Source organism: Astatotilapia calliptera, chromosome 7, assembly GCF_900246225.1.
Source record: "Astatotilapia calliptera chromosome 7, fAstCal1.2, whole genome shotgun sequence".
In the NCBI taxonomy this organism is placed as follows: Eukaryota; Metazoa; Chordata; class Actinopteri; order Cichliformes; family Cichlidae; genus Astatotilapia; species Astatotilapia calliptera.
In genome coordinates, this window is record NC_039308.1 from 36,908,202 (window position 1) to 36,964,369 (window position 56,168).

At 41.7% G+C, this 56,168-nt stretch overlaps 3 protein-coding genes across 4 annotated transcripts; 2 read left to right on the top strand and 1 right to left on the bottom strand.

Moving 5' to 3' along the window:
* Positions 1-20,805: 20,805 nt before the first annotated feature.
* cdk9 (cyclin-dependent kinase 9 (CDC2-related kinase)) lies at positions 20,806-25,852 on the bottom strand. Its single transcript, XM_026174576.1, has 8 exons — positions 25,749-25,852; positions 25,497-25,610; positions 22,742-22,823; positions 22,563-22,653; positions 22,319-22,485; positions 22,058-22,229; positions 21,780-21,928; positions 20,806-21,693 (listed from the first exon to the last, which is right to left on the bottom strand). The coding sequence occupies exons 1-8, from the start codon at positions 25,787-25,789 to the stop codon at positions 21,328-21,330; spliced, it is 1,182 nt and encodes a 393-aa protein (XP_026030361.1). The 5' UTR covers positions 25,790-25,852; the 3' UTR covers positions 20,806-21,327.
* Positions 25,853-32,084: 6,232 nt separating this feature from the next.
* On the top strand, positions 32,085-45,081 carry LOC113026123 (folylpolyglutamate synthase, mitochondrial). 2 transcript variants are annotated; one of them, XM_026174578.1, is made up of 15 exons: positions 32,085-32,282; positions 36,936-37,064; positions 37,166-37,219; positions 38,432-38,496; positions 38,943-39,057; positions 39,689-39,766; positions 39,939-40,000; positions 41,356-41,458; positions 41,535-41,612; positions 41,693-41,840; positions 42,514-42,597; positions 42,677-42,827; positions 42,961-43,036; positions 43,133-43,199; positions 43,903-45,081. In XM_026174578.1, the coding sequence occupies exons 1-15, from the start codon at positions 32,133-32,135 to the stop codon at positions 44,277-44,279; spliced, it is 1,737 nt and encodes a 578-aa protein (XP_026030363.1). In that variant the 5' UTR covers positions 32,085-32,132; the 3' UTR covers positions 44,280-45,081. The 2 variants fall into 2 exon arrangements, with proteins under 2 accessions (XP_026030363.1, XP_026030362.1); XM_026174577.1 differs by having other exon boundaries at positions 32,086-32,282; positions 42,511-42,597.
* Positions 45,082-47,372: 2,291 nt separating this feature from the next.
* On the top strand, positions 47,373-55,329 carry LOC113026124 (folylpolyglutamate synthase, mitochondrial-like). Its single transcript, XM_026174580.1, has 15 exons — positions 47,373-47,423; positions 48,431-48,550; positions 48,658-48,711; positions 49,249-49,313; positions 49,716-49,830; positions 52,315-52,392; positions 52,672-52,733; positions 53,139-53,241; positions 53,323-53,400; positions 53,481-53,628; positions 53,752-53,835; positions 53,917-54,067; positions 54,239-54,314; positions 54,426-54,486; positions 54,735-55,329. The coding sequence occupies exons 1-15, from the start codon at positions 47,409-47,411 to the stop codon at positions 55,112-55,114; spliced, it is 1,590 nt and encodes a 529-aa protein (XP_026030365.1). The 5' UTR covers positions 47,373-47,408; the 3' UTR covers positions 55,115-55,329.
* The last annotated feature ends 839 nt before the right edge of the window (positions 55,330-56,168 follow it).

Here is a 56,168-nt window from a genome sequence, read left to right on the forward strand (position 1 = left end):
GAAGGTTCATCCTCTGAGAAGCCTGAATGTTTAAAGATTCACTCCACTCACTGTTTCAGTGTTAACTTTTAATTAAGTTCGGTAAATGGACGGATGCGTCCTCACACCGACGCATCCGTTTCATTTCCATATACAGTTTCATGTGTAAATGTTAGCATGTTATATTTAGCCAAGGGCAGCGCCTCATTATAGACTCACAGAGCTATCACAGGCAAGCAACATGGCTGTTCTACTGAGCAGATGTAAAGAGCAAAAACACAAAATCCAAGAGGCCAAAACTTAACTTCTCTTCTTGACATGAAACACAAAATAACAAAAAATAACTGCTGAAAGATCAAAAAGCAATCCAAAATAACTACACATGGGTTCAAAACAATCACAACTTAAAATGATTGTGAGTTTATGCAACATGACAACAAAAAGATTTAAAAATTAATACAAACAGATGTAAATAAAGCACAGAGAAAGGCAAGAGTACTATGAAGGGATGCAAAACAACTGCAAAGTGGTAGAAATACCAAAATGTAATTCAGAACATCTTCAAGAAAGCCAAAAAAGGAAGCAAAATGAGTAGTAGCAGGCACGAAACAACTACAAAAGGACGGAAAACAATAACAAAGGCATACAATAAAACAGCCAAAATAACTACAAAAAGAACTAAAAATTGCCACAGAGACATGCAAAATAAACACAGAGATTCAAAACAACATCAAGTGATCTACAAAAGACTACAAAGGGAAGCAAAATGAGCACAAGTGAACAAAACATAACAACAGGATGGACAACACAAACTAAGGTAAATAAAACAGCAGTAAAATAATTACATATAGATGTAAAACAACTCATGATTACAACAAAATTATGCAAAATAAATTTACCGCCAATGAAAGTATACAAAATGAATGTCAGTAGATGCAAAACTATCGAAATGATCACAAACATGGCCACAAAGCTCTCCAAGAAGTCTACAATAGACTAATAAAGGGACACAAAATGAGCACATACAAATGAAAACTGACAATAACAGGACGGGAAGCAGAAACAAAGAGGCACGTTAGAACCATAAAAGGATGAGGAACTACATATGTAGTATGTGCTATATAGCATGTATATAGCTATTGTTTTTAATTATTTTTAAATTTTCTAATATAGCTCTAATTCATTTTTCTCGCTGGCTCTTGTGCTGCTGTAACAATGTGGGATTAATGAAGTCTATGTGTTACAGTGGCAGAAAATTACTACAAAGAGATGTAAAATATTTTTAAAGGACTACAAAGGGAGGCAAAATAGAAACAAAATAATTACGAAAGGATGGAAAGTAAAAGGACTGGGTTACACAATGTTTTTCATCCATTAAACATTATATTTGTTACCAATAAATTAGTTTTGGGTGTTGAAATTCCCTCCAAATTCTTTAGGCAAAACAAAGTGGCCATCAAAGGAAATTCTAGTTTTTAGCACCAGAGGTTGCCTTAGTTTGATCAGAACAATTTCAGTGCCGAATTTTTGTGCCATAATAAGGTGTATCTTTTAAGTGAGGCCTAGCAGACAACTAGTAGCCACACCTCTAACTATAACCCCTAACAAAAGTCAAAACGATGCTTTGAACAAAGTGAAGTTGTTCCGAAAGGGGAAATTAGCTGCGGAGACCAAAATTATTCTTTGCAGGAGGCTTTAAACATGTTTATTTCTGCTGGAAAATGGGACGTTTTAAAAAACGGGGTCTGTGGGGATGAACTCACTTTTGGAAGCAACCTTAACTGGACACTAGAGGAATTGCAATTATGAACTTGCAGGATTAATTTTTCAGCTCTGGAAGTTGAAACTTGGTGAAAACTGATTTAAAAATGTCACATTAATTTCCCAGAGACTTACCCCAGCCCTTACTCTAAAGCTAAACTCCATTAAACTAGGTCTTCATGATTAAATGTAATGATTTACATCATAGGGACTCACTTCCTGACCTCAGAAGCAAGGACAGGTCTCCTTAATGAGACTGTTTAAACAGCAAATTTAAAATTTCCCTGTAACTTCGGCTAATGTCAGAAGGTAAAATGTAGTTTTAATGAAAACCTCTCATGTCACTGTAGCTCTTCCTGCCCTGCACAGCTGCTCCATACATCTCTGCTGTGCCTAACGAAGGAGCCAGCGGGCTAAAGAGCAGATAATAAGGCGATAATAAGGAGGTCATTATTTCCATTTCCCTCCTTGGCACCAGCCACCTCTGTCCTTATCTGCTCCGGCAGTGTCGGCAGCCTCTCAGACAGAGTCCAGGTCTCGGCTCGGGATACCTCAGAGACGCGTTCAGTGCGACTGCAGCCGAGCAGAGGGAACAAAGAGCCCATTCACAGGAGGAAAACAGGAAACAGCCATGCATCATGCTTCCTCGCAGACTGTGTTTTTCTGCAACACATTCCCACTCACTGAATCTCAGTTTTCCCACACAGATCAGCTCACATACCAGGTGGAGTTTACTCACAGTTTATTTAAAACCCATCTTAAATGTTTATGAATTATTAGATTAAGCTCTCATGCTGTTTCCAGAAAGTAAACACTGCAATAAATTTTCTTCTTGTTTAAACCAAAACCAAATTAGTGAAGATCAACATCCTGCTTTGATTTCTATGTGTCAACCTGTAGCCATGTGAGCTGGCCTGACTCTTAATTCATAAATAAAGCCATTAAAAATGAGCAAACCTGCAGGATCCAAAGAGGCACGTTTCATATTTCCCCAGGATGAGGCCGCCATCTGTTGAGTAAATAAACCTCTGCGCTGGGTGTGAGGTAATGCAATTTAATTTGATGTAATGTGATAGTCATCTGTAGGAAATTGCTTGTGAGCATCAAAAGCCACCGAGGCATTATGAGAGAAAGCAGCTGGGTGACCAGATGAGTCTGCAGCTCAGGAGCAGGGTTCAGTTTCTGTAACATTTCCTGTCCAAGTTCTTCACCCATCAGCATGGTGTGAAATAATCACGGCTTGAAAATACTGAGATGGAATTCAGGCGTCCTTCTGTTGACTTTATCCAACAATTCAGGAGTCAGTCTGTTTGAAATGCAATGCCTTTACTGACAAGAGGGACACTGGATAGCCTACTCACAAATCAGATCTTTCTGTAGAAATTTACCATCAAAGAAGAGCTAACTAGAAATTCATGCAATCGCTCTCGGCCACAATCTAGAAATGTTATTCTATATATGTTTTGTTAATACAAGCAATTCATTTGTGTAGTACTTCAAAGAGATACAGAGTGCTTAAAAATTTAGACAAAATTCGCTAAATTAAGTCAAGTTAATAAATGTGTAAACCACAGACTGTATATAAAGGATGGACATAGCTACCCATCGCCATATAGAGATTGACAGACCACGTGACTTTCGCGCATTGCATGCCGGTAACTCGTGGCAAAACAATCCAAGTACCGCATCAAATGCAAGCATTTGCAGCACCGCAAAACGTTCATTCTTCGGTTCCAATAAATTCTTGCTTTTTCTTTGCCCCCTAAAAAGGTATGTACAAAACGAAGGAGAACAATGCCGGTCCGTACAAAGACAGACTTGATGAAAAGTCAAAGAAAAGATACGAGGAAAAAAATCAAACCAGTGAAAGGGTCAGATCCTTATGAGCACACAGAGGGACAAAGTACGTTAGCGTGCTGCCCAACTTTCACCACGCTCATATTTATAATCATACGGTTCTTGGAGTGAGTGCATACACTCGTGAAGTTTAGTAACTTCCGGTCACTGCAACAAGCCCAGGTACAGTTTACCGACGGATGGGTGCAGGACCTTGAAACGCACCGTGTAGAACGAAATGTTTCTTTTTATCGCTGTGTGACTGATTTCAATTGAAAGCCTGCGTGCGCTAGTACCTCTTGCCACGAGTTCCCAGAATTTTTTGCGGTTTTACCCCTGAATGACGTCACATTTTCAATCTCTATTGGTGTCTTGAAATGTGTTTTGGATGTGATAAGAGAGAGATGGATCTGACTATGAAATTTTATCAAACCACATGCTTATTGGCTTATAACTTGTCAATCAAAGGTTACTAGCCAATGAATGTACCATGGATAATTCTCTATTCTGAATCTTAGAATGACCAAACTTGACTAGCTTTTCCACAGGACTAAATTAAACACAGTAAAAGAATAGAGTCAAGTTATCAAAATTACACCAGAAGCATTGCACAAGCACAAATACCTGACCTGCTTCTGACCACAATAAACAGTTCGCTCCTGACCATGGTGGTCACAAGCATTTATTAGCAGGCCTAGTTATTGGGCAGGTATTACTAAATATATGGTTTGTGGGGTCACTCCTCAGACTGGGCAGGATTTGCTAAAAACAAATGAACAAACACAGACTAAACACAAAAAGATAAAAATAACTTAACTGGCTCAGTTTGTTAACAAGGCTGACTGATGTTGGCTAATGAGTGTTTGCAGACATTCCTTGGAGAGAACTGGAGAGGAAGTCGGGAAGTTTTGGTTTTGCTCTTGTGGGTTTTATGAATATAAAATGCAGCTTCCTCTTTTAAACTTATGAATTATGTACAGGATCATTCATCATTATTACAGCAGAAGACAGCTGAATAACTCATTGAGTGCTGCAGTTGCTGTTTTTGTTTTCAGTTCCTCTTTAGTCACAGCCTGGAGTAAGTGCTGTGGCTCTAAATAGAGCCAATAAAGTTTTGCTCACGTACCAAAGCAACATAAATGAGAAAAGCATACCTAAATGTTGCTGTGTCCACACTGGTTGCATTTTTTCTCAGCCCACTGCTGAGACAGGCTTAATTGACTCTCAATACCAAGACCTTCCAAAGCCTCCCCCTCCTTTCAGCGCTGACATTAAATTTAACGTGTTTATTATTAGGATTAAATGGGCCCCGTGTTGGCTCGGCCTGTGGGTTTGTGCAGCTTTCATCCTGAAGGCCACTGAGAACATTTAAGCCCACATATGTGAGCAGCTGGGAGTTTGGTTTGGCTGCGCTTGTAACACTTGTGTTAGCAGTAAGCAGCAGTAAGCTGTTTGCAGAGACGGCTGCAGGAAGACTCGTCTCATAGAGGGACAAGGAAGAGAACCTATTGGTCTATCAGGAGCTAAATCAGTCACTGACTTTGACATGGACGTGATCTCCTCCACCTCTCAGTAATCTTATTTTTGTCACCCAGATGCCTGCACCTCTGAAATGTGCCAAGGAAGAAGTGCAGTTGCTGGTTAGCAAAAACTAAACTGAGAAGATTCTTAAATATTTAAATGAATTAAATGGTAATTTTTGCCTTCCAGTTATATTTTCTTTGTGAAAATTATAGATACTATAATTTATCCTAGAGGTCAAGTCTTGTAAGAGTTCTTCCCTTATAAACTTTTAAGCCAAGCAGGCGAAAAGCCCATAAAGGAGGTGGTTGTTAACCTAACAGTAACCCTAAAGGGGTCAAAAATATGGCCAAACTTCTTTTGTTCTGCTCTAAGGACAAAAGAAAAGGTCAAAACATAGACTGTATTTCAAAGATGGGTGTAACTACCACCAAGCTATTTATTTGTTTTCTGCATTTCGGTTGTCCTGATTTTTGGAGCCGCAGTAACCACATTTAGATGAGAGGATGGAGCGCTCACATAAACTCCACAGGTGCATCACACAGGCACAGATACCTGCCAGTTAATGTATCCAAATAAAACCCTAGAACTTCACCCAGCCTGGAGGTTTGAAGTTCTTGGATGGTCTGTTGGTAAAATTAATTTCAGACTTTCTAAAAAAAAATTTTTTTGAGCCACCATCTGATGACCTTCGGTGTGACTGCAGGGGTTTTTATGTTGGGGTTTCATACAGTGTCATTTTGTCAGGCCCTGCATGTGCATGTAATTAATATCAGCCACTGATCACAAATACAGCGGCTTTTCTGAAGAAAGCAGTCAGGTTGTAATGATTGCATTCACACATGGATAAGACTTGTCTCAGAAGTGCTCATTTACACCCTGGCTGGTTGTGTATCCAGAGAGAACATCCAGATATAGATTTTAAAAAAATGTTTTCCAGCTTTAACAGGTGGATGTGCCCCTTAATCACTAAAGAGGAAAACATTTAGACCACTGAAGACTGATACGGACCTCCTGTTGTATCTGCCCTCACCCTGCACTGATCGGCTGAAAGTGAAGAAAAGAAGTTTACTTTTCCACTTTGGCAACAAGTAAATGTTGATGTACAAACAAGACTTTTTGTTTTGTGGCCTCTGGTCTTTTCTCTGAGGGGCAAACATGTGCACACTGAATGCTAAAAAGCTTTTCCAAATCCTGGCAAAAGGGTCTAAAAACACCAGCAATAAAGGGCAGTTGTCCTGTTGGCAGGCACAGCTGGCCACCGAGAGGGCACTCTTTACTGACTTGGCTGATAGAAATCTGCACTGACATTTCCCTCTCCTTTCTATCTGAAAGAGGCCAGGACTGACATTACAGCTAAATGTTTCAAAGGCCCCAGTCAAATTGCTCTTTTTTGATATGCAGTCAAGGCCAGCGCCCTCGAGACCCGCAGCGTGGGGAATCATATAAAAAGAAGAGATGACAAGGAGTATCTAAGATGGAGACACTTTTCAACAAAAGCAGGGGAGGAGTGACCAGACCTCTGTGAACTTTATGAACCCAAATAAACACTAATATAAACCTGTGATGGCTTTGAAAGACAAACACTTTTGTTTCTGCTTTCTACTTACATTTTCGTATTGTCCCATACATTCTGAAGAACTCTGACACACAACCATATCAGGTGTTTTTGATTTATCTGTTTAAATATAGACATCAGCACCACAAAGATGGATAACATATCCAGTTCAGTGGCTGTAGTGACCTCTGTAAAGTCCAAACTTTAAGCTGTAATAAAACCTAAACAAGCGTGTACAGCAGGTTGTAAACATCTTTATTTCTGCTGTAAAGTTTGACACGTTAATATGTGATTATGAAGGACTCACTCACTTTTGGAATCTCTAGTGGCCAATAGAGGAACTGCAGTTTTGTTGTTTCCAATGTAGTTAGTACTAAAGCATTTTGAAGCTGCCATTCAGTTGTTCTTACTTGTGTTTCGGGTGTAACGATACAGAATTCAGTTTGCATTGACCAGAGACGACCATGAAATCACTGCTGATGGATCCTAAACTAAACTTCTCTCAACTTTCAGGTGAGTAACTGAAGCAACTAGTGAAGAGTGAAGAATAACCTTTATTGACATATGTCACTTCCTGTGTGAATGTTTCTTTATTCCCTATGAGTGACGCTTAGCCATGACGGGAAGGAAGAACTTTTTGAAACAAAATGGATCTGGGACGGGCAGCCATTGGAAAGAGAATAGAATGCTTTTGGTCATGGTCCAAACCCTACCCTGCCAGGACCCTGCCAGAGCATCTTGTTCAGGTGTATCTCGTGTTCTTGTTATTTTACTTTTGACATGAAGTGGTTTGGCTGGTCAGTAGGAGCAGGAACATCATCCTTTAACCCAGGGGTGGGGGAACTCCAGGCTTCAAGGGCCGGTGTCCTGCAGGTTTTAGATATCAACCTGGGTCACCATGCGTAAATCAAATGATTGGTTCATTATCTAGCCTCTGGAGAACTTTAAGACGTCTTAAGGAAATAATTTAGCCATTTAAATCAGCTGCATCGGATCAAGGACACATCTAAAACCTGGAGGACACCGGCCTTTGAGGCCTGGAGTTCCCCATCCCTGCTTTAGCTCATCCATGTGCGTGCGTCTGTGCTACGATGCTGGTTCAACTTGACATGAAGTACCTCTACCTGGATGTCCAGTGTCGACATCATAATCCTGTAGGAGTTCGAGTTTGATGACTATCTAAGGCTCTGAGGATTTTATTTAACAGCTGTGGACCTCTGATAAATGCACTCTCCTAAAAACTGTGTGTTCCCGTATAAGAAAAGATGGTGGTTTGGGTTGAAATGAGACTGTTCAGAGCAGAGAAGTGAAGAGTTTGTAATGACAGGCTTGTCTGACAAATACCAGAACCTGATATGCTGCTAAAGGACACCTTGGCAGCTTTGGCAAAACAATATTATTGGATGGGGATGATAACAGGCTGGTTATGTAGATCCTGTCTCAGCAGATACTCGACATTATGAGTGTGGGATTTGGATCTGAAGCAAAAGACATCAGGCTGTGCCTTTTGTCTGGGCTCTTTGACTTTCAGACAAGAAGTGCCACCTCCTGCAGACTCTCTGGCTTTGAGGCTGCCTGATCTCTTGAGCCCAGAGGCTGTGCCAGCTGTTTGCTAATCCACCTGGATGTTTGATCACATCTAAAGCATGGCAGGGATATTTAAGCTGCTGTTTCTAACCTATCCCATGACATCCACACTGACGTGCTGTCTGCGGTCAGCTGCTCCACACTGCTCTCTGCTGGTCGGTGATTACTAAGGAGATCCAGTCTGTTCACACTGAGAGGACCCTTAAAAATCACGTTGCATCCTCCTGACTATTAGCATATTATCATATTATGAAAGTGTTACATCATCATACCATCCAGTGAGAGATGATGCACAGTTTTTACACCACAGAAAGACCTTAAGTCCAAGTCTGTGAGCACTCTGTGAATTAACACACATTTTCCACTTCCCTTTCATCCTTTTCAGATCTCCCACTTTAAAACCCATAAATCATCATCTTTCTCCACCTTGCTGACAGATTGCGTCATGCACTACTGCTCCATCTTTTCATTTGCTCTGCTTCTCCCAAATGTTCTTCTTTTTGACCCAAACACCTCTGGATCTCTCTGTCCATAGCACTCTTTTTCTCCCCTCCATGCTTCCTCTGTCCGTGTTCTCTCACCGGTCCTATTATTTTCCTTTTATTGGTCAGCTCTGTGTTCTTCTTCGCAGCTCTGCCTAAAAGGCTGACATCCCAGAGTCGCCTCTTCACTGTTCATGTCAGGACTGGTGTTTTGCAGGTACCATTTAATGAAGCTGGCAGTTGAGGACCTGTGAAGCGTCTCTCTCTCAAACTAGAGACTCAAACTCGGATGTACTTGTCCTCTTATTCCTTCTTCTTTCTCTATTCTGGTCAGAGCCGGCATGCACTGCTCTGTGAAGGGAGTACACACCATTTGTATGAAATCTTCAGGTGTTTTGGCAGCTGGATAGCCATCATCTGCCAGAACAAGATGGCGGGATTGGTGAAGATGCAGCAGCGTCTTTGAGGATTGTGTAGAAGAGCCACCTTACTCTTTGCATGACTTTTACGAGTGAAAAGATGTTTGTTCTGCAAAACAGGAGTATACTTAAGTGTTTCCTCCACGTTTCAATCCATAAACATGATAAGGTGGATATGTGGAGTGGGCTGGTTGGCTGTGCTGTCATATCTTATTTACAATATAGAAAACATATCAGATGTTTAACCGACACATTTTACAATTTCATTTTGAACTTGATCATAGCAATGAGTCTCAACAAGGATAACAGTAGACTGGAAAAAGAAAGCAAAGAAGTCAAGAAACATTTTGCAACTAACAGAGTGACCGGGCATAAAAAGTAGCATCTTAGACAGTTTCTCATAAGTAAAGATGGGTAACTGGTAAAGTGTGCAAAAAAACCTCCACCTACTTGTTATGAAACAACTTCAAAATAATGATCCTGATCTAAGTAGATAATATCCATCCATCCATCCTCCCTCTACCACTTATCCAGGCAGTAGCCTAAGCAGAGAAGCCTAGACCTCAGTCTCCCCCGCCACTTCCACCAACTCATCTGGGGTCTGTCCCAGGGCCTCCTCCCAGCAGGCCATGCCCAAAACACCTCACACAGAAGGTGTCCTAATCAGATGCCTGAACCACCTCAGCTGGCTCATTTAATGTGAAGGGGTAGCAGCTCTACTCTAAACCCCATCAAATGACTGAACTTCTCACCCTCTCTCTCAGGCTGAGCCAAACCACCTTTCAGAGGAAGCACATTTCCACTGCTTGTGTCCAAGACCTCATTCTCATTCTTATTTCTCTTTATCCAGAGCTCATGAGCACAGGTGAGCATGGGAATATAGACCAGGACAGCATCCACACCACTCTGTACAATGCACCAACCCCTGTATCAATCTCACCCTCCCCTCACTCATAAACAAGACGCCAAAGTTCTTTAGCTCCCTCACTTGGGGCAGCAATTCGTCTCTGATGCGGTACACAATATCACAAGATTTTGAGAATCTGGAGAAATCTCAGTGCACAAGGCATAAAGCCAAAAATCAACATTGGATCCCAGTGATCTTCATGCCCTCAGGCAGCACTCTTTTAAAAACAGAAATGATCCTGAAATTGAAATCACTGAATAGGTTCAGAAACACTTCAAGGCATCATTGTGAACACAGCTCACTGTACTGTCCGCAGTGAAGGTCAAAGCTCTGTTGTCCAAAGAAGACGCCGTTTGTGAAAGTGATCTAGAAACAGTTTTTCGTCTAACTCTTGCTAAACCTTTTATTTCCTGTTTTTCATTAATGCCTGAAAACTAAACTTCATTGTAACACTTAGACGAGCAAACACACTGATCATTTTATTGGAAATGAAAGAATGTGGACAAGTTTTCACTGTTTAAAAGAAAAAACAAAACAGAAAAACAGAGGAAAATCTGGAGGGTTTGATTGGGACCTGCAGGAGCATTTGGATCTGTAAGTGGTTAATGACGCAAGACTTAACAAGCAAATCGCTTATCCAGATTTTATGCAGGAAACAAAGCACCCTAAAAATCCATGCACACAAATATGTTGACACCGTGGATGTGTGGTCACCGGTGTAGAAACAGGTTTGTGGTTGTCCAGGTGCTCCTCTGTCCTCAGGGGGGGAAATGCATCATTAAAGTTATTGAATAAAAAGAGAAAAACAGAGTTTCTCCTTTTATAACACCAATTGCTTTGAGCAGTGTAACACACACAGCGCACGCCGGGATTTTGACAGCTCCTGTGTGTGTGCCCTTTGATTGATGAGCCCGATTCCAAATGTTTTTTCATCCAAATCAGTGGGAGTTTAAGTGCCTCGTGCATGTTAATATCAAACAAAACATTAGCCCGAGCGGCAGTCCCGGTGTGAACTCCCTCTCTGCTGATTTCATCACTCATCTCTGTGAGGCGCCACATGACTTCAGGACACGCTGGGACGAAGGGAAGAAAGAAAGGCAGTCAGCAGTAGAGGTCGGTAATTTTGCACACATGCTGTTTGGAGATTTCTGCAACTGTCTGTGGAAGCTGTCAGCCTGCACACGTGACCTAGGTCAAAGGGTAACCAATCGAGTCCATCCAAGAAGAACCGAGGAGCAGAAAGGTTTACAAATTTGGCAAATGGGAGGTCAGTTATAACCTTACAAATTAAAGACAAAAGTCATAAAGATGCCCAGCAGCCACAGATGTGAAGGTCACAGAGCTCTCAGATGACTGACAAGCTGGCAATTAAACAGGAGACAAAGGACCTTTGCATTACAACAATAACGATGTCCGCTGCTAACCCTATAGCACCAAGTGCATCACATACATACATAATGTCATTTATTGCGAATAAGGTGCAAAAAAAGTCAAACTCTCCTACATCAAAGAAAACAATGACTTTCACTTCTCTCACTGCTTCTCTTCTGTTTTGCCCTCTGTGAAACGGAGGATCTGTCTGCTATAGCTGTGGGAAACTGAAGCACTCCACTGGACTCTGTGCAGTCCAGTCACAAACTAACTAAACCCTGATGAACAATGATTCAGTAGCTTGTAGAACCACCTTCAGCAGCAATAACTGCATTTTTCTCATCAATCTCTTATATGACTGGTGCCTCTTCTTTACACTGATGCTTCAGCTCCTTGAGGTTTATGGATATTTGTTTCTGCATAGCTCTCTTAAGATCCCACTCCCACTACAGCATTTCAAGCAACTCAAGATCTGGACTCTGACTGGACCATTGCAGCAGCTCCATTCTTTTCTTTTTCTTGCTTGGGTTCCCAGTCCTTTGGCTACAAGAAGAAAGCCCAAGTCATCAGGCCTCCACCGTGCTGACTGTTGGTATGAAGTGTTATGTTTGGACAAATATCTCCACTTTGATTTTGTCTGTTTTTTCTATCCAAAGGCCATGGTTCCAGAGGTCTTCTGATTCATTCAGATTCAAATTTGCAAACCTGAGCTGTGCTGCCTTCTAAACAAGCCATATTTCAGTCTTTTTCTAACTGTATTCTCATGAACTTCAACATTTAACATGCTGGCTGAGGCCTGCAGAGTCTGAGCTGTAGCTCTTGGGTTTTTTTGTGCTGTCTCAGAGCATTGTACATTCTGAGCTTGAAGTGAATTTGCTGAGAAGATTGTGGTATTGTATGAGGTAACATAAAGGCTGGATCTTTGTGATCTAAGAAATTCCAAACTATTAAAGCATCAAGATGCACAGAGCAGATGACAAAGGCAGGAAGTCAGACATGATAATGTAAAAAAATCTGGCCAATTTTCAAAATAAAAAATCCCGTAAAGACCTAGTGACACATATCCGGTGTTTTCCCAGATAACGAGGGAACAGTTACTCCTTTCCCTGCTTCACATGAATTAATGACAACTTCAAACCCCAGTAAGATTTAAATGGTGAGTTTATTTAAAGTTCACACTTTGTATAGTTGTACACATGTTTGTTTCTGCTGATTTGTCCTCAGACTCCCATGACGGGAGGCTGGATTCACTTTTAGATCCATCCATGAGTGGCCAATAGAGGAACTGCATTTTTATTTTATTTTTTTCTTTCTTTCAAAAGTCTTTTTATTAGACAAAGGTTTCAGTGCAATGTATAATACAAAGTACTACCAGATTGTCTGGGGGGAATTGTGCTGACATAGTCTGCACATAGTGTCTGATCTGTAATGTAAAAATGTAGCAGCAATGCAAAATTTGTTCGATAACTAAGAAAAAATTGCAAATTGTCCTACTACATATAAGTCTGCAAAAGATTTTAGACCCTTTCTGTGCCAGATGTGAAAAACACTGTCATTGAAGGAACAAATGGGTGGTTTTCTGCAATTGGGCTTTGAAGTTAGAAAGCCTGGAGACCAAGACTCTTCCTAAACTGAGACCAGATTCTAAGAGACTGCTGGACTACTCTATTATCACTACTGGCAAGGCCAGAGGGAATGATGAGCCTAAAGTTGCGGGTAGAGAAATTTTCCTGCTCGAATAAGATTCCATGGTGGCCCAAACTGGTGATGCCGGTCAAGGTGGTAGTGTCTCGAATACAACATACACATGATATTGGCGGCCCAATAGTAATATTGGAAATTAGGGTGGACTGAACCTCCCACCGACTTGGGTCTTTGAAGAATAGCTTTTTTCAGTTTTGGATGTTTACATTTCAAATAAATGAAGTGATTAAGGAATCCAGAGATTAAAAAAAAAGATTTGGGAATCAGGCTGGGAAGGCATTGAAATACATATAGGGATTTTGGAAGTAGCATCATTGCTACTTTCACTTACATCACTGTAAATGGAAGTAAAACTCCAATTTAATCCCAGACAGCACTCAGAGACTTGCTGCACCAGTATTTTTTGCACAGTTTGTATTTAACACCATGTGTTTGATAGAATTTAGATACCACAAATATCATTCTTTGCAGTCGATGTTTTGTGTTAAAAACTCCTCTGAGGTCAGCTTTGAAGAGGCAGCCTCTTGTCTTTTACCAGAAAAACATCCAGCCACTCAGTGTGGATAAGCAACTGGGAGCTGCCATTAACTCCCCACAGCTCCACGAAAGAAAAGCCGCATCTGAAATCCGTCTCTGAGTAGAAGCAGAGGGCTGGAGAGCTACTAATGGCTTGATGTGGCCCCCTTGCTGTGTTCATTTCAGAGCAACCCAAGCTCATCCTATCCCTACTGGGCAGATAATGCAATTACACCCTCGCATCTGCAGGGGGCTCCCTCTGCCTCCATCTCCACCTCTCCTCTGTCACTGAGTGTGTGCGGTGTGTGTGAGCAGAGAGGTAGGAGCTGCGACTGGTAGGTCTCATGCTCGAGATTTAAGTTAATCAATCATCGCGCCGCCTTAATGACACCCTGCTGCTTCCCTAATGTCTTCTGGCAGAGGCAGCCCGCCGCTGGCATGGAGCTCATGCCGGCACACATATGGTCGCCTCGAGTGAGTGACAGGACCCCTTTCATGTGTGCTGCCCTGCACGCCGGATGCCATCAGCCACATACAGCCGCAGGACTGAAATGGTGTTAGAGGAAGGGGGGTAAAGGAAAGAGAAGGAAGGAAGCAATGAAAACAGTGGAAGAGTACACGGAGGCCTCCCTGAATTTGAAATGTGAAAGTGAAACTCACAGCTTCTATGCTGTGAAACCAACACTTGAAGCAGGCTGGAATGAAATTAGAGAACCGGAATATTTCCAAGCTTTTACAGACAGGAAACAATCAAATCAAGAAAGAGAAAGTTCAATTAGAGTTAAACACATGAGCCAGAAAGCTGAAAAAGAAAAATCAGGAGGAGCTTTCTGATGACTGTCTTAAAGCAGCTCCAGAAACCATGACATCAACATGTTTCCCAAAACAATGATGAAACGTACGAGTTTATTGGACCACCTTTAGCTTTGATTCATTTAAATGACCTCATCCAATATCAACAGTGATTTCCATCTAGAGTCGCATTAAGTTGTCACTAAGATCCTGCATCGATGATGGGAGAGTCACACCGTTGTGTAAAATTTTCTCCAGCACAGACTCTCAGTGGGGTTCGCGTCTGGACTCCGTGGTGGCAAGTGTGAAAATGATATCTCGTGCTCCCTCAACCACTCTTTCACAATCCAAGCCTAATGAATCCTGGAATTGTCTTCATGTCCCTGCCATCAGGGAAGAAAAACAATCCACTGATGGGAAAATCTGGTCACTCACTGATCTGATCAACTGAAGCAAACCCAGATCCCAACACTGCCCCCCCCCCCCCCCCCCCCCCCAAGGGATCTCAGAACTTTGTTGCAGGTGGCTGATGGCTCATGCTGTAAGCCACCACTTCAGTTCACAGATGGTCATTCACTCCTTAATCCATCTGCCTTCTCAGTCCAGAATGTGAACACTGGCATCTTTTACCCTTTAGCCCCAGAAAGCTGATTCTGTTCTTCAGGACAATGATTGACTTCTTCACTAAAGAAGTTTCTTGGATGAGTTGGGAAACGTTTCTTCCACTGAAAACGTCCAGATCAACAGAATTAACTTTCTGGGATTTCCTTAGCTGGATGATTGAGCCCTTTACCTGTTAGGTTCAGGTGTAAGGCCGGTCTTGTCCTGTTGAGGTGGCTGTTCTGTGTTGTGCCATTTGTGTAGCGGCTTGTGTAGTGGTTTCGCCAATGCACTCCTCACCGCACTGCACTATGTTGTTCAGCTTCTGTTTTGATGTTTTGTCTTTCAGATAAATCAGAATCACCTAAAGACAATGATCTGAATGACTAAGAGCCACACCCTTAGTTGTTTTCTGTGTTTGATGGAGCAAATAAATTGAACCTTTTATTCTGGGACCCAAGACTTTAAAAGTTTTTTCTTCCTTTTCTTTTAGAGCATTGTCTGTGTTCTTTTCTCCTTTTTAAAATTAGGTTGCCAGTATTGTTTATATTTGTGTTTTTTAATGTGTTATACTCAGTGTTGGGAAGGTTACTTTTAAAATGTATTCCATTACAGAATACAGATTACATGCCCCAAAATGTATTCTGTAACGTATTCCGTTATGTTACTGAATGACATTAACGTATTCTGAATACTTTGGATTACTTAATATATTATCGTGCTTTTTACAACAACGTGAATGTACTATTGCTGTGTGATTTATTACTATTACTGAAGGTCCGCGACTCCGAACTGTAGTAAAGGGACCTCTGACTAATACGGCGGGGTCCCTGTCGGCTCATAGCCGAAAACTAGCTTTACTTTGTTGTGTGGGTCAACTTTTCTTGCGACAGACAGAGAGAGGCGTTGAAAGACTGCTCCAACGGAACTTATTGTTTTCGGAGGAAAACACGAACACGGTGTACAGTCGAGTCTTAATAGCTTACTTACAACTGGGCTCGTCAGGCACTCTTCTTGGCTGAAGTGGTTATTATTATATTTACATGCTTCCAGCTCCCGTTTTTCCTCGATGACAACTCATACCTTTCCACTCCCCTTTTTCTCCCTCCTCGCGCTCACAGACCCATTACGTGTATGGCAGTCCATTCTCCCTGCAACACGGACTACACTGCCCATGATGCTTCATTCTTTAGAGCTATGCTTGTAGCATTCTGCCTGTTAGCTTAGCACAACAGCAACGAAAAGGCGCTCTCTCACCCAGGAAACACACAGTCGCAGAGAGAGAGAGAGCGTCGCCCTGTAACCATGGCAACCGTAACGCTGCCCCCTGGAACAACAGAACGTAGCTGTCAAACAAAACCCAAACAGTCCTGACAAAATGAAACAGGAAAGTACCGCAGTGTAATCCATTTATTTCAACAAAGTAACTGTATTCTGAATACCACCTTTTTAAACGGTAACTGTAACGGAATACAGTTACTCATATTTTGTATTTTAAATACGTAACGGCGGTACATGTATTCCGTTACTCCCCAACACTGGTTATACTTTATTCAAGTCTTGCATTTTAGGTCGTCTTTGATTTGGGGTTGTGTGTGTTTGGGTTAGTGTTCAGCCTGCTATTGATATAACTTGCTGTTTTTTCATTTTGTTCCTTCCACCTCGGTGTGTTGTGTTTTGTCTGTCACTGTTCCCCATTTTCCTCTGAATTCCCTATAGGTTAATCTTATTTCCTGTTTTATTTTGGTGGCGGTTTGTTCTCCTGTATCTTGTGTAGTTTAACTTCCCCTTGTTCACTTTCTAGATTTTTTTCAGCTGTGTTTAGTTCCCCAACTATTTCATCTTTCCTCGTTACCTCTGGTGCATTTATCTTTTCAGTCTTCCTTTGTCCCTTGTTGTGTTGTCTGCACACCCATGTGCCCCCTCTCTGTGTTTTTTGGGGACTTTGTAATTCCTTCAAATGTTCAAAGATGGTGCCGCCACATCCAGACCGCTCCGCACAGACTGTGCTCTTTTTTAGGTTTTCAAATTTATTTATTGTTTGTTTCATATTCCAAAGTCAGCTTTTTCCACAGTCAACAAGCCTTTCAGGACACATTTCACTGTGTGTTGTACTTGCATGATAATGCATAAAGAATCTTGGAAAGCTTGGTTTAAATTCTCTCGTTTCCTACAGCCTGCATTTGAGTCTCGCAAATTAATCACAGGCTTTTCTGACAGAATGGACCCAGCGAATGCACACAAAGATATGCAAACAGACATTCTGAAAATGAACAAAGTAGGACAAGGCTATAAATATACACATGAGGTAATCAAGGGAAGTCTTGATAAATTCTATAAGTACTAAAAGAGAATACAAACAGCATCATAGGAACTGAAAACACAGAATACGAATAAAAAACATGAACCCAGATTTACACAATAAACAACACTTAAAAAACAAAAACTTTGAAGAATGAATAGAAATCAAAATATACACAAATCCAAAACTTTAATAAAAAACAACAACAACAACAAAAAAAAAAAAAACACGACAACTTGGATGGCTCATCTTTTATTTTGTAGTTATGGTTTGACTTTCAGCATTATGAGCCTTTCATCTTGTTTGCATTGTAGATCTAGTTACTGCTTTTGTTTATAGAGTTTGATTAGTCCCCCCAGAGTTTCCCCCTGTTTGGTTCATTCATGTTTCTCTGTTCCCTGCTTTCAGTTATTCATTTTCTCCTTTTTACTTTGGTAATTATGTGTCTCTGGTCTGTTTAGTTTTGCTTCCTACCTGGTAAGCCTTCATTGTCTACATCCTGATTATCCTTCTGTGTGTAAAAATAGTCCCATCTCCTGCCTAACTTTGTCTTAGTGAGTTGTACTCACCAGCTTTCTTCCATGCTTATTCTTTGTACTGAGTTTATGGTTTCCCTCTTGGCTTTTTTCTTTGTTTTGCTTTTGGATTGAGCAAATAACAGGTAGATTTTGGTTACTCAGTCTGTATTTGGCTTATTATTCAACAAGCCATCTTTGAGATTCAATCCAGAATTCTTTGATCATGATGTCTCTGCTGCTACTTATATCTAACCTGTGCAGTGAACCTCTGAACATGACATTAAATACAATTAAAATAAACTTAACTGTTAAATTTAATCTTTCCAGTTTATCAAATGTTGAAAGTAATGTGTTTTCTTCCTCTCTTTCTCTGATATTACCACACATTAATCTTTTTTGTCACTCTTTGAGTGGGCAGTTTGTGTACTTGCTGATATCTTTTAGCTTTTTCAAACATTGCATTTGAAATTATCTGCCACTTATAAAAAGTTACTGAGCTAGCCCCATATTGAAGTACCGTGTTGGTCTGGACACATCAGCACATGACTAGGATGATAAGGGTTAAAAGTGTGTAGGCATGACTGCACGATGACTCACCTGCCTCTGTCTTGTCACCTGGAAGGACTGCCGGGCTGCAGTGCTATTAAGAATGAACTTGGTTGACATCATTTTGTATTAAATTGCCCGTCAGATTTAATCACACATTAAATGAAGGTGCCGGAAGACCATATGGGATCATTTCGGCAACAACTTTAACACCTGAGAGCGTATATACAGGGCAGTGTGACTAGATAAGTGAACAGAGGTGAGACTGAGGAGGGCAATTAAAAAGGAAATGTGGAACCGGAAATGTGATAAAAGCAGGAAGTGAACCTTACAAGGGTGTAAAGTGAGCCAGCGTGGGCATGTGGTGGTCTGTACCACCCTGTTAAGCCACCTGTTTTACTCTAAATGGGACCACATTTTACAAAATAAGAATCATGTTTTATTCAGTAAGACTTAGTGTTTACTGAGGTCAGATAATTTCCTTAATAGACAATCAGATTTTGGCTGAAACCAGAGTACTCGCCCCCTGCTGGCTGTTAGAGAATGGAGCTTCTTCTGGGATTTTGCAGAAGATAAAACAGGAGAAGGGTTTTCTTAATGCATATGATGATGAGCTCCTGACCTGGAGACTGTGAGAAAACAGAGCATGCATCAGTATTTCCACATTAAATGAACTCCACAGAGCACAGCCACACCAAAAAACAGCAGCATTGCCACATGGAGGACTCCATGTGAGGTGACATTTATCCCAGTCTGACATGGCAGTTGCCCCTAAACACCTCCTGAACCCAGAATATCATCACATCAGTGTGAAGAGCCTTTGGAAACAGTTCACAGTCAGTTCTGATGAGGCCTAAACCTGGCACAGCTCAGACCATCCACCTCTCATCCATACAGATCATCACCATCAGCAGCAGCGGCAGGAGCAGAGCCGGGAGTCCATTTGCATGCAGCCGGTTGCAGGAGTCGGAGGCCCATCTGTCCACTGGAGCGCTTTCTAATTTATGTTAGTTGTTGTTGTCAGCGTTGTCTTCACACCCTCCTCTTCAGGAGAAGTGACGGGGAATGAGCTCTGGAACTAAAAGAGCAATCCATCATCTGTAAAGCTCTGCTCTGACAGCACACACAGACTGCTGTTAGGCTGAGGGGAGGGAAACTACCAGCCCAGAGTGGGTTCACACAAACACACACAGCAGATACATGCATATTAATAGACCCTTCCTCTGTTGGCCTCATGTAGAACATCCATAAAACAAGTCAACCACATTTTCAGATGAATTTTTTTTAGTTAAGATATAAGAATATACATTTAGCACTTTGTTATATAAACCCACTTTCTGCCACCAGGCTTCTAACTCGCTGGACTGAAGTAGGTCACTGAAGTGAAGAAGATGTGTCTTATTTTATATTTTGCTTGGAAAATGGGGAATAGATGCAACAATTTATTGTAGCCTGTTTGTACAATTCTTGTTAGCTTGAAAGTGAATGAGCACCTTTATTCTTTGACACGGCCTGATCTCTGGGGCAGCTTCTGTAATTTCTTTAAGTAGTATCAGGAATAGTTCCCCAGCCTTCTTTAAGGATATTCAAAGCTCTCAAAGCTTGGACATTTCTGCCTTTTCTTCTGTTCTCTGTCAGGATCGTTTCACGCTGCTTCAGTAACGCTGAGACTCGTCTCTGGTGCGTTTTTACACTGACAATGTGTGTCGGATCACTGTCATGATGAAGAATGAAGCTGTTGTCAATCAGACGCTTTCCAGATGGTTCTGCAATATCTGTTGGTACTTTTCTGCATTTATAATTCAGAAACACAAATGATTTTTTTCCTGTGACAGGCTGCTATTATCCAAGTACCTAAAGATTTTGTAACTTTAGGGTTTCTTATAAGTTTGGACAAAACACAGGTTCATCCCTCGAGTTAAGATGCCCGGCTTGGTGAAAGAGCAACCAATGAAAGAAGTTTAGAAAGCTGGGACAACTATTGCAAGAGCACTTTTGAGGAAAGTTTCATTAAAGTCTGGCTGGACGAAAAATATAAAGAAATGACTTAAGACTTTTGCACACCAATGCACTTTTTAAATTTCCAGAAAGCTTATTAATCTAAGAGAAAATTATGTAATAAAGGAGATCTCCACATAAATGTGTTGTTTCCCTGAAAAAGTTAATAAAATAACTTTTTATTAAGTCATTTAAAAATAATGAAATAGTAATGATCCTGGACCCATGTAACACACTATCAGTTTCAAACCTGGTTGACAACATTACCAAAAACCAGATGTGGTATTCTGTGAGTGTGTATAAAACAGAAGACAACATCTGGTTTTTCATCCAGACTAAAACAGCTACAGCTGTTAAACAGAAAATTTTTATATATATATTTTTTTTAAATAAAGATCAGGAATCAGATAGGGTTTAAAATATTTTATTGACCCCAAATTTCACATTACAGGCACAGGCCCAGCCCACAGTTCAAAAACACTTTTGTTCAGCGATGCTGGAGTATAAAACGTTATGTACATGTGCTGTATAAAGATATACAGCGATATGATGCTGCCCCCTGCTGGAGGTACTGCAGTCTTTCAGTCACTTCACATCCTGATGGTCAAGTCAGGCCACACATGTGTCGGACCACATGCTGCCAGGTACATTTAAGGAAGACGAGAAAAAAACAGAAAAAAAAACAACAACTTTATTTTAGGTATGCACGTCCCTTTGTGTCAGAAGAATAAGTGTCCTTGTAAGTGTGTCTTAAATAAAACTTTAACACTGTCTTCATAAATAACTCTGTAACACAGAGAAATGAGTAGCTGTAAGAAAAAAGAAGTTTTGCCTCAAACATGCAGTGAAGACAAGGAGGAAACGTTTGCTCCCAGTTAATCCACAGACGTCTGGAAGGAAAATTGGACTGCCAAGCGTCAAGAACCTGGTTTAGAACACGCGGTCGAACTCTGTCTGGCTCGTGGTCGCCGGATTCCGGTTCTGATTGGGCTGCTGCTGGGGCATGTGTCCTCTCCGCCGAGGCGGGGCCAGGTACTCAAACATGGACGTGTTGTGGGTGGAGAGCATGTTCTTGAGGTCTGACGGCATCGGGTCTGACCAGAAGAAGTCGTGGTTGAGGGCGTCGTCACTGTCGATTCGCTGTGCCGGGTCCAGGACCAGCAGCTTGTCGATGAGGTCCAGGGCGTATGGGTCTTTGACGTAAGCTTTGAGGCGGTCCTTCACCTTCCTTTTCTGACCTTTGGGCAGCTCCATCTTCTGGTACAGCTCATACTTCTTGTCTACACCGGGCCACACCTGATGGGAGAACCGAGTGTTAGTTAAGTTAACACAGAGCTGAGAAACAGAACAAACAGAGTCTGAGAGGAAGAATGAAGGCTCACCTCTGCCGTGATGGAGCCGCAGAGCTGGCTGATGAGGGTCAACTGGTGCTGCTCCGTGTTCCCCTGCATGATTGGACTCCGTGTCCACATCTCGGCCATGATGCAGCCGGCGCCCCACAGGTCGATTGGAGGCCCGTAGTCTCGCTCACCTGCAAAAACAAAGAATACACAGAAATTAAAAAACTGCACCAGGAGTACATTTGAAATTTACTTGTACTACTTTTTCCTGATTATACCTGTGACTATGTTTGAGTACAAGTCTTTTGTTTCTTTCTTACCCAACAGCAGCTCTGGAGGTCGGTACCACAGCGTCACCACGCGGTTAGTGTAGCGGTTCCCCTGGCTGTTCTTGGCCAGGCTGAAGGCTCGAGCCAAACCAAAGTCGGCCAGCTTCAGGACGCCGTCTCTGGTTATGAGCACATTGGCTGCCTTCATGTCTCTGTGAAGGATCTGAGCAAAGAACAACAGATCCCCATTAATATTCTGACAGTGGAATTTCCTTTGGTTTAAAGTACCCACTGTGTCTCTGAGAGTCTAACCTTGTTCCTGTGGATGTAGTACAGCCCATTGAGCAGCATCTGCATCACCTTCTTGATCTCTGCCAGCGTGAACTTCACGTTGGCGTTGCTCAGCAGCCCAGCCAGGTCATGCTCACAGAAGTCAAACACCAAGTAGATGCTGCCTTTGTACCTGTTAAACTGAGTAGCTGAAAAGGAGAACAGCAAATTAAAAACAACCCCCAACTAACTGAAATAAATCCACACAAAGATGTGTCACACAAACCTTTGGTCCTGCAGATCTCGATCAGATTGACAACGTTCTCGTGTTTGAGCAGTTGAAGGATTTTGATCTCTCTCAGAGCTGTGATTGGGAACTAAAGTGGAGGAAAACCAGTTATATTTCATCCACACCAACTTTCAGGACACTGGATTTTAAATGACGCCAATGCTCTGGTTTCTTACCCCTTCTTTCTCGTTTTCCATCAGCACTTTCTTCAGTGCAACTTTCTTCCCTGTCTGCCGGTGCTTCGCTTTGAACACCTCCCTGTACAAAAGACAAATTTTAGAACAGTCAGCTTTTTAAACTACTCGACTCAAACAGTATATAGCCTAATGTATAGTAGGCTAGAGAAACAACACTGCTGGCATTTGTGTGGTAGACATGATCTCAGTCCACTTCAGACAAGAACTGCTTCATCCCAAAGACAAAGGTGAACAACAACAGGAGTACTTAGACCTTTACAGACTAAACACTAGGGGTGGGTTTTGATTATCGATTTTCCGATTAAAATCAATTCTAGCTTGAATAAAATGATATTGATTCATTACAATCCTGAATCAATTTTTAAATATAAACGTATTTTGCCTGAAACTCCAGAATCTCAGGTTAAACCTCACAAAATTTCGACAGCCACCAAAAACGTAAGCTTCTCTGACCTGACGGCACATACACGGACACCCTGTCTGGACCGAAAGCCAACAGCTCACAGGTTCTGGTGCATCGGCAGGTCCACGCTCTGTGTTTACATCTTTTTTGCACTAGATTCTGCAGCTGTAGGCTTTGTCTCTCTCCAACCACATTATACTGAACCAGCAGCAAAAGAAGATCCAAACTATGCTTCACATAAACATCATCATGAATCCCCTCTTACTTTTGCTGTTCTGCTCCCACCACGATAAAATGACACTTCATGCACAGCTCTCTTCGTCTCTTCCAATCTAAAAATCTGTTTTCTGCGTTATTTGCTTCCTTATTATGCACAAGTCTACCGTTATGTGCAGCGTTGTCAGCCGCTGTGTTTTTTGCTTGTTTGTTTTTTTTATTCAACTGACTTCCAAAAAGAAAGCCTCATTTCTGCTGTTTAATACTGAAGAAATTTAAACTTTTTAAAATTATGCAAAATGCTTAGCTGTTTCTCTAACTAAACTTCTGTAACTTTGCTCTGCTTCACTTCAGCAGCATCAGGTAATGTTCATATGTTGATTCATGGTTTTCTGTTTTTGTTCTATTGCAGAATATTTTATGGTAGTTATCTGCTATAAAAAGACAGGCCAGGAAAATCTCCTTCATGTGTTTCTGTGTTTTATGCTCTGTTACTTTGACACAAAGTCATCTGCTGTGATGGTTACACCTCTGATCAAGTCTCACAGGTGTCAGCTTTCTTTTTATAGATATAAAAATATGTACATGTACTGATAAATAATCAGAATTATAATATTTCTTACTGTCTGAGACAAAATTTCCCAGACTCAAATGGAATCGAATCGTGGATCTAATCAAATAGACCCTGTGCACGAGAAAATGCTAACTTCCTGTTTTAAGACCGGGCGTAGGGTTGCACATTTCCGGTAGCTTTATTTTGAAGTCAATTGCTACTGCAAAGGTGGACTCAAAAATCATTACGTTAAGTTACAAAGAGCAGAGGGTGGGAACACTCACCATTGCTGTGTCATAAAAAAAAATCAAATGATGAATTTTTATGTTTGAAGAGCGTAGATCGATTGTTTGTTTACATCACTCAGCACAAGCAGAACTGCATTACTGCATGCAGAAGACATCTCTGTACAGTGACAGTACTTGTGATTTAAACAGGCAAATGTTCAGCATTCAAACTACAGGTGAACAATAGTCAAAGCCAGATGTTTCCCTGTTAAGTCGATGTCAGTACACATCTACACAGCATGTCAACAAACCGTGGGAAAAAAGCCACAGGATATTTAAAAAAAGAATACATGAATGATTGCGGGTAAGGATCTCTATATTAGTATTTACGAAGGGTATGTTGTGACTTATCTTCACAATTACAGTGGTCCTTCGCTATTTAGCGGATTCTTTTAGTGCAATTTTGCATGCTTTGTTTGTTTTTTTAAAGTCCATTGTGTTCTGCGTCCCGATCGGCTGTAGATCATTGTCGATCTCCTCCGTGCCGCCGAGGAGATCGACAATGACGACACCGCAGAATCGCTACATTGATCACTGAAGTGCTGCACTGTATGTTTGTAAGTTTTCTCCCCCGACAAACACAACAATGTCGACGAAACGTTTTGCACCGTCAAAGGTACCTGCGGTAGCACACAAAAGGCAGAGGAAGATGCAAACCCGACCGTAAACAAGACGCGAATATCACACCGGAAACGAAGCGCCCTACAGGAGTTTCCCCACCGGAAGTAGCATATGCTAACGTGCACTGAAACCGATTCTAGAAATCAGTGACGATACTCAGCCCTAGAATAAACACCCACTTCACAAAAGCATGGCACAGCATCGGAGAATCAGCTCATCGGGACAGAGGTCAAGCTGCCTCTCTTCCACGTCAGGGGAGAAGAGATGTCACTCATTGAGAATACAACGCAAAGCCTTCTTTGGTGCTCTATGAGTGAGCCTGGTTTTCAGCATGTGGCTCATTTAGCCAGTCACAAATTATTCCGGTGCCATATCTCGGTGCCCTGTTGTTTCAGTTGATCGCAGAAGACCATAGCCCATGAAAGCTTTGCAACTTTACAAACCAAATACCTTTTAAAAAACATGTCGAAACAGCCTTCCTTAATAAGCAGCTGGACTAATACAGGAAGGAAACTTCCGTTGTTTACCTGCTCTTCATTTACTCCGTGCGGCTAGCAGTTAGCACAGCTAGCCTTAACACAGCTGGCGTTTATACGGAATTCGCAAAGCAGCTAAAGATTCAGTAAGACAACCAGCCTGCTTTGTACTACTCACCCAAAGGTTCCTTGTCCTATCTTGGCCATTTTCTCGTACTTGGAGAACTCGTCACAGAAAGGGAACTCCACTCCGTCGTAGTACTTCGACATGATGGCGGCCTCCCGGTCGGGCCTGGACAAAAGGAAAATTCACGAGACTTTATAGTGGTAACATCAAACAAGGCTTACACAGAACGCGCCTCAAATGCAGCTTAAACAAACTAAAGCAAACCCGTTTGATAAATTGAAAAATAAATAGATTTAATCTTACTTTTCAGCCCCGGTGGCATTGCTTGTCTTATCCCGCTGCATCCTGTCCGTGTCCGCGACGTAGTTACGTATGGAGCGTCTGCGCACGGCGTCACCTCTAGAGCTCAGCGACGCCCCGCATGCTAATGTGGGGGCGGGCTTGGCAAAAAGTAAAAATAACCCCAAAAGAAGCAACAATAAAGAAAGACAAATGAAAAATAAGCAGTAAAAGAATAATAAATATTAAGAAAATAAAATAATAAATAAAAAACCAATCTCGTAAGGCCGGGTTCGTCTGTAGCATCTCATTCAGAAAGGTCAAGTCTGTCGGGGTGGGGGGCATAGAGGAGTGGAGTGGCCTCTCCGAAACTGTGTTGTCATGCCATAATGCATGGCCTCATACAGGGTGGGAATTCCAGTTCTCCTGATCCTCCTGAGTGCATCAAACATGAAACCATGTCACAAAAATAATATATTTGTAAGCTTTGAAACTTGCACAGTGGTTTATTTAGAACTCTTATTTTCATAACTGTAAACAAAGGAACTCACTGTTAGCCTATTTACTTCCGCCAACTTGTATTTATTCATAATGTTATAACTTTTACTTAGAAGCTGTAGTGATTGCCGTTTCCATTCGTTAAAATTAAACATGTTGTCGATCTGTTAATTCACCATTAAATGCTATGCTTCTGTGTGGCGGTTGTATTAATACATTATTATTATTATTACAGGGTAGCCACATACCCTCAGCATGCTGATGGAGGTCTCTGCACATTAAAACCATCAGAACTCTGTTTTCAGCCGGTTTCAAGTGCTTTTCTTGATTTCCTGCGAGCTCCCTGCCACCCCCTCAGCAACCATTTGCTTGCCTCTGCAGTTATTTTAAAGCATGCATCGAAACTAAACTTGACTGGGAAATAAAAGAGCTATTATCATTATTCAAATCTATCTGAAAGAAAAGAAACAACAAGCTAATTTATGATTCATGTGTTTTTTTTTTATACTTAAAACAGCAACAACAAACACTGAAGTTTGTCTGTGAAGGTTCTCAGTCATCTAGGTCATTGTAGTCTAAGGAGCTTGGAATTAAAAGCATCTAAATTTCTTTAAGTTTTCTTGAAGACGTTTCACCTCTCATCTGAGAACCTTCTTCAGTTCAAATCAAATCAAATCACTTTTATTGTCACATCACATGTGCAGGTACATTGGTACAGCACATGTGAGTGAAATTCTTGTGTGCGAGCTTCACAAGCAACAGAGTTGTGCAAAATACAATAATGTAAACAAGCAAAATACAAGAATGGCTACATCTGAAACTAATAAATATATGTACAATATATAATAGTATATGCATTTCTGGATGTGTATACTAAATATTTTTCTACGTGTGTGTGTGTGTGTGTGTGTGTGTGTGTGTGTGTGTGTGTGTGTACACATATTTTACAAATTAAATAGAGTAAACAATAAATAAAATATATAAAAAGTCCTAAGAGCAACTGGTGGAGAGTCCCAGATTTCAAGCCCTATGGGAGTGTACCCAAGAGGGTCATGGGCCCCTATTGATCCTCTACCTAATCACAGGAGCCAAGGTGTGAAAACGGGTGTGGTCACAATCAGCCAAGGTTTCGGATGAGCTCATCTTGAAACCTAGCCCCATCCTATCAAGTAATTTCCTGAGGTCAAATGGCTGGATGTGAGTGGGCGTCAAGGCGTCTGGGAAGGGATCTCAAAACTGGATTATAGATGGCAGAGAGTTGGTGTCGTAAACCACCGCCTCTGTTCAAAGATGGTCGCTCACAGTGGATATAGATGGTTTCTTTCACTCCTCTTTCAAACCATCTGTCCTCTCTGTCCAAAACGTGAACATTGGCATCCTCAAGTGACCTTTGTCCTTTAGATGCAGATGGACAGATGGAGGTGGCTCTTCTTTGTTGTGCAATGCGTTTATGAAGTGGCTGTTTGGTCTCTCCAATGTAGAGGTCTAAGCACTCCTCACTACATTGTACAGTCTACATTATTAAATTTGTGTTTAGGAGTTTTGTCTTTGGGATCAACCAGTTTTTGTCTGACTGTGTGTTGAAATTTATGTTTTTATCCACAAATCAAAACCAACGAAGTAGAATCCTTCACTGTTCACATCAACTCTGTGGATAAAAACAAAGTTCACCAGGGAAGACACAAAAGACAACAGTTTGCCATTTCTGGACTCCACTGTGCACATTGAGGAGAATGGAAACCTCAACATGTTTGTTCTAAAACATTTGTTTTACAACAAAAATGGAAGCCACCTTCTTCCCCTTCTCCCACCACCAGTCATCAGATTTGAAAAACTAAATAATTAGTTTTTTAGTCTTCACTGTCAGATCAGTCATTTAGGTCAGAATCTTAGTATATTTCTGTCTCACCTCGCAGGGAAAACAGCATCACATATATTTTCATATATTGTAGTCCCAAACTCCTGAATTTTATTACAAAACGATGGCATATGTACATAAGACTTATACAGCAGTATTGTATATAATCTGTATGGTGTCCAATAAAAGCAATGCGCAATCTTAAAGTGAAGAAATTGTATCCCTTGCATCATGGGAAAGTATTTGAATGTTTCTAAATATCCTTTCCCACTCTTTTATTGTCCCATTTCAAACTTAAATGACGGTCCCAGGTCTTCTTAAGAGCTAAAAGCTTTATTACCCAGTTTCTGAATCGCCAGAGAAATACACAAAGTACTTTATCAAAGAGACTGTGCAAATGAGGCTGTTAAGTACCGTACTGAAGCAAAGCTGGAGGTTAACTGCATAATAATAAACAGGATTTTAGGTTCTCCCGACCCCACCCACCATCAACCAGCCTCTGCAGTATGTAAATAAGATTATTTTGTAATCCCATCACACCTCCCAAATAAGAAAGGGGGATCCTTAGGAGTGATGTAATGACTGGTACTAATTTTTAAAATGTTAACAATCTCAGCCACTGATGAGTTTAGTGCTGCCCAGCAAAAAGAAAATGTGTGTAGTAATGGATCAGTGTTTGTGCTTCTAACAAGATCTAAAACAAATGCTTTACCCCAAAATGATCTAAAGTTGTTGTTAAAGCTTTTATGACCTGAAAGTTACGTCTACCAGACACATTTTAACAGAGACAAATTATTCAAAGGATCCCCACTGAAAACGTGTTTTTGACCTTTCGATTCCTTTTTAAAAGAAAGGCGGTGAATAACTGTTCACCAGGGTTTAGCCCTATTTAAGGGTAAATTCTTAGAAAACCGACGTAAATAATAACAATAGAGACACTTTGGACACTCATTCCCCCACCTCTCCCCCCTCCATAGAGCCATCACCACCTTCAAACTGTTCACATACAACACCCCGCTCCTCACCCCACACAAAAGAGGATTTCACACCACCTCCTCCCACCACAACTCTTCATATTCATGAAGAAGGTGTGAGGAAGCAGTTTAAGAATCTGAATGCTCGAAAAGCTCCCTGCCCAGACGGTATGTCTCCTGCCACCCTCAGACACTGTGCAAACGAGCTGGCCCCAGTGTTTTCTGGCATTTTCAACTCCTCACTGCAGGCATGTCAAATCAAATCAAATCACTTTTATTGTCACATCACATGTGCAGGTACATTGGTACAGCACATGTGAGTGAAATTCTTGTGTGCGAGCTTCACAAGCAACAGAGTTGTGCAAAATACAATAATGTAAACAAGCAAAATACAAGAATGGCTACATCTGAAACTAATAAATATATGTACAATATATAATAGTATATGCATTTCTGGATGTGTATACTAAATATTTTTCTATGTGTGTGTGTGTGTGTGTGTGTGTGTGTGTATACACATATTTTACAAATTAAATAGAGTAAACAATAAATAAAATATATAAAATAAAATATACAGAGTGAGACATGTGCAAAACAGTGGCGTTACTGTACAGTATGGAGTGCATAATGTTAAAGTTCCAGTAGTGAAGCTGAGGTGTCATGTGCCTGCCTGCTTCAAGTCCTCTACCATAATCCCTGTCCCCAAGAAACCTAGGATCACTGGACTAAATGACTACAGACCCGTGGCTCTGACATCTGTGGTCATGAAGTCATTTGAGCGCCTAGTTCTCTCCTATCTCAAGACCCTCACGGCCCCCCTCCTGGACCCCTGCAGTTTGCATATAGAGCCAACAGGTCTGTAGACGACGCCATCAACATGGCTCTACACTTCATCCTGCAGCATCTGGACTCCCCAGGAACCTACGCCAGGATCCTGTTTGTGGACTTCAGCTCTGCCTTCAACACCATCCTTCCAGACCATCTCCGAGGCAAGCTTTCCCAGATGAATGTGCCTGATCCCATCTGCCGGTGGATCACTGACTTCCTGACGGACAGGAAGCAGCACGTGAGGCTGGGAAAGAATGTCTCGGACTCCCGGACCATCAGCACCGGCTCCCCTCAGGGCTGTGTTCTTTCTCCTCTGCTCTTCTCCCTGTACACCAACTGCTGCACCTCCACCCACCAGTCTGTCAAGCTAATCAAGTTTGCAGATGACACCACCGTTATTGGACTCATCTCGGACGGGGACGAGTCTGCCTACAGGAGGGAGGTTGAACGTCTGGTGTCCTGGTGCAGCCACAACAACCTGGTGCTGAATGCCCAGAAGACAGTGGAGATTATTGTGGACTTCAGGAAGCACAAAGCTCCACTCCCCCCCATCATCCTGACTGACACCCCCATCACCTCTGTGGACTCATTCCGCTTCCTGGGTACCACCATCACTCAGGACCTGAAGTGGGAGCCCACCATCACCTCCGTCATCAAGAAAGCCCAGCAGAGGATGTACTTCCTGAGGCAGCTGAAGAAATTCAACCTGCCAACACGGACGATGATGCAATTCTACACTGCAATCATCGAGTCCATCCTCACCTCCTCCATCACCGTGTGGTACGCTGGAGCTACTATCAGGGACAAACAGAGACTGCAGCGTGTTGTGCGCTCTGCTGAGAAGGTGATTGGCTGCAGATTCCCATCTCTGCAGGACCTGTACACCTCCAGGACACTGGGGCGTGCAGCTCGGATCTCAGCTGACCCTTCTCACCCTGGACACAGTCTGTTTGACCTGCTCCCCTCAGGCAGGAGGCTCCGGTCCATTCGCACCAGAACCTCTCGCCATAAGAACAGTTTCTTCCCCTCTGCTGTTGGAAACATGAACAATAACCGTATGACTGTTCCCACCACTAACACATGACCCTACGCTGTGTTCACTGCATCATTCCATGTTTGGCACTGATCACCACCTGCCCTCATGTATATATCATGTATATATCATGTATATATCTATCTACTTAGCACTTTTAATTTTTATTCTTACTTTTATTTTTTTCATGTCTATTTAAGCTTAATTTATAACAGTATGTTTGCACTGAAGCACCGCAGCAATTTCCTAATGTTGTAAACCCGCTCAACATTTGGCAATAAAACCCTTTCTGATTCTGATTCTAAACGTTTGATCAAAACTATGATACTAGTTTACTACCACATGGGGGCGCTCTCCGCACCAAACCGGACTGTTTGATAAATTAATAAACGTGAAAATACAAACCAAGACATTCTGACGACTGCAAAGCAGCAGAAATGCTCATGTAAATTAATAAATAATGATTATGTGTTATAATGTAAACATATCTCAAATTAATTTAACTTTTGTTTTCGTCTTCATTATTTACAGGAAAGTATTTGAAAGCCTCCGATTCTGATTCTGAACAAACCTTAGAGAAGTAATAAAAGGTAATAATTCTGCTTTCTTGGATTAAAGATGCACATATTATTCCAGAGATAAACAGTTTGCATTCAAATTAAAGCTCAGTCCTGAGAATTCATGGCGTCAAAGGTAAATCTCATTCAGGATTGTGAAGTTTTCCTCTTTCACTTTATAGGAGGGAAGGGAAGAAATGTGCTCTTACACCCCTAACCTTAATCTTCCACATACTGCTTTTCAGTTATAGGTTAGATTTCCCTGCAGGACATTTCTGTTTCTGGTAAAGGTCTGCTAAAGTCTGGACATTTAGTGGCACAAAAATCTGTTATTGCTGTTTTCAGTGAGTCGCGACAAATTATGGAGCTGGGATGGCTATTATTATTATTTTTTATATTGGAGACACTGAAAAACATCCACCAACTTTCACTGTTGCAGGATTGTTTTAGATACTGATCTAATCTCAGGTTCTGAAAATGTATTGTTTTTTTATTGTTCGATCTTTGTCGGAGTATTTGTGTGTTTTATTTCTTTGCGTTTTCGTGTTTTTAAAAAAATAATAAATGAGTAAAAATGACGGGGCGTGTTCTGACGTCATTACGCTTGAAAAACGAGCCTTCCATATTTGGTGTCGCCTTCCTGGGACACCTCCACGCTTCATGATGCTGTGCATGTCGCGCATGCTACGGCGGGGCTCGGCCTTCGCCGCGCGGCTTGCACGGCGGGATCGGGCACTCAGTTTGGCGGGTCTTTCGTGCCGGCACTACAGCACCGAGACGGCTCCTCACATCCCGGGAATGGAGTACCAGGTATGCTGCTTGACCGCCGCCGTTCGTGCTCCAGCCGGCTAACGAGCTAGCTAACTGAGCAGCGAGACTGTTTCCGAAAGTTTGGAGGTAGTTTTCGGGCTGACAGGCTGCCCGGACTCGGCTGTTACACGCTAGCTTGGACAGCTATTAACAGCTCGCAGTAGTGTGTCAGTGGCTAAAAGTCTGCGCTGGCACGTGCTGTGGTATTTCTGTGTAGCCATGTTATTTCTGTTAGGTTGACTTGTGCCATGCTCACCTCACTTTTTTCCTGGATGAACTCAGGTGTTTTTGATGTTTCCTGTAATATTAATGGGAATTTTCCGCAGTTTCAGAACTGGGTCTGTCAGAGCCGTCCGCAGTCTACTTTATGCAAAATTGAGGAGACAAGACCCCTTTTATCTCCTCGTGCTGCTGCTTTCACGAGCATTTGGCACATACAATTTTACACATGGCGTCCATCATGGGTTTCCTGCGGCCAGATATTAAAGAGACTCAATGAATGAGTTCATTGTCACTGCAACAAAATCATCTTTAAGGATTTTCTGAGTCTGTTTCTACTGTAGACTGTATGTGAAAGATGGATGTAGTTGTCCATTGACCTCTTGGTGTTGTTATGAAACTCTGCAGGCTCAGGGTGGATCAGACTGCCTGCTCTTTGGTTTATGATCGACGAGGCGCATATCCTGTTTTAGGCTCCACTGTGACTGTAATAATGAGCATAATTCATAAAATAAACACGTTTTCTTCTGTAAGACTTTAAACTCCTGATTGGCCCAGTAAACTGATCAGGAGTGTGTTCACTGCCGTCACAAATCAATTAATGCTGGTTTATACACAACCAGAGGAGTCGGCACCTGGTGGTGATCAAACAAGGTTTAAGGCACTTCTGTATTGGTCTCACTTTCTAGATTGATTTTAGACATGATCTGTCATAATTCTACAGAAATAATTGCTTAAAAATCGATTTTTATTAAGCAAATAAACTTAAATATACTTTTTGTAGTTGCCCTCTGGAGGTTTAAATAATTTGGACAGTTTAGATGTTTCCAGATGTGTGCCGCTATAAATTAAAACCCTCTATAAAGTTTTTACAAAAGGAAGAAATGGCTGCTATGACTTCATCTTTTTTTTCTGCCTAAATGAGTGGACCAAACCACTCTGATTCATACAAGGGTGGAGTTCATTTTAAGTAATTAAAAGTGTTTTGTTTTCCATCTGTCACCTTTGACCCAGAAGCCTGTAACCACTGAGATTACACCCATGCCTGCAGCTAAACAAAAGATTTCTCTTTACATTTCTGATCCACTGCTGGGCTCGGCTCCCTGAGATTCACACCTATTTTTTGTTTTGTTTTGTTTTTCCAGAAAACAACAACACACCTGAGTTATAGGAGACACCACCTGGTGGTGGTATGGAAGGGTGTCTGGTAGCTGTTTTTTTTGAAAGGCTCGAATGCTGTTAACTGTCTCCTGTGGCAGTTTTGAAACATTCACACGTTCTTCTTCATCTGTCTTTACCTCTTGTTGCTTTAAGCTGTCAGAACTCCTCCACACCTACTTTTCACAACGCCTGTGCTTTGGACTCTGGCCAGGAGAACAGTTCATTTGCATGCAGAAGTGAAAAAGAAATGTGGCGTCTGTGAGACAGGGAAATGACACGGAGTGAAAGCTTTTCGAAGAAAGCAGTGGTTGGAGTTAAACGTGTTTGTGGTGGTTTGGAAAATACGGCACACTTAAAATCAATCCTTTGATTTTTCTCAAACTCAACAGGTCCCCTTATAATCCCGTGTGCCTTATGTATGAATTCTGGTTTTGTTTACTGACCTCAAAACGGTTTTATGTACACGGCGCTCGAAAATCTGTCAAATGTTTCAGTACGACTTTGCTAAGCTACAAAACCGCACCGCTTGATGGATTGTTGGAGCATTACGGCTATCGTAGGCAGGAGCCTCGCGGAGTGATACGTACTGTGCTTCAACATAATATTACCGTATTGTGTGTGTATAACCTCTTTTTAAGTTTTGTGGATATTATACATGGTTATGCTGAGGATATGTCGGCCGATTTCCACTGGAAATGTCTTTTGGTTAAACTGTCAGCAAAGAATTTACATTTGCACTGTTAATTTTTTTTTTTTATATGACTTTAATGCACTTTTAAAAAAGCTGCTTGTGTAAGTGAAAATACATTGATGTTTTGTTTTTTTTTGCTTTTGCACTAATAAAGTTGTGGAGTTGTAAAGTATTTTGTCTAGTGTCAATTATATCGTCAGTTATATCGTTATCGCAAATTTTCAAATGAATGTCGTGATAAATATTTTTGGTCATATCGCCCTGCTCTGAGCATACCTGCTACAACAGGTGATCAAACGTTATCAAACTGGAGCCAGTGATCTAACCATGGATGTAGACAGGACAGCATAAGAGCAATCGTGAGCTGTAAGACTTCATTCTGCTTAATTTCCAGCATTTCTGCTATTTCTGTGTCTGATTTATATTTATTGGTTTTAAAGTGGAAGGCGTGAGATGTCAGATGCTGTGAATCACTGTCTTTTAAAAGTACTGGCTTTTATCTTTTTTTTTTTTTTTTTTTTTAATTGAGTGTTTGAACTCTCATACAGAGGAATTGGGTAAATGGGATTGCGGATACATGCTGAAGTTTCGCCGTGTTTATATGACGTCTCAGTTGTAAATTGAGAAATCTGTGGTTGTTTTTATTTGCATATCTCAATAACAGTTCATCCGATCTGCTTTAAACTTGGCTGTTTAGTTTTCAGGGTCTCGGCAAACTCTGCGCTGAGATTGAAGTCATTGAGCTCTCATAATCTAAGGAGCTTGGAAAGAAAGTTCTGATGGCTTTATTTTGCTCCACTCTGTGTGTAGGGGGAGGGACTCACCTGTGAGGACTCACAGATGATCTGATATCCTCGTGTTGGTGTTGTTCCCAGACCATCATGAAAATGTTGTTCCAGGTTCAACATTGCAAGTGACCAATCACATTGTTGTGACGTTATTCTTTTGCACGCCAAGCCATTTGTGCATTTATGAAATTCCAATGTTGCAAGGACAACATCAATTATGCTTACTGTTTATTAAAGGGTTACGGTTAGGGTCAGGGTCAGTTGATCGGCGGACAGAGGCGGTTTCACGCAGCTTAGGTACAGTTTTTTGTTTTACGCCGGTTTTTCCCGAAGTCGCAAAAGTATGACGTCACAACATTCTGATTGGTCACTTGCAATGTTGATCCTGGAACAACATTTAGTATGATGATCTGGGAACAACACCAACACGAGGATATCAGATCAACCGAGGACTCACACTGACATTAATCCATTCCTGAAATTTTAACTCCCAAAGTTTAACTGATAAGATTTGTATACTGAAGCTGTCATTAATTCTGCTTACAGGTCTGACTATTTCATAGATTCCTGCATTGATTCCTGATCAAAGCAAACATTTATCTCTAACGGCAAAGTGATTTGAAATGTCAGAACACTCTCCAGCTCTGATTAAAGGAATGAATGAGTTGTTAGACATGTGAATCTGATGGAGTGGACAGTTTGAAGCTGACTCTTCATTCCCATCTCATTTTCCAAATCCAGTCAGATCACAGCTCAGAAAATATCGTCACGTTGAATATTTGCTTTTGTAACAAATTATTTATGAACAGAATCCTTGTCATTGCTCCTGTGAGTCTCATGGGCTTTTTTTTAAAACAAAAACTCAGTGAGTAATCAGACTGAGCTTTCCAGATTTTCATGAGCCTGCCAGTTGTTTAGCAAGATTAAATTGATTTCAAAGAACTTGAGAACCGGAATAACTGCTGGCTGCTTGAATAATCACTTATAAAAGAAATCTTATATTGACCTGCTGCAGCTTCTTCTGGTGCAAACAGTTGTTACATGAACGTACCTGAAAGTACAGCCGGACCCTGGTTCAACTTGAGTTGATATCACTTCAACACAAAACGTAAATACTTTGCACATAAACTGAATGAGAAGAAACAGCAGCTCTGACTTTAACTTCAGTTCATTTTGAATATATGAGACTGAGACTGCTGAAACCTGTAAGATGGATCTGGCATGAGAAGAGGCTTAACATGTTGCCCAGATGAAGACGGGTGGCTGATGTAATATAGAATAAATAATACTGTGGCCATGTTTTGATTCTTCTAATTTTCATGTTCACGAGTCCACTTGGGCCAGAGTGATGCAAATTTCATCATCAGACATCAACCATGTGGACTTATTTGTGAAGAAGTCGCTTTACACTGCGCCAGCTACTGCCAGTGTCCACGGTGAAGCATGAGCTAAGCATTAGACCCCGCCCACACCCCCACATGCCGCAGGTATCTCTGTTACAGAGTGACAGAAGAGCTGCTGTTGTGCTGCTCATCAGTGGTTGGTTGGTCTCAGCCGGTTTGCCTCACAGGTGTTGTTGGGCTGGTGGTTACACCTCTGACTCTCACTGACCGTCTCGGCATGAAAGATTTCTTAGCTCTGCTCGTGTGAAAGTGTCATTTTTACCTTCTGACATGTGCAGAGGAAACAAAGCATCTGTCACTCTCTAAGTCAGACTGATCCTCATCCTTTCATTCAGAAATTCTTTCCTGCAGATTATTGATTCCATCCTCAAACATTTTTCTTTCACCTCAGGATGCCATTTGCACTCTGAACACGCTGCAGACAAATGCCAGCGCCTTGGAGCAGGTACGACGAGAGCGCAGCAACCCTGAGCTGCAGCTGAACGCCATGAGAGGCTTCCTGGAGCGAGCCGGCCTCACGGTGAGCCAATCAGGGCGGAGAAAACATTTAGAATTACAAACAGTGTCATAGTAGATATGGCCTTCAGTGTTATCTGACGTGTGTGTCTGTGTGTGTCAAAGGTGGACGAACTCGACCATCTCAATATCATTCACGTGACTGGAACAAAGGGCAAGGTGAGCTGATGTGTGTTACATAACTGTATCAAGATGAGTATTTCTTTAGCGCTGTTTTATTGTTCTTGTATATCAGTCTCACTCAATACTCAATCATATCTTGAAATTAGATTTATGTCTGAGATAAAGAGGCAGCCTTGTACAAACACACCCTGTAATTGGACTTATCTTAAAAATAGCTCTATAAAATATGTATAACAGTGGGGGGGGAATAACCCTCAAGGGGGAAAAAAGACAAATTTAAATGGATGAAGTAAGATCCAGGAGCTCAATAATGTAAAATGCTGTGGGGGGAAAAAAATAGAATTTATGCAAAAAAATTATGTCGCTATTTATCAGTTATGGAAAAAATGGAACAACTTACAATGTTAAACATTAAAAATAAATGCAATAAAATATATGTAAATACAATATAAAGTCATGTAAATGGGGGGGGAAAAGAATGCAATAAAATAATTTAATATGATTAAGTTGCAAAAATTATTTAAGAATAATTTTTCCCCTGTAAAACATAATGGGTTCAGTCAGACAAAAGGATGTAGCAAAAAGTATACAAGTTATAATTTATGTATGCAATTTTTATTTTTTTTAAATTTTGAATTTGTTCTTTTTTTTTTTTTTAATGGTTTAAACAGGTTTAATTTAATTAGTAAAAAACTGCAAGTAAAAAGTTTGATTTTTAGCAGGAAAACATAGTAAAAGTGATGAGTTTGTAACAGTTTAATATTTCCTGACTCAGAGAAGGTGAGGGACACAATTTCATACATTTCCTGGATTGCTTTCTCCGTTAAATTTGCTCAGTCATTCAGATGTTTCTGTTGTTTTTGGTACATTTCATGACTCTAAAACTCTGAATTCATGAGCATAAGCAGGCCTCATCTGTCTGCACACACCAACAGGATGTGATGCCAAAGGTTTACTGACAGTGCGAGTCCCATCCAGCCCTGCAGATCTTTGTCGGGCTTGTAGTGATGTGTGGGACTCTCTTTAACCTCGCTGTTGTCTGTCCCGTCAGCGCCGAGCTCTCGTTATGCAACTTGAGAGCAGAAGGTCAAACAAACATGTTGGCAAATGTGTATTCATTAACCAGCTCGGTCGAGGGTGCTTTCAGACTTCACTTTTTATTTATTTATTTATTTTTAGAGGAAATTTACAACAAAGTGCTGTTCTGTCCCGATGGAAAAACCCAGCGATGACTGTTTTGTCTTTCAGGGCTCGACATGCGCGTTCACTGAGCAGATTTTAAGAAATTATGGCTTCCGCACAGGATTTTACAGGTAAACTCAAATCTAACTTTTATTCTTATTTTTTGACTTAAAGCATCCACCATGTAAGATTAAAGATGTGTTGCAGCTTTTTGGGATGTACACACAAGATTTAATAAGAAATAAAATCCATAATTAGCCATGAAGGATCACTGCCCTTTGCCTCCCGAACTGCAGAGCTGGTCCAGATCGTAAAGTCTGAACAACATCCACATGTTGCGGGGTTTTTTTTTTTTTTTTGGTTTTGTTTTTTTGGCGAGACATACACGCCTCTCCAAAAACAAAAAAAACAAAAAGAGAAAATGGAAAGGAAAATGAAGTTAGTGACCATTTGTGAGCTCTTCTGAAGGTCTTCAAAATGTGATCATATTGATGATGCGGGGGGGTGCAGGTGTGTAATGTTGGTTCGACTGGTTGTGTTGAAGTGTTTGTGTCTGAAGCTGCGCGTTTGTGTGCAGCTCTCCACATCTGGTGCAGGTCAGGGAGAGGATTCGGATCAACGGACAGCCAATCGGGAAAGACCTCTTCACTAAATATTTCTGGCAGGTTTACGGGCGACTCGATGAAACAAAGGTGGGTCTGAAAACGGGAGCGCAGACAGTCACTGACCATAGAGTGAGTGAGTGTGTGTGTGTGTGTGTGTGTAATCTGTGTCACAGGTTGTAATTGAGTTGGTTTTAAAATGAGGCTCCTCGCGTCAGGATGAGCGTGAGCCTCATGTGACGGGCAGCACGTGTTGGTCACGCAGCTGCAGGTTTCCCACAGAATCAGAAAAGCAGTTTTATTTATTTCATTTAATTTTGTCCTTTTAATTTTTGCTTTTTTAAAAACTCCTAGTTCTTATTTCAGATAAGTGTTTTTCTCCATCTGCTGGTCCCTGCCAAGGTTATTATAGATGATGATGATGATGATGATGATGATGATGATGATGATTATTATTCATTCTGATTATTATAGGTTGTGTTCTGTGCAATAACTGCATTAAATAGCCAAGATTTTCCATAATACGACCTGTGCCCCATGTGATGTCTGTGCTGTGTATATAAGGTCGGTCGAGGGGGGGTCCCATTTCGCTGCAGGGCAACTTGCATGTGACAAAGGCTTTCTTGACTTGACTTGAAGATTAGAATTATGGATCAGAAAGTTCATTATTATCTTTTGGCTGTAATCAGGCAGTCTGTCTTTCTCTCTTCGATCCCCTCAGGATGCCCACGGAGGGACGATGCCGGCATATTTCCGCTTCCTCACCATCTTGGCCTTCCATGTCTTCCTCCAAGAGAAGGTAACTCCAGAGACAGCCAATAAACACACTTAAAAAAATTATTCCTCACTTAAGTGGTATTAATGTGCCTTAAATACAGACACCTGTGCAGTTTCCTTTGTCAGTGAAGTTTAAAGCTCAGATTTACTCCTGGTGTTTTCTTTGGATCTAAACAGCTCTTGTCTTTGCTCAGGTGGATTTAGCTGTGATTGAAGTTGGTATAGGCGGCGCGTACGACTGCACCAACATCATAAGGTGAGATTCTTCATTGAAACTTGAGTTTCAATGAAACTCATACAAGAGTATAATACAGGCCACAGGGAGTTTTTGTTTCTAGCACAAACTGAGCACTTGTAAAATGGGCCCACTGCCAGGCTCATGGTGAATAAACATTAGCATGTGGTGCTATGGCTCTGATTGTGCACACTGGTGTGTACCTTTGATAGAAAGGAATATGTGTGTGATACAGCGGTCCCTTGTTTATCGCAGGAGTTACGTTCTAAAAATAACCTGTGACAGGTAAAATCCAAGTAGTCAGCTTTATGTTTTACAATTATTATATATGTTTAAAGGCTGTAACACCCCTCACTACATACTTTATACACTGTTCTCAGACAGGCATCAACATTTTCACACGTTTCTTTTCTTTAAACTCAAAGTTCAAACCTTTGTAGAAAAATAAGGCCAGTATTATAAAACTAAAACGTTTCATCGACATTGTTGTGTTTGTTGGGGAGAAAACGTACAAACATACAGTGCAGCACTTTAGGGTCACACTGCTAGCGATCGAAGATTTATGTAAATTTGACAAGCTGAACACATTCTGTACTGTACAGGAGCCACGGCACGAGATTGACAATGGTCCACAAAATTACGCACAAAAAAAATCCTCAAAACAGTGAGGCTGCGAAAGGTGAACCGCGTTATAGCGAGGGACCACTGTATTTTGGATTTGTGAAAGGTGGACATGGCTGCATTATCATGGTCTCATCTCTGCTTTACAAAGTCCCATTTTGAGATCTGTGTGGCTCTAACCAGAATCCCTGAGCTGGAATCCATGTGCACCGTGGTTGTGCTGTTTATGCCTTTTGGATTTTAATGCAGTTATCTAACAAAGAACATGGCTACCATGGAGTTAATTATGTCATCAGAAAATGAATGCCAAAATATTCAACCATCAGGAAGCCTCTGCAGCACACACAGCTCTTGGTTTAACTGGGCTCTGCTGACTATAGGAGTGTGTGCAGTCATGCAGGTAATATGCTTCTGACAAGAAATGCAAACGTGCAGCATTTTGTGCACTTGGTTTATTAGAACTGAACAACAGTGCAGTGAGCCTGAAGGTAAAATTAACACGTGATCGTGTGCGATTTGAGTCCTAATCTAAAGGCAGTGAGTGCCACAGACCTTAAAAAGACTTGGAGGGAAAATTGGGGGCAAAAAGTAGACTTGTCTTCATTTATATGGTTAGACTTCTTTTTCATGTGTTTATTATTAGCATTACTTTTACAATTCGTCTTTCATGAGGTAGAATAAAAAACACTTTATAGTCGCTTGAAAAACTTTGAGGCGCTTTTAACCAGCGTTTCTCGCCTTGTGCGGTTCCACAGGAGGCCGTGGGTGTGTGGCATCTCCTCTCTGGGCATAGATCACACTCAGATTCTCGGAGACACCGTCGAGAAGATCGCCTGGCAGAAAGGAGGCATCTTCAAGGTGTGTCTGTGGTTCAGCTTGAACCCGTTATTTCTTTTTAGTTCCTGTTTGTAACTCTGCATTATTGTGTTTGCAGCCTGGAGTCCCCGCCTTCACCGTCAGACAGCCAGGGGGCGCCATGCCCGTGCTCAAGGAGCGGGCCAAAGAGATCGGAGTAGGAGTCCACTTTCAGTCACATCACACAGGAAAGTGAAGCTTCAGTTTTATCTAACATGCTCTAACCTGTTGTCGCAGTGCCCGCTGTGGGTGTGTCCACAGCTGGAGGACTACCAAGTGGACTGTGGACCTTTGCACCTGGGCCTTGCAGGGCAGCACCAGCGCTCCAACGCCTCCCTCGCCCTCCAGCTGAGTCACACCTGGCTTCAGAGGAGGTGCCTACCAGGTGTGATTAACGTTTATACATAAATCCTAAATATCCCAAATGTACATAAATTGAATACTGCCTGAGCCTCGAAACCACGTAGCTGAACCGTGATTTTCTTTTTCTTTTTTTAATTAATTCTTTTAAATGTAAAATCAGTGAGAGGAGTTGGTCTACATTGATGTCCGCTGCCTCACGGTAAACAGATCGTGCTGCTGTCACTCACTGAAGAGAGCACAAACAAAGAGCAGTGCTTCTGTGGCAGAAAGTGGCTGATGTCTGTTGTGCTTTCAAAAAGTTGCTAAAGAAGTCAGAAAAATCTAAATAAAACTGACCAAGGTGAAGGGGGAACTTGAGGTTCACAGGGTGAGGACAGGTTTGCATGATGAGATCCACAGTATATAACTTACAGGACTCGGATGTAAAGATCCTGCCTAAATCCCTGCCTGTATTTTAGCTCCATCTATCTATGACACTGCCTCCATCATGCTTCAGAGGAGATGGTGTGTTCAGGTTCACATGCAGTGTTATGTACCCACCACACACAGCGTTTGGAAGTAGGTCAAAAGATTCCTGCTTCCATGTGTTTGCTGGGCTCCCTTCATGGCTTGTTGCAAACGGGACTTTCTTTAGGGGTGTGAGTGAAGGGGTTAGGTGACGAGAGTGTTAATAGAAACCTGTCCTCTCTCAGCAGATCACAGCTTTCCCGTCACCACTGTTGAAAACAACGGTACACTTCAGGCGCCTGCGTTCAGTCCCAGCCCCATCATAGTTAAAGGTGAGTCCTGCTGAGCCAGTCAGCTGCCATTACAACCAGATTGTCATTCAGTGAGGTAACTGTGTGTGTTTGCTCTCAGGGCTGGCAGATGCTAAGTGGCCCGGCAGGACCCAGACCCTGAAGCATGAAGAGGTGACTTACTTCCTGGATGGAGCTCACACCATGCGCAGCATGCAGGCCTGCGTTCAGTGGTTCCGAGAGACTGCAGCTGAGCACGAGAGGAGCGCCAGGTGAGCAAGACTTGTTAAACTGTGTGTCAAAGACCACCTCAGACAGCCACGCTCTCTTTAAATCCTAGAAGTGTTTCTGCAGGAAGGTTTGTACTTCACATGCTGATTTGATGCCTCAACATGTTTGTTTTAGTGGAGCTGTGGCCAGAGTGCTGCTGTTCAACGCGACAGGAGAGAGAGACTCGGCTGCCATGCTGAAACTGCTGGTGGTGAGTACAGCTACTTTAATACGTACACATTCATGTAGAGAGGAACCGACCGCTATAAATAATTCTTCTGCCCTTTTTTTTTTTTTTCTCTCTCAGACGTGTCACTTTGACTTTGCTGTCTTTTGCCCAAACATCACTGAAGCCATTGCTTCCTGTAACGCAGGTGAGTACTCTGAATGGGATGCAGTTTCTGAAAGGAGAATAAAGAAACTTCTCTCTCTCGATAGAGATACGTTCAGTCATTTTGTTCATAAGCAGCTTGAAACCACTCTGTTCAGGAAAGGGCTTCAAGGTTACTCCCAGTTGGCTTTCAAGGGGGAAAGGGTTAATGTTCACCTGCACAGTGGGAGTGAAACCTAACATGGCGCGTTCAGGAGTGACAGCCTGTGCATGCGGTTTGTTAATGATAAACATAATGATCGAGCATCAAGGTGTCCAAAAGAACACCAGGACACACTCGTTCGACTCTCGATCAGACCTCACATGTCTAGAACAGTCGGGTGAAAATGGGAGCTGAGCTGGTGGTGCTGTTAGATCAGGTAGTGGGACATGATGCTGGACAGGCCTGGTGTAATCACATGGTATAGTGAGGATGCACTAGGAGTGTCTCAGTCCAGGAAACTGACTGGGACATAGGTGTGGAACATGGTCCACTCTACTGCCAGATGCCAGAGATAAAAGAAGCTGTTGAGGATAGTCTTAGTTGGCTTGTTGGACTCCGGAGGCTGCTGACAGCTAACGAGGGCCAAAAACAAAACTCGGGTGCAGGAAGAGTTCAGTAAGGGCATGGAGCAAGAATTTAGTCTTAACCTCTTCCTGCAGATTTCTATACACAGGATTTATTGGACTTGTTGTTTCCTTCTCAGACCAGCAGAACTTCAACGTGTCAGTGGAGAACATGCTGACTCGCTGCTTGGACAACGAGAGGAGCTGGCGCCTTCATAACCGGCTGGGTGATAACGAAGGCACCCAGCTGCTGATTCAGGACAGTCTTCCTTGTTTACCTGAGCACAGAGGGGACACCTTGGTGTTCCTGTGCATCCTCAGCGCACTCCAGTGGATCACGCAAGGCAGGGACTCTGTGCTGGCCGACCTGGCCAAGTCGACATTGCCGGTTAAACAGAGTGTCACGGCCAAAGCCGCTCCCCTCCGTGAGGCCGCGGAGATCCACGTCCTCATCACCGGAAGCCTCCACCTGGTAGGAGGAGCTCTCAAACACCTGGACCCAGCTTCCTCTAAGTGACCATTTGCACATGTTTACACTACTGTGGGAAACTTACCTGGACAGAAGAAGGTTTTTCATGCTTTTAACATTTCAGACTTGGGGATTTGTTTCTCTGAGAGCTAATTATGAGGACTGAGGCAGCTCCAGCTTCACCCTGAGCCTTACAGCGCAGACGCTCCAGAGTGTCTTCAGTCTTACTTGAAGCCAGATGTGTTTACATGAGCTGTAGACGCTACAAAGAGCTGAGCTGGTCAAACGGAATGATTTAAACTGCATTAATTGTTTCTGACCCTGTTGGGAACGTTTAATTATCACATTTCAGAGATCTTTAAAAATTGAGAAATATTTGCACATTTTCCTTTGTGTCACTTTGGTTGCACAGTGTGCTTCGTACATGTGGCCTCCTCTTTTTAAATGTGTGAATCCACCAGATTTATACGAGTTTAAAATCAGTGTTGCGTTTCTACGTCTTATTTAAATGGGCCTTAATTTAACTTCATGGTCAGACTGTGACGCATGCAGTCGGTGTATTTAAAGCTAAAAGGTTAAGCCCTTCAGCCATATCCGTTCAGACTCTGACTTTTATGAGCACAAAATGAACATCACTGTTTTAAGTTTCACCTGAAATTCACTTCTGTGGAAGCTCTACGATGGAATCCGCTCACATCTTTAAAAACTGAGCCGGTTAGTTTATGCAGACGTTGTGCCAACCATGGTTTAAAACTTTGGTGTCCTTCTTGGTCCTGCTGATGGGAAATGTTTTACAGACACAGTCCACGTCTCCGCAGTGTGATCCACAATAAAAATGGTTACAAAACAACACCTGTGAGCTGTCTCCTATTATTAATACAGACACACTATTAACTGATCTGAAATCAGCAGGTAGCTCATTCCAAAGAACAGGACCTCTTGATACCGTATGCAAGGTTTGTGAATATACAACCTGTACATCAGTGATGTGCAGTGAATTTAACAGAAAAGTTAAGAGAGTAAGCCCCCCCCCCCCCCCCCCAACTACAGTTTAACAGGACGAACTGGACCATCTTGCTGCACTGAGCAGAAACATCTTTACCTTCACTGAAGAATTAGCGCAATTCTTAGAATTGGAGTACTAGAGGGTTTTGTTGTTTTTCTTTTTTTCAAACACCATTCTGTCAGTCTGCCCCAGGGCAGCTGTGGCTACAACTGTAGCTGCCTCCACCAGTGTGTGAGTGTGTGTGTGTGAATGGGTGGATGACTGGGTGTGTAAAGCGCTTTGGGGTCCTTAGGGGGGACTAGTAAAAGCGCTATACAAATACAGGTCATTTACCATTTACTGAAAGAAAGAAATCACCATGAAAACACACACGTGTGTGTGTGTATGTGTATATATTATGACGCATTTGAAAAATGTCATAAAACCATATTCAACAAGAAGAAATGGGAGTGACACCAAATTTTTTTTTTTTTTTTGAGTGATGTTATTCAGACTCAGGAGATTAAATTAAACAGAAATAAATTCCTAAAAACAACAAAGAAACTTCTTGGGGAGGTTTTTTTTTCCCCCCGGGATTCATCCGGTTTGTCGGGTTAGAAAAATGCCACAAAGAGTAGAGATCTGTCAGTCACTATATGCTTCCACACCTTAAACACTATAACACACACATTCTTTACTGTGAAGTGAAGATATGTGTTTAAAAAAATTGCCCTGGTGGAAGTCAACTTCTTTTCTTCTTTTCTCAACTAAAAGTGAAAAAGTACCTGAAATGTACTCAAAGTAATTAAGTAAAAAGTAGCTGTTTAAAGGACAATGCTATCAGATATTATTATGCAAAGCTAACTGAACCTCATGCTGTATTAATGTAATAATAAAATAATATTAATGCATGGAAGTATAAGTGGGGTTCAGCAGGTGGAGGAACCCCAAGTTCAGTTGTAGTAGCTCAGTGTGGGGACAAGAATTGCTGCTCAATCATTTCTACTGTGAGCTCCAGCAGATGGTCTTAGTGCACAGCCTGTGATCACAGTTAAATTCAAAAATATTTCACAAGCTATCTGGGCTGATGTCCTTCCCCTACACTCACAGCATACAGTTAAATTCAGTGAGTGAATCTCATCATCAGCTTAAGTTTGAATTCATCTCTGCTGTGTAACCGAACTCTGACCAGGAGCTCAGAGCTTTATGTGAATCCATCACAATAGTGCAAACTACTGTTTATCCAGCACTAAACTGCACAGCATTTTCACACAACCTTTGAATAAAACAAAGCTGTAGATCTCAGCTTGTTTTGCAGGACGTTTTACAAAATGAAACAGTATAAAACTTCACACCATACAGACCTGATATCTGATTTAAAAATTAGGACTAACATGCAATCTTTAAATTTGCAGATTATCAAATGTCACTGAGCAGCCCTTACCTTTAAATCTAACCCATCTTCTTCCTCTCCTGTCCTGTCTTTCTTACGTCTTTCTCCATCTCTGAGTGAAGTTAGCTCTCATTTTGTGAAATCCAGCAGCTGGACCTTTACCTCACAGACACGGTGTGACTAACAGTTTGTGTGCTTGCTGATTTTTGTTGAGCTGATAGAAACGTTTAAAATTACCTGCCGCTAGAAAACGTTACTCCCTTTATGATTGCTCCTCTTCAACGCTGTACTGCAAACACAGCTTATCAACATGCACCAAAAGTGCCGTTCAGGATCATCCCAACCTAATTCAAACCCCGAGTTTATGGTGCTATGATAATGCATAAGTGATGTGGGTTTTTTTTGCCTCTTTCATCTTTTTGAATGTGAGATGCCTCGCTGATGGATAAACTAATAAATGTATCTATTTGTTATTGTTACCTTCTTTTAACCTCACATCAGTTTGAAGACTCACAATAAAAACTTCCCTCAAATTAATTAAAGCTAAAGTAATGAGCCTGATTTGAAAATATAAAGAGTAAAAATAAAAGGTTGACAAAAAAATAAATCCTCAAGTAGAGATACCTGAAAATATTCTTACATCCTTTTACTACATGCCTTGGGCAAAAATGATGCTTTTCTAAGGTGATAAATATCTGAAAGCCCCAAAGACAGAGGCGGGGTTTTAAAGCGGACGGACAAGTGCATACCTGCTGTAACAGAAACTGACACAACGGTGTCAGACTGAAGCAGAGCCGCCATGGATACAGAAACGGTAAACTGAGGTTTTCTTGAGAGACAGCTTCTTCCATCAGGCCATCAGACTGCTGAACACGTCATAGACACCTCAGCTTCACTACTGGAACTTCAACATTATGCACTCCACACTGTATATAAATGCCACTTGTTTTGCACATATTCAACTCTGTATATTTTATATATTTTATTATTATTATTATTATTATTATTATTTTATTTTATTTTTTTACTATTTAATTTGTAAAAATGTGTATACACACACACACACACACACACACACACACACACACGTAGGAAAATATTTAGTATACACATCCAGAAATGCATACACTATTATATATTGTACATATATTTATTAGTTTCAGGTTGGCCATTCTTGTATTTTGCTCGTTTGTGTTGTTGTGTTTGCACATCTCTGTTGCTTGTGGGGCTCGCACACAAGAATTTCACTCGCATGTGCTGTGCCAGTGTGCCTGCACATGTGATGTGACAATAAAAGTGATTTGATTTGATTTGATTTGTGATTTGATTCTTCTGTTTTAGTGTTTTATAGCAGCTGTTCTATTATTGTGACTGTGGAGCTGCTGCTTCAAGGCAAAGGCTGGTGCTGTCCAGGGGTTTTTGTTATTGGAGAGGGACACGGCTCTCCAAAAGTCTGAAATCTGTGGGGGAATTCTGCACTGGCAAATATTCTGGAACCTCCAGAGAAGAAAAATCTTGTTTTAAAAAAATATATCATTATTATTATTTTTTTCTTTTTTCACAATTTTTCTTTTTCAACTTGCTGATCATGAAGCATGAATCATTCCTTGGTTCTCTTTTTGGAAAGGTTCCCTTTCCCCTCCTAAAATCTACTAGGAAAACAGAGACTCTTTCACTTTCTATCACCATTTGATTTACATTTCAATCAGACTGTCCTGACATCCTGATTCTCATCATTTCATGCAGACATTTTTCTGTACAGATGACACATTTTTGTTACTTTTGAACTTTTCTGTCCTTCCTTTTGTACGTTTACCACAGGACACCATCTCCACCCTGAACACGTTGCAGCCCTATGCTACTGCCCTGAAGGAGCTAAAGAGCAAACGTCACCTGCAGCTAAAGACCATGAGAGGCTTCCTGGAACGAGCGGGCCTCACGGTGAGCCAATCAAAGCAGCAGTGACATCAGAGATTACACACAGTTACAGTAATTATCACCTTCAGTCTTAACTGAACTAGATGTCTGTGCTTGTATGCATATGAAAGGTGGATGAACTTGACCGTCTCAATATCATTCATGTGACCGGAACAAAGGGCAAGGTGAGCTGACATTTAGGTGTTCTTTATATCAGAAAGGCCCGTTCTGTGGATTAATTAGAATTAAGTTCAGTTCAATTTGATTTATATAACACCAAATCACACCACAGGGGGCTTTATACTGCAAGGTAAAACCCTACAATAACACAGAGAAACCCCAACAATCAGACAAAACCTCTTTGATGAAGCACTGGGCAACAGTGGGAAGGAAAAACTCCCTTTCAACAGGAAGAAACGTCTGGCAGAACCAGGTTCAGGGAGGAGCTGCCATCTGCCTCAACCGGTTGGGGGTGAGGGGAGGAAGACAGGACAAAGGGCACACATAAGAATGGCCTCATGTTAACACACAGAAATCTCTTCAGAAATCTTCTAAATAAACAAATAAATAAAAATCTCTGAAACAAATAATGTGCTGTGTGAAAATCAGAATATAAAAGCTATGTGAGATGAGTGTGTGGTATATAAGATCCTGGCTTTAATTAAATTATGTATAACACACATTTACATCATGAATCCAGATGATGACTGTTTGTCTTTCAGGGCTCGACGTGTGCGTTCACTGAGCAGATTTTAAGAAATTATGGCTTCCGCACAGGATTTTTCAGGTAAACCATGGTGTTTACTGAATCAGGTGTTTACTGAATCAGGTGGTTACTGAATCAGGTGGTTACTGCAGTGTTATTGCATAAAAATGTGCTTTGTTTCAGATTTCTGTGCAGTCCTTGGAAAGGTTTAAATAAGCTATAAAACACAAATACACACCCATACTCAGCTATAAAGTCTTTTGTTATTTCTACATTTGAACGTAACAGCTGTCCAGATGTTGGGGTTGTGCTCTTCTCGAGTAGTCTGAACAGTAAAATGGGTTGTTTAGTTTTTGTAATCAGATTACTCTGATATTACTCTGATATTTTGAGCAGTTTGAACATAAACACACACACACAGGAGGAATTAGATGGAGAGACTGACAGGTAATAACAGGCTTCAAATATTCTTCTTGGGTGCAGCTCTCCACATTTGGTCCAAGTCACAGAGAGGATTCGGATCAACGGGCAGCCAATCGGAAAAGAGCTCTTCACCAAATACTTCTGGCAGATATATAGACAGCTCGAGGAAACTAAGGTAGGTGTGAAAAGAGAAAAACAGAAAACTAAAATGCCACTTGACACTGCCCCATCCACTGGACCAGATGTGACACACCCTATGGTGATCTGGTTCTGGTAATAACCTGCCAACCCGAGAACCCAAGTCGTGTCATAGAAATAATATCTCTAAAACTGGGCAAATTGCACCAAACCTTTCTCAATTGAAGAGGGAAATGATGTAAATTAACTTTTGCGGATGAACTGACCTTCTAATGTGGATTCAAAGCTGTTAAAGGTACTTTCTCTAATTACCCTCCACAAATTTTTACCAGAGCTTTGACCACCAGGGGGCAGGCTTGTATCGTTGGGTTTGTTGAAAAGTTTTCAGTCATGTTCTGCTGTTTTGTTTTGTTTTGTGTTTTTTTTTTTTTCACTTTTTAATTTGTCTTTACTCCTTTAGGGCAGTGGTTCTAAAACTTTTCACAATGAGTACCACCTCATAAAATATATGGCTCCTGAAGTACCACCCTTATGACCGACATTAAAGTGCAGTAGTATAGGCCTGTTTAACACTACATACAGTTTACACAGACAATTTTATTTCTTATATGAATGCTATTTATTTTAACTGTCATAAATAAGATGTGACGAGTGATAATAATAATCACAACTGTACTGCATTAAAACATGGTGGGATATCCAATCTTTAAGTGATGACCTGATGAACCCTGCTTCTGGGTCCAAACTACTCTGCTTTTATTAAGGCTGTTGTGTTTTTAACATGTTTTAATGCTTTGTATTGTGTTCTTTAATCTGAACAAGCCCCTAAAAAAAGTCAGTGATCACTGTCGGCCTCTCTCGGGTTTTAGCATCACTATTCATTTTAAAGCTCAGTTTTTAAAACCTTACAATGTAACTACAGCCCAGCCCATGCAGCAGTATATTAATGACTAACCTTACATTGCAGTTGTTCTCCTGACTGAAGTTTGGTCCGTTTACAGCATCCTGACATGCGATTGCATTTGTCCCTAACCATCAGGAACCCTCACGTTAACTTTTATCTAGTGGATAAAAGTTAGCGTTCAGCCTCCAGCTTCACTGTGTTCATATTATGCTAACCATAGCTGTGTAGCTAGCTACCACGTAGCACATCATTATATACCAGCTAGCCCAACTTCAGTAACCCTACAAATGTCACAGCTGTTTAGTTTTCTGTCTTCATTTATGTCGGAAGTGATAGCAAAACTGTACGTTTTAATTTTCGCCGTGTGATGACCCTCCTCCGGGATCCCACCACACAAGGGAAATACACCTCTCTCAAGCCGCTGCTGCTACAGCGCTACTCCCTCTCCAATGCAGGCCGAGAAACTCCTCTCTTTCTCGGACCTTGGTGATGGTACCGCTCTCGAGCTCATGGAGAGCACGCTGTCCTTGCTAGGAATGGATGACAGCGGATTCCTCTTCACTCACGTCTTCCTCCGACAGATGCCGGTGCTGCTGTGGTCCGCGAAGGATTACCGCTCACTCGCAGAAGAAGCGGATTGCATCCAAGCAGTAGTTCCTGACTCATTGACGGCATCTCCCACACCCCCCCCACCAATTCTCCTGGGGGCCTCCGAAAGGCTGCTCTTCATAGAGGACTCACACTCTGGGAGGCGTTTTCTGGTTGACTCCGGCTCCCAGAAGAGCCTCGGGAACTGTCGTGTCGTCTTTGCATACCTCCACAATGGTATATTATTTAATCTTTAAAAAAAAATTGGAGATTTTCCAGGTACCACCAGAGAAAGCCCAAGTACCACTAGTGGTACGCGCACCACAGTTTGAGAATCACTGCTTTAGGGCAATTTCTTCGCGGGGTTTTGTCTTTTCCCAGGCTTGATTTGCCTTTTTTAGTAAAGGTTACAATGACTCTTTCTGCCATCTTGTGGTATAACTTGGTGTTGCTTCAAAGTACAGTTTTGATTTCTTTAACATAATACAGACATGCTTTAGATATGGAAATTAGACCAGCCCCTTCTTCACTTCTGTTACTTCTGGAAGATTTAAAACTATATTCAACTCTGGAATTTAAGATAAGAAACTTTAAATGATGTTAAGATTTACCTAAAAGTGAGCAGGATAGAAAATGTCATCAGAGGGACAGCGTAGGATATATTGGACAAAGGATGATTAAATGGACCTGCCAGGCAGGAGGAGAAGAGGAAGACCACAGGGAAGATTCATGGGTGAAGTGAAGGAGGACATGAAGAGGAAGATGCTGGAACAGAGTGAGATAGAGGCAGATGACCCATTGTGGTGAACCATGAAAAAAATCAGCTGAAAAGAGAAGTAGAAGAAGCCATCACTTTTAATAAATTTGAGACCATATTTGAAAGGTAACATCTTAAAATTAATTCAATTAAAACCCTCAGACTTATGACCTGATGTGATCATTTAGAAAAAATTAGATAAAATATATCATCTTTGGTGTATAAACAAGCAGATTGAAGAGTCATAACTTTTTTCCCCTTAACCTCCTCAGGACGCTCACGGAGGGACGATGCCGACATATTTTGGTATCCTCACCATCTTGGCCTTCCATATCTTCCTTCAGGAGAAGGTACATTGTCAAAAGCAGCCAGAAAATGTTTATATGGAATTTATTCCTGACACATGTTATGTATGCATGTATCTGCCCTACAGGCAGTGGTGCAGTTAACATTAGATTTCAAAAGTTTCTTCAGAAATGAGCCCCTCTGGATGTGTATAAGAAAAGCTTGTGTGTAATTCTCAGAGCTCAGATTTACTTGAACGATAAGTCCTGTTTATTTCACCAACAGATGGTTCTTATTTACTATAAACACTCCTTGAATCTAAATGGCTCTTCCTCTTTGCTCAGGTGGATTTAGCTGTGATTGAAGTTGGTATCGGCGGAGCGTACGACAACACCAACATAATACGGTGAGATGTAAACTTAGCAGAGCATAAGTCTTTGGCATAACATGCAAAATATCACAAACAATGGAAAAGCTTCTGAATCAAAACATAAACTAAAATGGTACCAAGTGGACACATTTAAAAAGCCTTTGTCATAAGAGTCACTGGAGTCTGTCTTCTTACACTTTTTGCTGAAATACAAAATTATTTTTAATGTTCTCAAAATTACGTCTGTTAAAAATTGTTTTTTACACTATTTACATTTCTCATTTATATAGGATCAGTTTTTTCTTATTGTTGTGTGGGTGGGGTGGGGGTGTAGTTGATTTTTCCATCTTGCCATCTTGTAGTACTTCTTGCTGTTTATGTCTGCTGCCATGCTCAGTGTACAGCCTCGGTCGTCACTATGACCCCTGCGTGTTTCAACAGGAGGCCGTGGGTGTGTGGCATCTCCTTCCTGGACATAGACCACACTGATATTCTGGGAGACACCATCAAACAGATCGCCTGGCACAAAGCGGGCATCTACAAGGTCTGTTCACATTAGGAGTGAGTAACTGTTTCAGTCTGAATGCGTGATTCTTTTAGTAATGCTGCATTTTTGTGTTTGCAGCCTGGAGTCCCCGCCTTCACCATCAGACAGCCAGAGGATACCATGCCTGTGCTCGAGGAGCGGGCCAAAGAGATCGGAGTAGGAGTCCACTTTCAGTCACATCACACAGGAAAGTGAAGCTTCAGCTTTCTATAACTCTCTCTAACCTGTTGTTGCAGTGTCCACTGTGGGTGTGTCCACAGCTGGAGGACTACCAGGCAGAATGTGGACCTTTGCACCTGGGCCTTGCAGGGCAGCACCAGCGCTCCAACGCCTCCCTCGCCCTCCAGCTGAGTCACACCTGGCTTCAGATGAGGGGTCTACCAGGTTGGGCTGATGTTTAAACATATATCCAGAAATAAATAAATAAATGATTAGTACAAAATAATGCAAATAATAACTGCAAGCTTTGGTTAGTGTACCTTCAATGTACCTGTCCTCTCTGAACAGATAATAGCTTCCCCTGTAGCACTGTTAACAATGGCGGGATGCTTCAGGCGACTGCGTTCAGTCCCAGCCCCGTGATGGTGAAAGGTGAGTCCCGCAGAGCCAATGAGATAACAACAGGACCCACCCAGGGCCAGCTGATGTAACAGTGAATGCGTTTGCTCTCAGGGTTGGCAGATACCGAGTGGCCCGGCAGGAGCCAGACCCTAAAACATGGAGCGGTCACCTACTTCCTGGATGGAGCTCACACCCTGCACAGCATCCAGGCCTGTTCCGAATGGTTTAGAGAGACTGCAGCTGAGCACGAGAGGAACGCGAGGTGAGCTAAAAAAAAAAAAGATGTGCTAGAATTTTTAATTTAAACATTTAGTCCGGTCTCTGTTGTTAACAAAATGGACCAGAGTGTGTGTTCCAATTGTAGGTGGATCTACAGAAATATTTTTACATCAAATGCTAAGTGATGTGACACTTTGATGTGTTTGTGTTTCAGTGGCCCTGTGGCCAGAGTTTTGCTGTTCAACGTTACAGGAGAGAGAGACGCAGCTGCTTTCCTTAAACTCCTGGTGGTGAGTAGTTCTTCGAACCTGAATGCATTTGTAGGTATGTTGGCAAGGACGTGACAGTACGTATAGAGTTGAAAACTTTTTTTTTTTTTTGCATGTCTTGTTTCTTTGCAGCCGTGCCACTTTGACTTTGCTGTGTTCTGCCCATGCATTGCCGAAGTCAGCACCTCCAGTAGTGAGTTTGCTGAACCTGTTTGCACCTGTACAGATCGTTCTATATAAAATCAGTCTGGACACAGTATCGGTGTCCAGAAGTGTGCAGTTGTAATCTAATGTTATCTGAAGCACATTTTTATAGTTTACTTGTGTGGAGTTTGTGTTGGAGTCTGTGTTTCCAGATGCAGATTATGCAAGAAGAGACGATTTTATCCAGTGAATAATTCTGAGCCAAAAACTTTGAACTTATTCTTTCACCTTCTTCAGTACAGGAGAAGAAGTTTGACATGTCTGTGAAGGAAATGCTGACTCGCTGCTGGGACAATGAGAGGATCTGGCGCCTCCATAACCACCTGGATGACAATGGAGATAATCCATTGCTGATTGAGGACAGGCTTCCTAATTTACCTGAGCACAGAGGGGACACCTTGGTGTTCCCGTGCATCTTCAGCGCCCTCCAGTGGATCACACAAGGCAGGGACTCTGTGCTGGCCGATCAGGCCAAGATGACGCTGCCGGTTAAACCGAGTGTCACGGCCAAAGCTGCTCCTCTCCGCGAAGCTAGTGAGATCCACGTCCTCATCACTGGAAGCCTTTACCTGGTGGGAGGAGCTCTCAAACACCTGGACACAGCTTCTTCCAAGTGAACAGAAGTGTTTTTTATTTGCACAACTGGGAGGGATTTGCTTCTAGGGAAGAGGGTTGGGTGTGGTGTTAGTTTTTCTAGACTTATTTTCCTGAATCTGATTATTTTCTCTGTATGGTATGAAGGTAACTTTTGCGTATATTTTTGTAACAGTGGCCAAAACTCAAGTTTCTAAGTGTGACTGGATTGCAAATAAATGATCTTTTAAAATGTAAAGTTTTTGATCACAGACTGGGTAATGTTGCCTTCAACACTTTTCTCTTATTTGCATCACTAAATGCATCGGCTTCCTCGTTGGTTCCAAGTCACAGAGTTTTGCAAGCTGGAGTCTATGGGTCATTTTGACCTTGAATCCCAGTATTTGATCAGAGTAAACATGAAACTGGACTATATGCTGTGATACACGAATGTAAGATGACATTCTGCTGATCGGCAAACATTTTCATTCACCCATCCAAATGATTGAATTCAGGTGTTCCAATTACTTCCATGACCACAGGTGTATAAATTCAAGCACCAAGGCATGCAGACTGCATGTTCTCTGCAGCGATGAGTCAAGCTTCTCTTTTTGGAAATCCGATGGGTGAACCTGAAATGCTGAGCTGGTTCAAAAAGTGCTTACAGTATGAACGCGAACAGTTAAGAAAGGACAGAGCTTCATCTCCATCAAGGAGTTGTACCTCAGCCTCCTATTTGCAAGGTCTTTAAACACTCCACTATACTAGATACCATGCTGTGCCTGTGGTTAACTTCCTGAAATTAGACAATTCTGCTCTACATCTGAACCACAGTGGACACTCAAACACATACTCACATTAAACATTTGTGCAAAACAGTCATATGAATGCTTAGTTCTGAAACTCTTCTTAACTCACTCTAAACTGAACCTCATTAAATATTAAACCCTGTTTGTCGGCAGCGCTGAAGACAGAAAAGTGGAAAAGAACCCCGAGTAACAACTGGGTAACAATGGATCAAATCTGGGTGCTGGGTTACTGGCAAAAATGCACAACACAAACACACATGCTTCCAAAAACACACACACTAGAAAAGAA

What these genes read in the sequence shown, in the direction of transcription:
- cdk9 (XM_026174576.1), bottom strand. Translation starts at nt 25,789, where the DNA reads ATGCAGCGGGATAAGACAAGCAATGCCACCGGGGCTGAAAA. An exon ending in ACCTCCAGAGCTGCTGTTGG is followed by an intron (nt 21,929 to 22,057) that starts GTAAGAAAGAAA and finishes TTGTTTTTGCAG; the next exon opens with GTGAGCGAGACTACGGGCCT. An exon ending in GCGGCTCCATCACGGCAGAG is followed by an intron (nt 21,694 to 21,779) that starts GTGAGCCTTCAT and finishes TTCTCCCATCAG; the next exon opens with GTGTGGCCCGGTGTAGACAA.
- LOC113026124 (XM_026174580.1), top strand. An exon ending in CAGCCCCGTGATGGTGAAAG is followed by an intron (nt 53,836 to 53,916) that starts GTGAGTCCCGCA and finishes GTTTGCTCTCAG; the next exon opens with GGTTGGCAGATACCGAGTGG. An exon ending in CGAAGTCAGCACCTCCAGTA is followed by an intron (nt 54,487 to 54,734) that starts GTGAGTTTGCTG and finishes CACCTTCTTCAG; the next exon opens with TACAGGAGAAGAAGTTTGAC.
- LOC113026123 (XM_026174577.1), top strand. Translation starts at nt 32,133, where the DNA reads ATGATGCTGTGCATGTCGCGCATGCTACGGCGGGGCTCGGCCTTCGCC. An exon ending in TTCCGCACAGGATTTTACAG is followed by an intron (nt 38,497 to 38,942) that starts GTAAACTCAAAT and finishes GTTTGTGTGCAG; the next exon opens with CTCTCCACATCTGGTGCAGG. An exon ending in CATTGCTTCCTGTAACGCAG is followed by an intron (nt 43,200 to 43,902) that starts GTGAGTACTCTG and finishes TTTCCTTCTCAG; the next exon opens with ACCAGCAGAACTTCAACGTG.